The sequence below is a fragment of the Lepus europaeus genome, chromosome 5 (assembly GCF_033115175.1).
Source record: "Lepus europaeus isolate LE1 chromosome 5, mLepTim1.pri, whole genome shotgun sequence".
In the NCBI taxonomy this organism is placed as follows: Eukaryota; Metazoa; Chordata; class Mammalia; order Lagomorpha; family Leporidae; genus Lepus; species Lepus europaeus.
In genome coordinates, this window is record NC_084831.1 from 113,916,680 (window position 1) to 113,974,550 (window position 57,871).

Below are 57,871 nucleotides of genomic sequence, written 5' to 3' on the forward strand. Positions count from 1 at the left end.
TTCAGTTTTTTCACAGGCCATTGATCTGAGTACCCATTAACTCCCACCATCCTTTTCTGTCCTCCCTCAAAATTTAAACTGTCACGAACTAGAAAATTTTTTTTCAATTTGGATGCCACCACCACCACCATCATCACCCCCCCCCACACACACACACACACAAAAATGGTAAGACTTATTCCAAGCTCGAAATCCATAAATGTGGGCAAGACCTCGGAAGTTTCTCTGGGTGGAAAGAAAGGCTCCGGAACTAGTGTTCCAGTAGTCGTAGTTCTCGGTAGGAAGTCATTTCAGGGGACCGGTAGTGGAAATTTCTTGAGCTGTTTCCGGCCACCTCAGCGGGAAGCGGAGACGCAAGCAGCAGGGTTTTAGGCAACTGAGGAGGAGGTGTAACTGTTGAGGCGGCGGAGGCAGGGAAGACGACGCTTACGGCTGCCCGGGCCAATCTTGGGTCCCAGTAGCCTGTGAAGATGGTGTTGCTAACGATGATCGCCCGAGTGGCGGACGGGCTCCCGCTGGCTGCCTCCATGCAGGAGGACGAACAGGTGAGCTGCTGCTGTTAGATCCCGGGACCCCACGCCAGCGCGCTTTGCCCTGAGCACCCGAACCCCTCCTAGGACGCCGCCGAGCCGTGGGAGCCCCCCAGGCACCCCCAACGCCTCCTGAGTGCTCCTTTATCTTTTGGCAGGGGGGAGACTGCCTGTGGGCGGAAGTCTCTGAAGGCGGAGGGCGATTTTTGTGTTATTGTGTTTTCTTTAGAAGAACGCCTGGAGAAGGAATAGGTTTGGCTGGTTTTCAGTCACCCAGGGTTTTGACTCTTGGGACTTTGTTAAAATTTAGGGCTTACAGTTTCCTCCTAAGAAGACTGCTGACCAATAAATTCTGAGGAAAATCCTTTGCTGAGTTCTTCAGCTCTTTTTTTTTTTCTGTAGCACCTGATCCTTGACCTAACTTACTGACATCTTTTGAGAGAGGGTGAAGTAATGCTGCCACTTACAAGCACATGTTAAAGTTCAGTACAGTACGTTTTTTCCCCAAAGTTATGCCCATCTCCTCAGTCAGCTGACCAAATTCGTGTAATGCTTCTACCTTATTTTTTTCCTTTGTCTTTCGATAAAATGAATGTCCTAGCAGGCAAACGACAGATCTTAATCATCTTTGTGTTCTCCAGAGCTTTTACAGCTGCAGCCTTGTGCTAGAAGTTGTTAAAAAATGTATTGGATTGATTAAAAAATAACAACCTCAGCCACCTTGAAAATCAAAGGGAGTTTCTGGAGAAAATTTGAGAGGTCCCTGAGGAAGGGAGGCTGAGAGTGGAATTTATGTAACTTTTAAAAAGTGATCAATTTTGTGTTACTTTCTCAAACAGCCTATGTAGTTCTTTAAAACCTTGAGGCTTAAAAAAGATGAGTTCTACAAAAAAATTTTTTTTACATTCCTACTCTGGACTTTTCATTCATATGTTTATGCAAAACAAACTTACTGAGCACATTGGAAGTGCAGGGATGGTATTCATGTAGAGCAGTAGAGAGCACAGCCTCCGCTTTCATAGAACTTACATTCTAGTGGAAAAGTCAGTTAAGTAACAAAAACAATTGTAATATAAGTGTTGTGGAAGAGAAGGAGGATTTTGTATTTGAGCATGGAAAGGTATCCAAGTTGGCTTTGGTAGACTTGCCAGAAAAAAGTGACATGTAAGCTAACTGACAGCAGGATCAAATAGTAAGAAACTGGAACTCTTCTATTTGGTTATATTCCTTTTTAGGTTTGATTTGGAACTATGCTTAACTTTTAGGGGAGCAGTAATACAGAAGGTAAAGTTACAGGTTATGGTAAGTATAGTAAATTCTGTTCGTACAGAACACAAAGTCTTGATCACTGAAAAACCTGAAAAATATACCCCAATGTTTGTGAAATGTTTCTCTTTTTTCAAATTTGTTAAGAATTTTCTTAGACCAGTCTGCAAAAGGAGTGTAACTGCTTCGTTGAGCCTGGGAACATGATAACAAGGGAGATAGTGTGGGGAGATTTCCTTGAAGGATAGATATGTAGTTTGGTTGCAAAATAATTTTCCCACAAGGGATGACAATGGGTTAAAGAGGGACAGAATCTGCTAGTTTTCCGACTACTTTATTGAATTCCAAAGTGAGCAAAGAATATGAAGTGGATTTTAAAGTTTACTTGTTAGCGAGCCCATTCTGTGTTGGTGCTTTATTGAAAAATTAGTTGTTTTTGTTTTTCTTCATTCTGAGTTTGGTATTGGTTTGGAATCAGCCTACCAAAATGGATTATTTGAATTGATAAGGGAAGCAATTTAACCAAAAATTTTCTGTGATTATAATTTCAAAGTGTTTTCCCTTAGTAATTTGGACTTTGAAAAATAAAATATTTTTAACCTTTGAATATCTGCAAAAGTATGACTCCTAGATTTAATTTTACTGTTATAATAGTGCACAAAACATTTATAGAATGCCTACCACATAGCAAGCACTGTGTTAAGTCTGTTAAATGCAGTATCTCATTCGATCTTCGGGCCAGCCATATTAATATGGGTACCATTATTCCCTTTTATATTAAAGAAGCTCTGAGACTTAGGATAGGCTAGAAAAATATATAGCATAATAAATTTCTCATTGCTTTTAACACTGCAGCACTATTAACATTTAGGACTGATAATCCTTCGTTGTGAGGGACCATATTGTGCAGTGTAGGGTGACTGCAGTATCCCTGGCTTCTACCTGCTGGATGCAGGAAGCACCACCACCTTCTCTGCCTTTGTTGTGTGGCAGCCAAACATATTTTCCAAACATTGCCAAACGTCTCCTGGGGGCAGAATCACTTACATGTTGAGAATCACTGCTCTTTTTTTTTTTCTTTTTTTAATGTTATTTAGTCTACTTGAAAGGCAGAATGACAGTAGGAGGGAGAGACAAAGTGCCTTAATTATTGAGTTATTTTCCTAATAACAGATACCATTTTTCAGCTATTTACTAGTCCCTGTACAGGGTGCCTTGGTACTGGAAATGAATAGTCAGATGCTATAATAATAAAATCCCTGAAATATAGTCTGAATATTGTATACAGTGTTCGCTCTGTGCCACATTTATGCTGATTAGTCAATTTACTGTAATTGCCTTTAGAGGAAAATGGTTCTTGGTCTTATTGGCCTTCAACCAGCTGAGTTCCACAGTGATTTAAAAATGATAAGAGCTTAGCTAAACATTCTTACAAAGCTGAATGATGCTTTTCTTCTTCCTTTTTTTTGATATCAAATGAAGACAGTTTTTACTTAAGATTCCATGTGAGGGATAGGCATTTGGTGCAGCAGTTAACATGTAGCCAGGGACACCCCAGTCCCATACTGGAGTGCCTGGCTTTTAGTCCTGGCTTTACTTTCGATTCTAGCTTCCTGCTAATGTACACTCTGGGAGGAAGCAAGGTGATGGCTCAAGTATTTTGGTCCCTGCCACTCATGTGGGAGATCCAGACTGAGTTCTGATCACCTGGCTTGGGTCTAAGCCAGAGATAGCTATTGGAGAGTAAACCAGTGGATGGAAGATCTCTCCCTCCCCGCCACTCTCTGTTCCTTTCAAGTAAATAAAAGTTTAAAAAATTCCTATGTAAGAAATTGCTAAAACTTGCCATCTTCTGAAGTAGATGTCAGTTGAAACCAGCACATTTTCTGCTTTATAGAGGGATGTCACATCTGTTGGAGGCTCCTGTAGACTGGCTGCCTCCGGTTTGTTATCACCGCTGCCTCTTTCATTTTCCATCATCATCATGGAGTCTACATAGCTGACACAGTGAATCTGAGGCGTACCACTGACTATTTGTCATTGCTATCAAGGTTCCAGTAAGGCTGGCAGATATTAGCTGAAAGCATGGCCATTGGTTAATGTATGGAACTGAAGATATGTTAGCCTTTTTTCATGCATCTATTTCCAGCATCCTTTTCCAAGTATTGTTTTAGATAGAAAAGTACAGAGAAGTCAATGAAAAGTATCTGAAGTGCTTTTTCAATTGAGTGAAATCAGAGATTTTTTTCTTGCAGTTATTTCTGTTGCCATATAAAACCAAAATGGTTGCCTATTTTAATAATCTGGAATAATGGGACATTTGAATGATCAATGAATACCTGCTGAACTGAGGGGAATAAAGACTTCCCTAATCTCAAAATAAGAACAACCTGAGGAATTTGGCTCAAAATGGATTAACTACTTTTTAATGATATACATATAGCTAGTAAGCAATTAAATGTATTAAAATTGAGGCCAGCATCGTGGTGCAGCAGGTTAAGCTGCCAAAAGCTATACTGGCATCGCTTACCAGAGTACCAGTTCAAGTCCTGGCAGCTCTGCTTCTTTTTTTTTTTTTTCTTTAAATTAATAATTTTATTTTTTTTAAGAAATACAGATTTTGTAAGTACAACTTTAGGAATATATTATTTTTCCCACCATACCCACCCTCCCACCCACACTTCCACTCCTCCTCTTTCCTCTCCCTCTCCCCTTCCCAGTCTCATTCTCCATTAAAATTCATTTTCAATTAACTTTGTACATAGAAGATCAACGCTATGTCAACAGTTTGCACACATAAACACACACGCCAAACAAACAAACAAAAAACTGGTTGAAAATTAGTTTTACAGTTAACTTTCAAAATACAACTCATTGAGGACAGAGGTCCCGCATGGGGAATTAGTACAGTGAATCCTGTTGTTAATTTAACAGTTAACACTCTTAAGTATGACGTCAGTGACCACCCGAGGTTCTTAATATGAGCTGCCTAGGCTATGGAAGCCTTTTGAATCCACAAACTCTGTCAGTATTTAGACAAGGCCATAAGCAAAATGGAAGTTCTCTCCTCCCTTCAGAGAAAAGTACATGAAACATGCTTTTTGATACAACTAGTTGTTCAGCAGTCACAGGTGACAGCAATAAAAAATATCATGGTAGTATGGAAAATTACTACTTTGTTCCTTTTGTAATATTTAGAGCCACATCCTAAATATGGTATTGTATATCCTCAAATCTGTTTCACAATTTGTCCATTTATTCTCATCTACTTCATTATTGGTTTACTAACAGATATATCTTACTATACTTATACAAAGTTCATTAGCATGCCCTAGATAGAACACTAAATCAGGACATCGAAATTTTTTTTGGTAGACTGGCTCACAATGGGTCCTTTGTGATTTTGCTTTTAAAAGGTCAGTGATTAGAGCAGTGATTACACTGTTTTATGAGGTCTAGATGAGAGCTACCTCATGGTTTTTTCAACTCTTCCTATGAATCAGATTTAATGTTAAATAGTAAGACATAAGCTGGAATGTGGCTCTACTGTTGAAACCATTTTAATTATACAAGGTGCTTAAAAAAATTAGTGGAAAAATGAAATGAAAAGATAGGTTTATTTTGGTACAAAAAATTTGAAATCCATGCATAGAGGGTTCTGCAAAAAGTTCTTGGAAACTGAATATTATGAAAACAAAATATGGTTTTCAAAATTTTTGCACCAAAATAAGCTTATTTTTATTTATTTATTTATTGAGAGGTAGAGTTACAGACAGCGAGAGGGAGAGACAGAGAGAAAGGTCTTCCGTCCACTGGTTCATTCCCCAGATGGCTGCAACGGCCGGAGCTGCACCAATCCGAAGCCAGGAGCCTCTTCCAGGTCTCCCACATGGGTGCAGGGGCCCAAGGGCCTGGGCCATCCTCTACTGCTTTCCCAGGCCATGGCAGAGAGCTGGACGGGAAGAGGAGCAGCCGGGACTCAAACTGGTGCCCATATGGGATGCCAGTGCCACAGGCAAGGATTAACCTACTGCACCATAGCGCCAGCCCCTAAGCTTATTTTTTAATTCAGTTCTTCCATGAGCTTTTTGAAATACCCTTGTAGAAGTGGTAGGAATGGGCTGCAGAGCCAGACAGCCTAGGTTCAAATCCTGGCCTCTCTCTTTATGAGTCTGGGGTCCTTGGACAAGTTTGGCAACTCAAATATAAAATTGGTATGATTTTAATCACCCGACAGAATAATTGTGAAGATTAAACAAGTTAAATTACATGAAATGTTTAGAATATTACCTGGCAGAAAGTGACTACTTAGTAATTTAATTTGCCCATTTCTGAAGAACTTTTTCTCATTTCATCTTGATTTTCTTAAAGTTCACAGAAATTTTCTTAAAATTCACCAAAATGGCACATAATATTCAGGGTGCAAATATGCAAAAAAAGAGAATGAATGAATGAATAATGTTTACTGTTACAAAGGTAATCCAGGCTTATCATAGAAAGTTCAATAAATACAAGCAAATGGATGAAAATGTTAGTGGTAACCATTATCTGTAATCTCTACTCAAAAAACTTAGTGTTTATGCTTATATAAAATTAAATGAAAATATTGTAAGACTGTATACCTTTTTCACCTAGCAGTATATAATGAGTATTTTTTTCATATCATTAAATATTTTTTTTTTTTTGACAGGCAGAGTAGACAGTGAGAGAGAGAGAGACAGAGAGAAAGGTCTTCCCTTGCCGTTGGTTCACCCTCCAATGGCCGCCGTGGTTTGTGCGCTGCGGCCGGCGCACCGCACTGATCCGATGGCAGGAGCCAGGTGCTTATCCTGGTCTCCCACGGGGTGCAGGGCCCAAGGGCTTGGGCCATCCTCCACTGCACTCCCTGGCCACAGCAGAGAGCTGGCCTGGAAGAGGGGCAACCGGGACAGAATCCGGTGCCCTGACCGGGACTAGAACCCGGTGTGCCAGCGCCGCAAGACGGAGGATTAGCCTAGTGAGCCGCGGCGCCGGCCTTATCATTAAATATTATACATGAAAAAGTTTGAGAGCGAATAGAGCTGCTGATTCATTCCTGAACTTTCCACAACATCCGGGGTGAGTCCAGGGCCAAAACTTGAAATGCGGAGCTCAATCCAGATCTCCCACATGAGTGGCAGGGAACTAACTGTTTAAACCATAACCTTCCCACGTTGCTTCCCATGGTACTCATTAGCAGGAAATTGAAATTAAGAGTAGAGCCAGGACTCTATCCAGGCACTGTGATATGGGATGCAAGTGTCTTAACCAGTATCTTAACCAATAGGCCAAACCCCTACACATTTTTAATTGTTTCATAATATTCCATTATATAATATATGCAAATGATTATTTAACCAAAAAGATTGTGTCAGCGTATGTTCTCAGTAATAATAATGCTACCTGAGCCAGCAGGCTTCAGCCTGGGAAAGCAGTAGAAAATGGCCCAAGTCCTTGAGCCCCTGCACCCACGTGGGAGACCTGGAAGAAGTTCCTGGCTTCAGATCAGTGCAGTTATGGCCATTGCGACCATCTAGGGAGTGAACCAGTGGATGGAAGACCTCTCTCTCTGCCTCTCTGTAGTTCTGCCTTTCAAATAAGTAAATAAATCTTAAAAAATAAAAATAAAAAAGATGCTATTGGGTGGAAGAAATAGCTTCTAATATGTTCTGCGGCAGAGTAGGATATCTCTCGTTGACAGCTCCTAATTGAGTATTTCAGAATAGCTCATAGAGAGGATTTTGAATATTTTGACACAAATAAGTGATAAATGTCTGAGGTGGTAGGCTAGTTGCTTTGGTCTGATCATTAAACATTGTATACCTGTATTGAAGTGTCACGCTATACTCCATAAATACTCATTCGTAAGCTTACTATGAAATTAAAAAAGTAAGAATGATGTTGAAAACCTGGAGAACACTCTGATTACAGTAATAAAGACAATGCGGAGCTCAATCCAGATCTCCCACATGAGTGGCAGGGAACTAACTGTTTAAACCATAACCTTCCCACGTTGCTTCCCATGGTACTCATTAGCAGGAAATTGAAATTAAGAGTAGAGCCAGGACTCTATCCAGGCACTGTGATATGGGATGCAAGTGTCTTAACCAGTATCTTAACCAATAGGCCAAACCCCTACACATTTTTAATTGTTTCATAATATTCCATTATATAATGTAAAAGATTTCAGTATGGGAATGGGGGAGTGGGACAGAAACATTCAGAGTACAGCGGGCAGAAAGTCTCTCCTTCCCAGTAAGTGGGTGAAGAAACAGCGGATGTAAGTGTTTCCTTCCCATCTTTGTGCACCTCTTTTCTCCTTTGTATCTGGTCAGCTAGTGAGATACCACTGTTTCTTCCAGAGACTTTTTTTCCTTTTCTATATTTTTTAATTGTTAAAAGTATTTAGAAATTATTCAGGAAAATATCTATAATGTTATTATTTCACTTTTGTTTGTACATATCCTCCAGTAGTCATAATTTTGCTGTCCAAACTTGGGAACCAAATAAATTTATACAGAAAAGGATATTTGCCTTTCCCATCTTTGTTCTTACTCCTTTTTACCTGGTTGCAGTCATAGTGTTCATGTAACTTGCAATCATAGATATATACATTTAGTTTTGCCTAAATGCTCAGTAATGTAATACTTTGTGGAATATTCTGCTTGATATCCCGGTCTAAAAATGAGATCCATCAATTTATTATTGACAGGGTTTTTTTCCTGAGTACAGCACATACTGTGCAAATCTTTGCCAACAATTGTGCAAGTGAAGTGGGTTAGGAGGAGGATACTGACCTAATAATGCACAGAACACTGGATTGAAAGAGACTTCCTTAAATGTAGCTAAGTATACACTTTTGCTTCCTAGTTAGTAAGTAATGTCATCTTTAAGAACTAGGAGTTAGGGGGCTGGTGCCTGTAGTGCTGGCATCCCATATGGGCGCTGGTTCTAGTCCCAGCTGTTCTGCTTCCAGTCTGGCTCTCTGCTATATCCTAGGAAAGCAGTACAAGATGGCCCAAGTCCTTGGGCCCCTGCACCTGCGTGGGAGACCTGGAGAAGGCTCCTGGCTCCTTGCTTCAGATCAGCATAGCTCCTGCCATTGCAGCCAACTGCAGAGTGAACCAACAGATGGAAGACTTCTCTCCCTCTCTTCCTCTCTCCCTCTCCCTCTGTCCCTCTGCTTCTCCTTCTCTCTCTGTGTTAACTGTGACTTTCAAGTAAATGAATAAATCTTTAAAAAAAAAAAAAAGAAAGAACTAGGAGTTAGGACTTCCTTCTTTTTTTTTTAAAGATGTATTTATTAATTTGAAAGTCAGAGTTACACGGAGAGAGGAAAGGCAGAGAGAGAGAGAGAGAGGTCTTCCATCCGATGAGAGAGAGGAGAGGCAGAGAGAGAGAGAGGCCATCCATCCGATGGTTCACTCCCCAGATGGCTGCGACGGCCAGAGCTGCGCCGATCTGGAGCCAGGAGCCAGGAGCTTCCTCCAAGTCTCCCATGCGGGTGCAGGGGCCCAAGAACTTGGGCCATCTTCCACTGCCTTCCCAGGCCATAGAAAGAGAGCTGGATCAGAAGAGGAGCAGCCAGGACTCGAACCAGCGACCATATGGGATGCCGGCGCTTCAGGCCAGGGCCTTAACCCGTTGCGCCACAGCAGCGGCCCCAGGACTTCCTTCTAAAAATATGCCTTTTTTTTTTTTTTTCCATTAAAACAAAGGACCTGATTTACAAAGTGTCTCATAATGTCATGATGCTCCTTATTAACATGTGTTTTTGTGGGTACAAAATGTTTAAATGGAGGTGTCATCTTCTTGCAGTCTGGCCGGGACCTTCAACAGTACCAGAGTCAGGCTAAGCAGCTCTTCAGAAAGCTGAATGAACAGTCCCCTACGAGGTGTACTTTGGAAGCAGGAGCCATGACTTTTCAGTGAGTATATTCCTGATTTCTTTTTGGTCATGTAAGTATGTAGGGTAACACCTGATGAGAATGGTAACAATTGTTTTAAAAGTTTTAAAAATACAGTCTCTTCATGGAAGCAGTTTTTCTGGCTTTAATTCTGCAAAATGAAATCTTAGCTTGTTTATTCAGAAGGCTGATCATAAGTTATGAGTGTTGTTCCTCTCATGTAATAATAACTTCTTGCTTTATGACTACCTTAGAGTCAGAAACATGTAGGTTAGTATTCCTCCTCTAATGTTTACTAACAGGGGCCAGTGCTATGGCATAGCAGGTAAAGCTGCCGCCTGCAGTGCTGGCATCCCATATGGTTGCAGGTTCGAGTCCCGGCTGCTCTATTTCCGATCCTCTCTCTGCTGTGGCCTGGGAAAGCAGTAGAAGATGGCCGAAATCCTTGGGCCCCTGCCACCACATGGGAGACCTGGAAGAAGCTCCTGGCTCCTGGCTTCAGATCTGCACGGCTCTGGCCGTTGCAGCCGTTTGGCGAGTAAACCAGCGGATGGGAGACCTCTCTGTCTCTCTCTCTCTCTCTCTCTTTCTCTCTGCCTCTCATTCTCTCTCTGTATAACTCTGACTTTCAAGTAAATAAATAAATCTTTAAAAAAAAAAAATGCTGGCCAGTGCCATGGCTCAATAGGCTAATCCTCTGCCTGCGGCGCCGGCAACCTGGGTTCTAGTACAGGTTGGGGCACCGATTCTGTCCCGGTTGCTCCTCTTCCAATCCAGCTCTCTGCTGTGGCCCGGGAAGGCAGTGGAGGATGGACCAAGTGCTTGGGCCCTGCACCCACATGGGAGACCAGGAAGAAGCACCTGGCTCCTGGCTTCATATCGGCGCAACGCGCTGGCCGTAGCAGCCATTTGGGGGGTGAATCAATGGAAAAGGAAGACCTTTCTCTCTCTCTCTCTCTCTCTCTCTCTCTCTCTCTCACACACTGTCTAACTCTGCCTGTCCAAAAAAAAAAAAGTTCACTAACAGTAGAACTTTGAGCAACTCCCATAGCTTCATGTTTCAGTTTTCCTTCATAAAATAGGGGAAAAAATCTTGGGAATTTCATGAGGACTATTGAGGGATCCATGTATAATACCATCTTGCCTGATATGTAGGGAATAGTCAATAAATAACTGATAATTTAAGAGTATCCCAATCAGTGATAATGTAAACAATGTGTACAGCTGAAAGAGGTGTCAAAGGAATTTTACTGAATTTTAAATTAACTACAGATAACTGTATTCAGTGTTTAGTATATGTCAAGTTTGAAACGGACAAAATAAGAAGAACTGAAAAGGAGAAAAGTACAAGAAGATCACGGGAAAATACAAAAGGATCAGCTAAATAATCTTTACTATTTTAGCTAGAGAGGAACCTACTGTGTTTAATTTAAAAAAACAAGAAACTTCCACTTATCAAACACAAATATATGAAAACAAAAACAGAACCCTGGCCTATTGATTAAGAAAATGGTGGGCATTACATTTTTTTTAAAGATTTATTTATTTATTTTAAAGTCAGTGCTACACAGAGAGGGAGAGACAAAGATCTTCCAACCACTAGTTCAATCCCCTAATGGCAACATTGGCCACAATGGCTAGGGCTGGGCCAGCCAGGAGCCAGGAACTTCATCCAGTAACCCCATAAGGGTGGCAGAGACCTAAACACTTGGGCTATCTTCCACTGCTTTTCCCAGGCCATTTGCAGGGAGCTGGATCAGAAGCAGGTCCTACATCCTCAAATCCAGCCAGTTGTGGATTGAAAATATTTGGAAAAAAATACTTGTGTCTGTATTGAGTGTGTACAGGCTTTTTTACTTGTCATTATTCTCTAAACAATGTAGTGTAACAACTGTTTTCATAGCGTTTACATTGTGTGAGTGAATATATTATAGGTAATATTCGGATGATTTTAAAGTCTACTAGAAGATGGGCATTAGGGTTTATGCTAATACTACACTGTTTGCTGTAAGGGACTTAAGCATCTGCAGATTTTGGTACCTACAAGGCTCCTAGAACCAAGACCCCACACATACTAAGGGACAACTATATATCTCTACCCATGAGTTGGGAAACAAAGAATCTAGGAAAGTCCTCATGGAATTGAAAAGAGATTTTCTTCTGCCTACTTCCTTTAGGACTTTGTAGTCTCACATGCTTTATTTCCATTCAAGAATTATTGAAGGTTTATTCTTTGCTAGGCCTTGTATTAAGTCCTGCCTGAAATGCCATACCTTTTAATGAATTTATCTTCTTATTGGCAGAGAGAAGCACATAATTCCAATATATTATAATGCCTTAGGGCAAGGGGTGCTATAATCCAGTATAAATAAAATGTTTCAGGAGGACAGAGAAGGAAGCAATTAATTCCCTTTTGTAGGGGTTAAGATTGAATAAAAGAATAGGAAGAGAGAATACAGAGAAGTTTCACAGAAAAAATTATAGTAGAATTAAGTATATGAAAATGAGCAGAATGGCCGGCGCCGTGGCTTAACAGGCTAATCCTCCGCCTTGCAGCGCCAGCACACCGGGTTCTAGTCCTGGTTGGGGCGCCGGAATCTATCCCGGTTGCCCCTCTTCCAGGCCAGCTCTCTGCTATGGCCCAGGAAGGCAGTGGAGGATGGCCCAAGTCCTTGGGTCCTGCACCCCATGGGAGACCAGGAGAAGCACCTGGCTCCTGGCTTGGGATCAGCGAGATGCGCCGGCTGCAGCGGCCATTGGAGGGTGAACCAACGGCAAAAAGGAAGACCTTTCTCTCTGTCTCTCTCTCTCTCACTATCCACTCTGCCTGTCAAAATAAATAAATAAATAAATAAAAAAGAAAAAAAAAAAAGAAAATGAGCAGAATTTCTCTAGATATATAAAAGAGTATTACAGTTGGGAAAAATAACCTGAGTAAAAGTTCACAAAGATGTAAAGAACCTAGCTTATTAGAGGATGGCATGCCATTTGTTGTATAAGGATATATGAGACAGCATGGCTTGTTTTGAAGAGCTATAAATAGCTATACCAAGAGTATGATTTTATTTTACAGGTAGTGGGGAACCCCTAGCATTTTTAAGCATGGTAGTATGGTCATATTGACTTTTTGGGAGTAAAACTGATGTTATGGAAGATTGAAGGCAAGGAGGCCAGTTAATTCAGGTGGCCACAAGCAATAGGACAGCAGTATTACTAAGATGTCCAACAGATAACATCATAGTCTTTAAATTATCCTCTCTGGAGTTCTAGAATGCCTCAGAGACCACATAGAAAGGGCAAGGGTGGGAGTCTTTGTAATGCTTTGGGCCTTTAAGATTTTATCTGCTGTACACATTGGTCTTCTGAATATAATTTTAACTGAAAGAGTACTATGGCTAGAAGGAAGTTTGAAAACCACTTACTAGCCTAACTGTTTTCTAGAATATCTCAGATATGCAATCCAGTAGCCTCTTGCAGAATGCTAGAGAGCTCACTGTCACAGGAGGAGTCAGTTCTGTTGTTAGTTTCCAGTTGACCGTAGATTTCATCTACCTTGGAAATTAGTATGCGTCTTTGGTCCTGCAGTTGCTGTTTTCTGTACCCAGTAAATATGACATTAACCTCCACAGAAATTCGCAGTTCTTTTTGTCCTTGTAACTGGAAGGAGTTTAAATATGGATGTACTAGCTTGCAATGCAGAATCAAAGGGTAGATAGAGTCAGAACTCTGAGTTTTCAAAAAAAAGTTTTTAGGTGTTGATGTACATGAGTTGAAAATTTGTCTAATAAATAATTAGGATAAAAATGTCTAAATGCTCTTTTGGAATTTACTTCTAATAATGGAAAGATATTTGCTTTCTAATTCTAGGGATTTGTTGTTCGAAACTGACTTTGTGATTTAGCCAGCATCACAGGGTTTGGACCATATAGTTTCAGAAGTTCGCATGGTTCTGAATTGTGTTTCAATCTGTTAGAAGTACTTACTGTTTAGAAATGATTTTTGTGTTTCTTTTTGTCTCTCCAGCTACATTATTGAACAGGGAGTGTGTTATTTGGTTTTGTGTGAGGCTGCCTTTCCTAAGAAGTTGGCTTTTGCCTACCTAGAAGATTTGCACTCAGAATTTGATGAACAGCATGGGAAGAAGGTGCCCACTGTGTCTAGACCTTACTCCTTTATTGAATTTGGTAAGTTTTTGACCCTGACTTGTCAAAAGGAAGCAAACAATATGAAGAAGCCATTTGTTACACTAACACAATATTGATGCATTTTTTAAAATTTATTTATTTGAGAGGTAGAGTTACAGACAGTGAGAGGGAGAGACAGAGAGAAAGGTCTTCCATCCGCTGGTTCACTCCCCAAATGGCCACAACAGCCGGAGCTGCTCTGATCTGAAGCCAGGAACCAGGAGCTTCTTCCGGGTCTCCCACACGGTTGCAGGGACCCAAGGACTTAGGCCATCCTCTACTGCTTTCCCAGGCCATAGCAGAGAGCTGGATGGGAAGAGGAGCAGCTGGAACTAGAACTGGCACCCATATGGGATGCCGGCACCGCAGGCGGAGAATTAACCTACTGTGCCATACTGCCGGCCCCATGTTGATGCATTTTTTTCTCAGTGTTTACTACTAAAATTTTAACAACTGCTTCCTCTCTAATTCCACCTCTTTAGTCTTTATGAATGAATCGGGCCTCCTTATCAATAATTTTCTTTGGTTTTTTGATCTTTCTCCCCTAGAACTTACTACCTTTTATCCTTTTTGATTGTTAGGTTTGGTTCTCATTAGGGTGATGTATGACAGGAACTGTGTATGCCTGAAGATCTACTTAATTGGCATATAGTACTGAGTTATTTCCCCCACCCCATATATATAAATATTTTTTAAGGATCCAGATTTTTTTTTTCTTTTTTAATTTGAAAGAGTTACAGAGAAGAGAGGCAGATAGAGAGAGAGGTCTTCCATCCGATGGTTCACTCCCCAATCGGCTACAATGGCTGGAGCTGCGCTGATCCAGAGCCAGAAGCTTCTTCTGGGTCTCCCACACAGGTGCAGGGGCCCAAGGACTTGGGCCATCTTCTACTGCTTTCCCAGGCCATAGCAGAGAGTGGGATTGGAAGTGGAACAGCCAGGACTAGAACCGGCACCCATATGGGATAACAGCACTGCAGGCGAGGGCATTAACTTGCTGTGCCACAGCACCGGCCCCCCTATATATTAACATTGGGGTTCATTTTGTGGAGATCAGAATGCAGAAATCAGAAAGAATGATATTTTGCTTTTCGCAGTAGAATAAGATCCTCTATTCAAAAAAAACCCAGAAGATATGTGGTGATGTCTGTTGTTCTCTCTAGGTTTCTCTGCCTTTTAAATTAACAAGAAAAAAAAAAGACAAGACTCATCACCAGTGATACCTGGGTCAAGTAACTGATGGCAATAGATCACAGAAAATGTCTTAACTAAGTACAGGGAGTGAGAACAAGTAGGATCAGACTACATTACGGAAAATATTAGTTAAAAAAGAAATTAGTTATACTCCCTGATGCGTTTCAGGTTTGTTAGGTATATGGGTCATTTGCTTTCCAGAAAGAGAAAATTTAGCAAAGTATTCTAGTTTTCTATAACTAAATTTTCCAAGTGCTAATATATATTGTGTTCAGTTTTTCAAATTTTATTTTTTAGGTAATAATATAGTCCAGTAAAACGAAGAAAAAAATTAGACAAATGCCCGAGGGAGAATGTAAGTGGTATATGCCAGTGACCATAAGGGAACTATACACAGAGATAAGAATGGGCTGTAGGGGATGGGGCCAGCACCATGGCTCACTTGGTTAATCCGCACCTGGCTCCTGGCTTTGGATCGGTGTAGCGCCATCCGTGGTGGCCATTTGGGGAGTGAACCAATGGAAGAAAGACCTTTCTTTCTGTCTCTCTCTCTTACTGTCTAGCTCTATCTGTCAAATAAAAAAAAAAAAAAAAAGAGTGGGCTGTAGGGGAATCACAAGGTACCCTGCACCCGTGGTTGTACCATCCGTGGACCTGAAGTTATAAGGGGAAGAACCAAATTCAGAAACTGAGGAGGAGAAAATTTACAGAGAAGGCCAGTTCGAGGGAAGCAGTAACTTTTAGCTTTGCCAGCCCAAAGTCACTTCTTAGGGAGGAGCCGGGAGCTCACTATCTGCTCTCCTCCTTCCGTGCTATTGGGACTCCTGCACTGTCTCTGAACCTAACTGAAGGCTGAGGGTGAGGAACCGATTCATGTCAGTTTCCCAGAAAGCAAAGTGGAAAAGAGTGGAGAGGAGATCTAAAGAGGCAGATAAAAGGTGCCCAACCAGGCCAGCGCTGCCGTGCAGTGGGTTAAGCCATGACCTGCAGTGCCGGATTCCTGTTTGGGCGCTGGTTTGAGTCCTGGCTGTTCTGCTTCTGGTCCTGCTCCCTGCTAATGTGCCTGGGAACAAACCAGGAACGGAACCCAAGCATTCCAGTATGGAATGCAGGTGTCCCAACTGGAATTTTTTTTTTTCCAGGCAGAGTTAGTGAGAGAGAGAGAGAGTTATAGACAGTGAGAGACAGAGAGAAAGGCCTTCCTTTTGTTGGTTCACTCCGCTAATGGCTGCTACGGCCAGTGCTGTGCCGATCTGAAGCCAGGAGCCGGGTGCTTCCTCCCAGTCTCCCATGCAGGTGCAGGGCCCAAGCACTTGGGCCATCCTCCACTGCACTCCCGGGCCACAGCAGAGAGCTGGACTGGAAGAGGAGCAACTGGGACTAATACCCAGAATCCCGACCGGGACTAGAACCCGGTGTGCCGGCGCTGCAGGCGGAGGATTAGCCAAGTGAGCCACAGCGCTGGCCCAACTGGCATCTTAACCAGTAGGCCAAATGATTGTTCTGCTTCTCACCTTTTTGGATGCTTATAAACTCATTTACCATATTAAGTTCAAATGATACTAGAGTGTTAGCAACCTTTCGGGGAAAGTGTAGAATTAAATAATGAAGCCCTAAGTGTTCTCCAAATATAGTTTGAAAATTTCTGCTTTCAAGAAAGGCTTACTGTATTGGGTGTTAATTTTTTCTTTTTTTAGATTTTGTTTTATTTATTTGAAAGACAGAGGTACAGAGAGAGGTAGAGACAGAGAGAGAGAGTTCTTCCATCCACTGGTTCACTCCTCAGATGGCTGCAATGGCCGGAGCTGCGCAGATCCGAAGCCAGGAGCCAGGAGCTTCCTCTGGGTCTCACATGCGGGTACAGGGGCCTAAGGACTTGGGCCATCTACTGCTTTCCTAGGCCACAGCAGAGTGCTCGCTTCGGCAGCACATATACTAGGCGACAGCAGAGATCTGGATCGGAAGAGGAGCAGCCAGACTAGAACTGGCACCCATATGGGATGCCGGCACTTCAGGCCAGGGCTTTTACCTGCTGCTCCACAGCGCCAGGCCCATGGGTCATAATTTTTCTGAGAATTCTGATGGCAGATACTTTGAATTCATAGTGTCCAAAGGACATTTTTTCTGAATGGTCACCTGGTTATATCTTTACATGGTACAAATGAGGAAGTTAAAGTCCAGATTTTGAGGTAGGTGTTGCAGTGCAACAGCTTTAGCCACCATGTGGGATGCCCACATCCCATATTGGAATGCCTGGTTCACGTTCTGGCTGCTTCACTTCTTGGAGCCTTGCCCCTGTGTGCAAGACCCAGATGGAGTTCTGGACTCTTGGCTTTGGTCTGACTCAGCCCTAGTGGTTGAAGGCTTTTGAGGACTGAAATAGCAGATAGAAGATGTCTCTGTCTCTGTCTCTTTTTCCCTCTGTCTGTCAATGTGTTTTACAGATAAACAAATATATAAATACATCCTCTATCTGTCTTCCTATCTTTAATGATGAGGGGGAAAAAAGTCAAGATTTTGATATTTCCCAAAGAGTTTGGTTAGCCATAGACAATGGCAGATCCAGAAATAAACTCAGAACATCCAGTTCTCTACTTCAGCACTTTGCTATACATGAGAGAAGTTGCTAATGGTAACTTTCATCATCAATCTAGATACCTTCATTCAGAAAACCAAGAAGCTGTACATTGACAGTCGTGCTCGGAGAAACCTAGGCTCCATCAACACTGAATTGCAAGATGTGCAGAGGATCATGGTGGCCAATATTGAAGAAGTATTACAACGAGGAGAAGCACTCTCAGGTATCTAAGATTAAGATGACTCTTACAAAGAAGTAGTTATTCCATGAGCAAGGATAGTTCACTTTGCAATACCTTTTATGCTGTCAGATTCTACCTAGGACTATTAAGAATTCATATCTCATAAAATAGATTGTTACAAAGCTTCCAATCTGATTATTTTTCTCATAGCGTGATTAATAGTATAAAGTCCCAGCCATATTAAAAGTAATTATTCTTTCCAAGATATTTTCACAGTTAAGTAAATTATATACAGAATCATTTGCAGAGTTTATAGGAAATGAAAGGAAGAATGAGAGGAAATTAACAAAGATACATTGCACTGGTTTTTCTGGGTAGCCCTCATTGAGAGGCTTATTTCTGCCAGATCAGTCCTTATTAAATGCCATTTTTGTGAAGGCATTCGTCTGCTGAAAAATTTCTAAATATGAGATTACAGGATAATATACAATATGCTTTCAACTTTTCATTCATTTCTTCAGTCATTATATGCTGTGTGTAAAGCATTGTGTTCTGTGAATAAGATGTTCTGGAAAATAAGGAGATGGCAAACATCTGTCATTCTCCATAATTACCAAACATTCTACCTCAGCCGGGTCCTCACATCCGTAATAGTCCATACTTACCTCATGCTGGATCTGTTCTTTAAGGCCTAGACAAGAGCTGCCTTTCAAAGAAGCCTTCCCTGATCCTTATAGCCTATATCACATTAATCTCTTCTGTACTTTAAAATACTAAAGTGATTAGTTATATAATTTTTAATCTCATAACTGTATGCTTATGTGTGTATTTATTTACCTAATTCATCCTAAGTATATATACCGAACGTTTATATTATCTATCACAATATGTATTCCATATATTAATGTATTTTATATTTTTATGAATCTATAAATGTATTATATATATGCATTTTACAATTTTTAAATTTTGATTTTAAAATTTATTTTATTTTACAATTATCTTTTAAAATTTATCTAAAAATTGAAGATAATACATTTAAGGTAAATTAGGTAAAAATTAGGTAGTTTTACCTACACTAATTTTGAAATTATAGGTAATTAGGTTTTATGTATAAATTTACTTGATGTTTAAATGTCACCTAGGTATTTAATGTAGGCATGTAAGCTCATTAAAGGTAGCCTTTATTTATATGTTTTATATCCATTTCATATATTTCTTTTGTATCCTTTACAGTAATGGTTACAGATAGGTTCCTTAATGAGTACTTCTTGAGTATAGTCTTGGTTACATATTTATTAGCTAATGGGTTTTCCTTTATTATGAACTAGAAACTTTTTGTATTATTTTTAATTCATTTGAGAGGCAGAGAGACAGAAAGAGAGATAGAAATCTCCTACCCATTCGATGAACTGCAAACTTTAAGCTTTATGTTAGTAGTCAGCATTTATGCTAACATATCATTTCACTCTCTGAACAACACATTTTGAGTGAGTGAGTCTGTGTAAGTTTTAAACATAATAAACCTCTTACCTAGGGTAAAATAGACTAGCATAGGAATTTTTCTTAAAGCTAAAATATATGTATTTGTCAGTTTATCAACAATGTAAAAGAATCTGTTCTAGTGCTTTGTTTGTCACAAAGCTGATTTGTTGATTGAAAAAAAAGTACATTTCTACTCTTAAATTACTTTGGTTGGAAGATAAAGAAACATTCTCACAGAGTATTTAATAGTATAAGGGCACAAACATCTATCCAGCACTTACTTTGTGCCTTTCATTTACCTTAATTAAATCTTTATAGTAATCCCATGTGAACTGGGTGATATCAGATCAGTTTTACTGTTTATATGATTTACTAAAAGTCACACTGCTGATACCTACAGAACCTGTTGGCCTCTGGAATCCTGTTCTCTTTTTTGCATGATAATTTTAAAAGGATATATAACAGCTGCTGTGTAAAATAAAGGAATTAGATAAATTTGAAGTGAAGGGAAAACATTTCCTAAATTTAGCTAAATCAAGAAGGAGTGGAGAGTGGTATTTTACGTGAAAGAAAAAGCATATCTGAGCAGAGCACATGTGAAGGACAGTGAAGAGATCAGCCTACCAGAATCATGTTTTTTTCCTCTTTAAGCTTCTTCCTAAGCATCCATCTTTCTTCTCTCTCTAATTTCTAGTTTTAGAGCTAGTCTAACTTTGCATTTAAGATCCATGAGTAGTTCCTTGCAGGTTCTTTGAACAAGATCAAATTATACCCATTTTGGCTGCCTAAATAAACCTGTTTCTTTGAAGCAGTGAGTTTTGTTTTCTCATTTAAAGGTGTCACCTCTACAAAACTCAGTTCTCCAAAAGCAAGAATCATGTACATATGATCATCATTATATCTTCTAGCTCTTCACATGGTGTCTATACCATAAATACTTGTTTAATTAACTCTAAGCAATAGCTTTATCTTTTTTTAAAAAAAAAATTTATTTATTTATTTGAAAGACAGAGTTACAGAGAGGCAGAGGTAGAAGTAGAGAGAGAGAGAGAGAGAGGTGTCTTCCATCCACTGGTTCACACTCCCCAAATGGTCACAATGGCCGGAGCTGAGTTGATCCGAAGCCAAGAACCAGGAGCTTCCTCTGGGTCTCCCAGGTGGGTGCAGGGGCCCAAGGACTTGGGCCATCTTCTACTCTCCCAGGCTGTAGCAGAGAGCTGGATCAGAAGTGGAGCAGCTGGAACTCAAACCAGTGCCCATATGGGATGCCAGCACTACAGGCGGCTACTTTACCCAATACGCCAGGCACCGGCCCCAATAGCTTTGTCTTTATGGTATCTTGTACTTCAGAGGGTTCTTATGTAGAAGAAGTCTCTTATTTCAAATAGCCTAATAACTGTTACCCTGCCCAGTTATTCTCAGCAGATTTAGAGTCATTCAGCACTGACCATATACTAGGTCCTGTTCTAGGCAATTATGATATAGCAGTAAACACAGTAATTAAAAATCCCTATTGAGTGCAATACTTCCTGGTATAGCAGCTAGAAATATTGTTAAGCATTATCATGGTTATTTCTCTCACCTGTTTTCTTTCATGACTAGATTTTTTCTTATTCATATAAGTAGTTGTTAATTTAGATGTGGCTGACGTGTCAGTAGTATTAAGTAATACCACATTTCTCAACAAAACCGCTGTTTATTGAGCAACTCCAGATATTCCAAGAGCATTCTGTAAGGAAGAGCAAACAAATTCAGATTACAAAATAGTTCTCTGAAAACTTAAAAAAATGAAGTTTGAGTAAAATGTAAAAATGAGAAGTTCTGGTATTAAAATATGCCGAGTATTTTTATCTGATCTAGTTTGTCTCTGGCACTTTTTCTAAGAGCTCAGCTAACAATTATAAGAAGGTAACATAAATATCCTTGAAGAAAAGAAAATGAGCTGGCCGACGCCGTGGCTCAACAGGCTAATCCTCCGCCTTGCGGCGCCGGCACACCGGGTTCTAGTCCCGGTCAGGGCACCGATCCTGTCCCGGTTACCCCTCTTCCAGGCCAGCTCTCTGCTGTGGCCAGGGAGTGCAGTGGAGGATGGCCCAAGTGCTTGGGCCCTGCACCCCATGGGAGACCAGGAGAAGCACCTGGCTCCTGCCATCGGAACAGCGCGGTGCGCCGGCCGCAGCCATTGGAGGGTGAACCAACGGCAAAAGGAAGACCTTTCTCTCTGTCTCTCTCTCACTGTCCACTCTGCCTGTCAAAAAAAAAAAAAAAAGAAAATGAGCTTTGCAGAAAATGCTAAAAAGCTAAAAAGCTTAATTTACAGGGGCCAATGTGGCTTAGTGAGTAAAGCCACCACCTGTGATGCTGGCATCCCATATGGGCGCTGGTTTGTGTACCAGCTGCTCCACTTCCCATCCTGCTTCCTGCTAATAGCCTGGGAGGGGCAGTGGAGGATGGCCCAAGTATTTGGGCCCCTGCTATCTTTGTGGGAGACCTGAATAAAGCTCCTGGCTCCTGGCATCAGCCTGACCCAGCTCTGGCTATTGAAGCCATTTGTGGGGTGAACCAGTGTATAGAAGATCTCTTTGTCTCTCCTTCTCTCTCTAACTCTGCCTTTCAAATAAATTTAAAAAAAAAAAAAAAAAAAAAGCAGCAGCAACTTCATTTACTAGAAATTGGTGGGTTTTTAGTACTCATTGTAATTTAGTAACGTGACAACTTTCCTGTATCTGTTGAATTGTAATTTCTGATAGTCTTAACTTCACAATGGTCTTTTTTCTGTGGAGTCTTGGAAATTTTAGTGATTACCATTGAAACATAGCTTAATACTCAGACTGGTTAATTGTATTTTCTGATTATCTGAGTCTTATCTTACACAGATTATCACTTTTCAAAATATGAGAAAATGTGGATTAAATTAAAATATGAAGATGATAATAATTAGAAAAACATGACCCAGTATCTATCAAACGTTTCTTATATGCAGGCATGGTGCTAACTTCACAGGCAGCCTCATGTACTTGTGATCTTATGATGTAGTTCCTGTTATTATCCCCATTTTGGAGATGAAGAAACTGGGCCAGAGGTGAAATGGCTTGACCAGTTTCATGTGGTTGGTGCAGATGATTTTGAACGAAAGTCTGAGGCCAGAGCCTGCACTGCTGACTACCTCACTGTATAACCTCAAGAAATTGGATACAATTTGACATGATAATTTTTAAATGTATGTTTTACAGTGCTTTAGGATCATAAATTAATAAGTATATGCAAATTTACCCTTAACTCTTAGAGTAAAAATGATCATTTAAAGCCTTTTATGCTTTTGTTAGAATACTTCCAATTACTAATTACTGTTTTCCTTTTTGCCCTTTGACAGCATTGGATTCAAAGGCTAACAATTTGTCCAGTCTGTCGAAGAAATACCGCCAGGATGCGAAGTACTTGAACATGCGTTCCACTTACGCCAAACTTGCAGCAGTAGCTGTATTTTTCATCATGTTAATAGTGTATGTGCGATTCTGGTGGCTGTGAAGTAGTGAATCCAGTCACTGGTAAGGGAGAACCTAGAATCCAGCAGGTGTGTGTTTTCAGGAAGCTGAGCTCACAGGGATGTATATTAGAATCCAAGTGGAACTTCTGCCTCAAAAGACCTTGCAAGAAAAGACAAGTCCTGAAAATGAAAGGTTACACCTCATTTAATGAAGCTTAACCCTATGTAGAAAGTCTCTTTTGGGGGCAGAGTCTTTCTCTGGGTGCTAAGCCATGTACGTTAGGGAACAGTAGGTTGTTTCATGTTGTTTTTCCCTCCCAGTTCATTCTTAAAACAGCACTGACTGGGGCATTCTCATTCTCTAATGAAGCCATCAGTGAGATTTAGCGTAGCCAGCCTGTGCTAGCAACATTCTGAACTTCCTTCAAAGAAGGCAGCCGTAATTTAGGAAGTTTTCTGACTCTAATCAACATTCCTTTTGTTGGTGACATTTGTGACTTTCAGTAATCAGAGCTGTGGAAGGCCTTTCGAACAAGACTCCACTATGTGAAGGTTAATTGCTGTGCTGCACAGATCTTGTCTATTGGCCCCTGTGGGAAGTTAACCTTTGTTGTTTTCCTTTATGATATTTTGCTTATTGCACAATTGCTCTAGGGTTAAGTGAATTATATTAAGAAGCCTTGATATTATAATATAGTATTCCTTGATTAAGAAGCTAAAATGTTTTCTCTCATTTACTTCTTAAACAAAAATTTAAATTAACTTGTGACATTACTTTATTTTGCAACATCTGGTTTTCTATTAATATAAGAGTGAGGATAGCATAGCCAGAGGCCTATGGCTTAGTGAGAAGAAAGGCATAGCTCATAACTATAGCTTCATTCTGCTCCTTTACTCAACTTCCTCTGCAGCAGTTACCCCTGCTCTTGCTTTCCTCCTGCCACAGTTTGCTAACAATTTTTAAATTCTCTCGTGCCCAGTAATTTCATGTCTTATCAACATCCTCTCAGGATATTTTCAAATTTCAAAATAGAAAATCTTCAGGTATACCTTAGTTAAATCTAAAGTTTTTGAAGATCAAATACTCGAACTGCTAAGTACCTTTATCTGAGAACATCTCTGAGAGCGCATCATTCCTGTTGCAGTTTATGTCCATACTCTGAGAATGCTCTAGGGAAAGATAACTCATTTACAGTAGTTCTTGTTAACTAATAAAAGCACCTATGATTTTTCCCTTTTTTGCTCAGGGATGATGAGAATTTCCTTTTACCTTCTGAGGTAGAATTTTTTAAATGGGGAGAATAGGCCTTTTAAATAATTATCAAAAGGGTCTGCAGTACACCCTAAAACTCTTGGACATACTGCAAATATTTCTTTGAATTATACAGGAAAAAGAGCCAACTTCTTATTTCTTACCATCTTTGGAAAAAAACTTTAACCAACAGGCAATTTTATAACCCTAAGGGATCATCAAAATACTGTCTTAATTGCTGGTAGAGAAAAAAAAAATTTTCTATTTCTTTATCACAAGGCAAGGAGAAATGCTTATTTTATTCCTGATAATTTACAAAACTAGAATAAATTTTTTTCTTTCTATTATGAACCTAAATCTGCCAATTGGAATTTTATGCATGAAATACGAAGTTAACTTTTATAGAGAATAAGTGCTTTTAAATCTGTAAAAGGCTCATTCCTCAGTAATGATATTGATTATAAAAACCTTTTTGAAAGGCTGGAAACTGAGTAGTACCACAGCATTTGGTGCTTCTATAGAAGAGGAGAGCAGCTCATTGTTGAGAGTTGCATGCTGCATCCTAATGATCAGCAATGAAATAAATACTTCTAGAATGTACCATCAAGTGTGAAGTTGTGTTAACTAGTTCCTTATGTATATGTATCTTTTTAGGTACATTTGTTTCTTAGTGGGCTAACTATCAAAGGAGTAGAATAAATGGTGAAAAAAAGTCCAGAAAATGGTTTAAGATCAGAGCAGTAGAAAAATGAGAGGATAAGACTGTGATAATACAGTTCCCACTTCTGTTCTTAATAGGAGATAGTGGGAAATCTGATTAGATGAATATATTAGCAACCAAATAAGCGTCTAAAATAGATGGGGTTTTTTGAGGCACATAAAGGAAAGATAGCTAATTTATTTTGGGAAGGAGTGTAGTAAGGAAACTTTCTAGAGGAGGAAAAAGAGCATTCCAGGCAGAATTCAGTGGCTTACACAAAGGCCTGAGTAAAGAGAATGAGGCATTTTGGGATGTAACATTTTGGTTCAGTTTAACTCATAAGGATAATCAGGCAACTGAGGAGAGAGATGAGGAAGGAGAACCAGACTAGTACACTATCATAAAGGGATTTCAGTACCATGCTAAGGAGTTTAATTGCTATAGCACAGGATGGCATCAGATTTATAGCTTCAACTGATTTTGGCTATAGTATAAAAGATACGTTAGAAAGGGATAATCTTGGAAGTAGGGAGATGAAACTCAGTAGCCATCAAAGGCAGAATGGAACAAATTTCAACTGCTTATTGAGAAAGGAGTGATCAGAGGTACCAGATAATACCTGTTGCATACAACATAACTCCTTTCTTTTTGGGGAGCTTACTTAGTTCTCTGATAGACCAAACTTTTTGAAATAAGTACTGTTGACTCTGTTTCATGGGTAGAGAAGCTTTACAAAGGATAGCACTCTGAGGCACAGAAGAGTAAAGTAATTTGCTCAGTCACAAAGCTAGAAAGTTGATGGAGCTAAGATTTGGTCCCAGACCATTTGGCTCCACAAACTGCTTTTCATCACTGACTATACCACCAAAAAGTCAGAGTAAGTACCAAAAAAGCATTTTGAATTTAGCAGCCAGGAACTTAATCAGACCAGCAGAAATAATTCCAGAGAGCGAGGACAGAAGCCAGGTTTCAGTGGGTTGAGGATGATGTGAACCAGGAAGTGAAGATGGAGAACAACTCACACAAGTCACCTTTCTGCTTATTGTGACACTGCTAAACTTCATGGCTTGTTATAATTAAGACATCTCACAAATATAAAAATGTAAAAACATTTAGCATATTGTACACACATCTGGCTTTTTAAATGCAGTGTGGTTTTTAAGCTTTTTTGTTTTTTGAGAAACCTTTGAAAATCTGTTGAAAACTATATGCCTTTACCCCAGAAAAATGTTCATCTGTGTGTGCACACCAAGTATCACATACTATTTCAGGGTATTCAAGAATCACAGTCTGTTGATGACCTACTAGTTGATGAGCCCTCAGTTAACCCCAGATGTATAGCATGTGGAACTTAAAGGTAGGTACCCAGAAGCCTTGGAAACTGTCCAGCTGTGGTGAATTGGACAAATTCTACAGTTTGAACTAACTTTGTGGATGAGATATGTTCTTGAACAATTGTGTGTACAAAAATAACTCAAGTACATTTTCTTATAGTGCATTCAGGGTCCTGGTTCTACAGAAAGAAAAAAATTGTGATCCCAGTTCCTCAAAAATCATATTTTAAGGAACTTGAACTTTGTATTTTCTATTTATTTATATTTATCAGTAAGAAATCTTCTTACAAAAGTAAGTTAGGAAAGAAAATGGGTAATCATTTTTGTACACAAGGGATTTAATGAAGCATGTACAATTTAAATTTCCACTTTATTAGGAGTTGTCACAGCTTGAACGCTGGTAGCTGTGCAGTTAAGGCTTTTGGTTAGTGTATTTAGCAGAACTAGCTGAGTCTGGTTTAGTGGTTTTATTCCAGGCAGCACAGTGAAAAGACAAATAGCATGGGTATAGAGATGTTACCACTTCTATAATTGTGGATTAACTGGTTGGACCAAATAGTTTGTATTGTAAAGGTCCCCAAAGAAAAGTTTGCAGCATGTATGACATAGTTTGACATAGAAAGAACAAATAGGATCTCATACCCTACTCTAATTCATTACTCTGTGGCAGATTTGACCCAATAATATCTTAAGGACTTTAGTCACTCAGTTCTAATAAAGTTTACTGCAAGTGCTGTAATCATGGTTTTTTAAATTAGGAGATAATTGAAATTTTTGTTTCTATATAGTAGTCTTGACTTTTTTTTTCACTCACAACTTTACTGAGCACCAAATAATAGGAATTTATTATTACAGTCCTTCCTTATAACTTTTCTGTGCTTGCCAAAGATCACTTATCAGATTTGCTCTAGTGATCATAAACTTGCCCTTTTCCACCCTTGCTTTGTAATACTTCTCCGTTATTTTATTTGTCCCTTTTTTGTTTGATCTCAATGTTAATTCAGCCATTTTCACACCTGATTCACTAGCAAAGTAGTGTTTTTAAAAGAAATCTCCCCAATTTTTATGTCCTTTTGCCATTCTCTTTATTCCCCTCATTTTTATCGCTTTCTATTTTTTTTTTTCAGTTTCTCTAGTTGCTGTTTTTTATGTAATGCTGCAGATTTGCTTCTATAAGTGAGCTTCAAAATCAGTTGACTCCCATATTTACTGTTTCTTTTTAAGCCTTTATCTTACCTTTGATTTCTATAATATACTATATTCTTTCATTTTATTCAGCATATAATCAACAAAAGTATGTTTTTGCTCCAAGGAATCCATTCATAAAAAAATTCACAGTTTTGCAAGAATTCTGCAAGAAACAAAGTCCTCTGATTTGTCTTCTGTATTTAAAACTTCAACTATTAACTGAGTTACTGATAATTTCCATATACACCTGTTTGCTTTCTTTTTTGACAGGCAGAGTTAGAGAGAGACAGAGAGAAAGGTCTTCCTTTTCCATTGGTTCACCCCCCAAATGGCCGCAACGGTGGCCGGCACGCTGTGGCTGGTGTGTTGTGCCAATCCAAAGCCAGAAGCCAGGTGCTTCTCCTGGTCTCCCATGCGGGTGCAGGGCCCAAGGACCTGGGCCATCCTCCACTGCCTTCCCGGGCCACAGCAGAGAGCTGGACTGGAAGAGGAGCAACTGGGACAGAATCCAGCACCCCAACCGGGACTAGAACCCAGGGGGCCGGTGCCGCAGGCGGAGGATTAGCCTAGTGACCCGCGGCGCCGGCCCATATACACCTGTTTTCAAATTTGAATTTAAGAGTCTAGTTTTTTTCCTGCTTATGGAATATCTGGTTTATTTTTAAAGTTACTTTTATTTATTTGAAAAGTAGACAGACAAGCAGAAATCTTCCATGTATTGATTCACTCCCAAAATGTCCACAACAAGCAAGGCTAGGTGACGCTGAAGCCAGGAAACTGGAATTCAGTCAGTGTGTCCCTTGTGGGTGGTGGAGACCCAACTACGCAAGGCATCACCTGTTTCATGAGCTGCCAGCTGGAAGGTGGAGCAGTGCCAGGACTCAGATCCAGGCACTCTGAAATGGGATGTGGGCATCTCAGCAGCTGCTTAAATACTCTGCCAGATGCTTGCTCTGGACATCTGTTTTCAGTATCCTATAAATACTTCACCGCAAAATGGTACCCCATTCCTTTGTTCTCAACCTAACTTGTGCTTCGTACTGTATTTCTAAATTTTGGGCATCACTGCCACCCCTTTACCTGAACTGCAAATCATGAATTACATTTGGCTCTTTTGTTTTCTTCCAGCTCTAACTCAGCTGTTAACTGAAACTTGACTGTCATAGCCTGCAAAATATTTCTCATCCATCAGTTTATTTCCTTGAGTTCAAGCACTCATTAAGTTTAACACAGACTCATAGTAGCTTCCTTACTGCTTTCTTTATAAATGTTCCTCTTTGTTCCCAGGATAAGTAGTATCAGACATTTAAGGTAACCATACAACAATCCTCATGGAATAAATGATAGCATACTTAATGGTCACCATTCACAGTCAGGCCTCACTGTACTATTCTAGCCTCATCTGCCATTCCCTATACCACGTGTATTTGTTTTAACCACTGTAGATAGTCTAGGCGTCCTTAACCAGTAAAGCATGTTACATGGTGCTTTGGCTCATTCTGTGCCTTCTCTCCAGATTATGTTTTTGTTTACCTTGTCCCCAGCTCTCCCCTCTGAACCTGCTAGCATTCTGTTCCTCTCTCAAAGACCCAACTCAAGTGACTCCCTAAGCTTTTCTCATGTTTTTACACCCTTCCGACTGACCTGGGATAAGTTGCATTTTCATCATCTCACAGCCACTTGTTGATATTTCCAGCATAGAACCTACCAATTTAAAATAGCTGTCAGTACATACTTGTTTGTCTTCCTGGCTGTATGCTGTTTGAGGCCCCTGAGGGTAGAGGCTAATTGTTTGTTGTTTGTCTTTGAATCCTTGGCACTCAGAACAGTGTCTGACACTTTGGAAATACTCAGCAAATATTTGCAGGATAAGTGCATTGGATTTCAAAAATGTGTACATAAGTTTTTTTGAACTGAGGTCTCTAAGTCATGGATGTATACATGTACACAGGATGAAATGAGAAAATGAAAGGATAAAATTGTGTCAATTAAATAGGAAAAGAAAGAGGCACATTAAAAAGAAGGCAGAGCAAGGGTGAGCATTTGGTGCACCAGTTAAGATGCTGCTTGAAGTGCCCGTGTCCCGTAATAGAGCACCTGGGTTCGAATCTGGCGCCACTGCAATTCTAGCTTCCTGCTAATACACCCCTTGGGAGACAGCAGATGACGGCTGCAGTACATGGGTCTGTGCCAGCCTCCTGGGAGGTCCAGATTGAGTTCTCAGCTTCTGACTTGGTCCTGGCCCAGGCTTGTTTGTTCCAGGCGCTTAGGAAGTGAACCAGTAGATTGGAGATGTCTCTGTCTTGCCGCCTTTAAATTAAATAAAAATGACAAAAAGAAAAAAAAAAATGAGAGGAACAATAAGATTGTATCCGTATACGCAAGGGTACCTCAGAAAGTTCATAGGACAGTAGAATTAAAAGCATGAGTTTATTTTGGTGTGAAGATTTTTTTTTTTCAATAATACACAGGAAATAACATGGAAAGCAAACCCTCAGACTTTGTTTCATGAAAAGAAATTCATACTTTTAATTCCATTTTCCCATGAACTTTTTGCAATGCCCTCAGCACATGAGAAAAGAAGAAAATATAGCAAGTGAAATTGATTCTTTGGGGCAGACACAATTGCAAAGGAGCAAAGGAAATTATTGCAGGGAGACAAATTGGTCTTTGGAAGAAAGCACAAAAAGGCCAGTAGATCTTGGTCTGGGAATGTGTCTGGTTAATCTTCATGGCTATGGTTTTTATGTTGGGTAGATTATATTTAATGAGTGTTTCATAGCAGTTAACTACTTACTGAATTTTCATCTGAAAATGTACTTCTAGTGCTAAATACTTTCATCAATAGGCCACGTAAGGAAAGAAATACTGTACCATTCTAGAGTTAAGAAACTGGTTTCCGGCTTACTTTCAGGCAGTTTGTACCTGTTAAACTACAATCAATGTCTTCAGAGTTGAGTAGGTGTAGGCAGTGAGGTTTGTTGTGCTGGACATGCAGGGATAGGCAGTAGGAACAAGAAAGAGGACTTCAGATTCTATCTGTTTGCCTAACTTTTGTTTAGCTATTTGCGCTAATACAAGAGTGTTTATTTGCATACTTAGAATGAAAATACTTGAACTTTCAAATTGCTTTTTCTTGACTTCTTTTTTGTCTTTGCTTTTTTTTTTTTCATCCTAAACTCACTTTTCCCCAGTAGCAGAGCTAGTCTTTAATGTTACAAAACTGCTTGCTAAAGAGCCCTTTAAAAAGAAAACCTAGATACTGAAGGACTTCCAAGCAAAAGTTCTGAGAAATTCAGCCAAAGCCTATCCATTTGCTTATGGGATTTTTTAATAAATATATTTAACTTGAGGAGCCATCATTGTGACGTAGTGAGTAAATCCACCACCTTGCAATGCTGGCATCCCATATGGGCACTGGTTTGTATCCCAGCTTCACTTCTGATCCAGCACCCTGCTAATGCACCTGGGAAAGCAGTGGAAGATGGCCCAAATGCTTGCCCTGTGACCCACATGAGAGACGTGGATGAAATTCCCGGCTCCTGGAGCAAACCAGCAGGTGGAAGATCTCTATTATTTCTCTCTCTCTCTCTCTCTCTCTCTAATTCTTTCAAATAAATATTTTTATCAATTATTTGAGCACTCTGGGATAAAATGGACATTGCTAAAGAGAAATAGAGATTTATATAAAACTGTGACAAAGCACTGAACTGTGGTTCATGTGTCATTACTTTCAGGCCCAGCCTACCATGTAAGCAATAGTACTTTAGGTAAGTTACTTAGGTACCATGTGCCTCAGTTTTCCCATGTGAGAAATGGGAATGATAACCACTCTGCCTGCTTCCAGTGGACTATTTGAGGATGAAAGGAGATTAAAATGGAACAGCAGTTGTGAGATTTTATCAATTTTGAAATGACCTATAAATATATCCTGCTGTATCACTATTACTAATATAACTGTTGAAGAAAAACATATCTGACTAAGGCAGTCTGCCTGTTCCTCTGGAAAGCAGACCAGGCTTGATAATTATTTAACTTTTTGGTAGGGCCATAGGCCCAGGGTTGGTTATGCTAAAGGATTAGGGATCTTGGAGCAGAGTGGGTTTCTTAGGCTATAACTTAATGTTCCCAGAAGAGGGCAGCAAAACTCCAATCTAGAGGCTCTGCCACTTCCTCATAGTATCTGGTGCAGGTCAACGTAAAGAAAATAACCTTTTCAAAATGATGACAAATCTAATCTTATAATAAATACCACAATAAACATTCACTGATTTCAAATATTTTGCCTTTTTCATGTCTTCTGAAGAAAATGACTTTTTTTTTTTTATTAAGATTTATTTATTTATTTGAAAGAGTTACACAGAGAGAGGAGAGGCAGAGAGAGAGAGAGGTCTTCCATCCAATGGTTCACTCCCCAATTGGCTGCAAAGGCCAGAGCTGCACCAATCGGAAGCCAGGAGCCAGGAACTTCTTCTGGGTCTCCCAGGTGGGTACAGGGGCCCAAGGACCAGGCCATAGCAGAGAGCTGGATCAGAAGTGGAGCAGCCGGGATGCGAACCAGCGCCCATATGGGATGCCAGCACTTCAGGCCGTTAACCTGCCATGCCACAGCGCCGTCCCCCAAAATGACTTTCTTTAATCTCACTTTAATGGCTTGATCTATATAGCCAGAAACTTCTGCCCACGTTTTTCCATTTAACTCCAGATCTCACTTAGCACCAACTTTGAAATAATTTTTTTTGGTAAGAGGAGAGTAAGGTGTTCAGCCCTGATTCTTCCAATTTAAGATGCCCAACGGAATCCAAAGACTGATTGCCAGCAGTGTGTAAGTACATCTGTCCCAGTGTCTATGTGACACAGAGGAGAAATTATCTATATCTGGTCTTTCTCATTCAAATTTATTTTAAAATACCCTTGTGCTTTTCTACCTTTAAGTAGAGAATCATCTTGTAATAACATGATCAGCTAGCGCCTAAGATAATCTTCCTGGCATAGTAAATGCCATCACAGACTTATTTTCATTTGATCCTCACTCTTACCCTGGGAGGTTGGTAGGCACCACTCCCGTTGGATAAACTTTCTCAGCTGCAGTCAGTATAGCTGTTCTGCACTTGAAGAAAAAAGTGCAGGGGGTCGCTGGGCCTGTCAAGAGGGCACCGGGGGCTGGGTGATTTCTCCTTCCTCATAAGTGCTGTAAGAGCCGATTCTGAATCATGCGTTTTCTGCCTGCCTTATTCCAGCCAGATGTGAGACAGGAAGGCTTTCAATTAGTTTTTCAGTCCCTTCCACTTTTGCCAGTTCATTTCTAGCTTTGCTTTTGAAAAAAAAAAAAAAATGTTTCCCACTCCACCCACTCTACCACCCCCACGTCAGAGTTCTCTTTCCATTGCAACTAAGCCTCTTCCTGTTCTTCAGAATTGCACCATATTCTTGGCGTAATACAGACTAACACCCCCACGTTGGCACCAGGGAGCATATGGCCTTCTTTATGGGTTGAAAGTTCTTGTCTGGTGAGCACAGAATAAGTCACACACTTCCTGACTTTTAGCCCTGCCTGACTGAATTTGCCTCTGGGAAAAATATGCATATTCAGATTTCTGTTTATTTATAAATCCCCTTCACTCCAGGCCTGCCCTGGATTGAGCAAGATTAACCGAGTAGGAGCAGTGTGGATGACCATTTAGGGCAGAGGGACTTGTGTACACCTTGTAAAATGAGGGGCAGTCCACCCTTGCTGTTTCTAATTCTTCACTTCTCATTTTTCAGCCCAGTCTGATCTAGCACTGGCTCCCATTGTACGGAAGGGGCTTTCACTAAGGCCACTAATGCTGTCCCTGCCCCTGTATTACCAAACTCAGTGAATACGTCAGTCTTTATCTTACTAGACATCTGAACAGCATCCGATGCTACTGACCACATCCTCCTTGATAGGCTCACTGGCTTCCTCTCGTTTCCATGTACCATTATTTCTTCCTTGCATTTGTCAAGGATCTTAGTAGCCATTGCAAGCCTGTCTTTCTCTATTAGCTCTGAAAATGTTCGTGTGCTATCCACCCAGTTACTCCAGGCAAAAACCTAGGATTTATCTTTTATTACTTTTTTTGTTCTCACTCCACATTCATTCAATAACCAATAATCTCTTTTTAAAATATTTATGTATTTATTTGGAAGAGTTACAGAAAGGGAGAAACAGAGAGCTTTCATCCATTAGTTCATTCCCCAGATGGCTGCAATGACCAGGGCTGAGCCAGGCTGAAGCCAGGAGCTTCATCCAGTTTTCCATGTGAGTGCAGGGGCCCAATGACTTGAGCCATCTTCCACTGCTTTCCAAGGTGCATTAGCAGGGAGCCAGATCAGAAGTGGAGCAGCCAGGACTTAAATCAGCGGATACTGTCATCACAGGCAGCAGCTTTACCTACTGCATCACAATGCTGGCCCCTCAATAACCAATAATGTGTCCACTTCTTGCCGTCCCCACTCTCACTACCTGGCCCAAGTGATTACCATGATTTTTGCACATTCTTTTTTTTTTTTTTTTTTTTTGACAGGCAGAGTGGATAGTGAGAGAGAGACAGAGAGAAAGGTCTTCCTTTTTGCCGCTGGTTCACCCTCCAATGGCCGCTGCGGCCGGCGCATCTCGCTGATCCGAAGCCAGGAGCCAGGTGCTTCTCCTGGTCTCCCATGCGGGTGCAGGGCCCAAGGACTTGGGCCATCCTCCACTGCCTTCCCGGGCCATAGCAGAGAGCTGGCCTGGAAGAGGGGCAACCGGGACAGAATCCGGCACCCCGACCGGGACTAGAACCCAGGGTGCCGGCGCCGCAAGGCGGAGGATTAGCCTGTTGAGCCACGGCGCCGGCCAATTTTTGCACATTCTTTTGCTGGTTTCCTGCTTCCGGTTTTTCTCCCCGTGGATAATTTTCTACCAACCACCAGAAGGTTCATTGTATAAATGTAGCTCTTATAAGTTCACCTTGTCTGTTTAAACTTTAGTGGCTTCTCATTATCCTTGAGATGGAGTCTACAGTTCTTAATGTGGCTCATATGTTCCCCCAGGGTCAGCAGGCTGCCCTCAGTCTGAACTCCACTCCCACTGGACTTCCAGGGTTTCAACTCTGCTTCCTCTTGCTTCTGTGCCTTCACAAATGCTGGTTGCCTGGAACCAGCGACTACAAGGCCTCAAACATCTAGCCTGAGTCTACCTGCAAATTGTCATTTAGCCTGCATCAGAACTGAACTTGATACTGAATGCTTAATTCTTGAAACCAGAATTTACATGATCTCATCCTATATGTTTCTCACGTATTTGAAAAATACATCCAAGGTCATGCTCTAATGAAAATGTATCTGAACTAATTAACTTAGGGTTGACTTTCCATAGCTGAATATAAATTGGAACATACTTTTTAAATTGTACTGGAATGTTTTCTTGATTGTTATTCATCATGACATTCTATCTTTGGAATTTTTCTCCATTTCCAGCTGGCTTCTCCCACTCACTCTCCTTTCTTACCTCTCAACTTTTACCCTCTGGTTGCCCTACACTTGCCCCCCAGATGGATTCAGTTTGCACGCCGTGGTAGCTGCAGTGAGGCTGCGGTTAAATAGAACTGCTCAGACTGCAACAGGAAAGCCTTGAATCGAAAGCAAAGGGGAGGAAGCACAAACCAATACCCACCACAAAGCTGCTGAGTGCCCAGCATGACCCAAGCCGCACCCTCTGATGGGGAGTCTTGTGGAAGAGCAAGAAGCCACAGAGTTTAATAAACCATCCACACAGCCTAATCCTCCACTTCCCCTGATCCAGCCTTCCTGGGTCACTACGAGTATCACCAGGTAGCAGGCTAAGAACCTGGATGATAACCAGAGATACCAGAAACAGGCCCGGGGGAGGTCCCTGAAGTGGATAGCTGTGGACAAACTCCCGACTTAGTCCCGCTGAGTGATTGAGAAGATCCTGGGTAGGGGAGTATGTCTGAGCTGCTCCCTGCCTGGAGGAATTCCCAGATAAAGGCTGCTATGTGCCCTAATATACCTTTTGCTACCCACCTGCAAGGCTGCCTCTAGTAGTTGCCAAAACCTACATTTTGTAACTGAAGATAAACCTTCTTTGAGATAGTCAAGAAAGCTTTAAGATAAAAATGACTATCTTCAGGTTTTTCCTGAGTTCAGTGGAGGAAAGAGAATGGAAATGGAAGCATCAAAGACATAATGTTGTTTTGTGATTTTGCCCGTGGCATTCCCCCTTTATATTTGTTCTCTTTGCTATTAGAGGAGATACTAACTCCTTAGCAGCCTCAATTATAGGGAAGTGGGTGAAACATGGGACAATGTAGAATAGCTCAGTCTGGATTTTAAACACTGGTTAAGGTTGGAAACTCCTCTATAAATTCACCTCCTGGCTTCACTAGCTCAGAATCTGGGGAGGTGAGAGCAGGGTTCTACTTTTGCAACAGGAGAGTAGAGCACAGAGAAGGGAGGTGACCGTGTCATTCTGCAGGACAGGGTGCTTTGCTTGGCTGGAAGTGGGCTCTTGCATCCTCACAGAGTGCCAAGCGCACACTTCAGGTAGCAGAACAGGAAATACCGTGAGTGCAGCTGAGAGAAGAGTGAGAATTTACTGGGTCCCCAGGCCCGTGAGGTTCCTCCCTCGCATCTGCACTGGGGTGAGTGAAGCGTACCTTCAGGTCTGCCCCACTCTCTGGCAGCATTCTCGCCCCCTCTCGTCATACTCAGCTTCTTTAGTGCCTTCAACCCAGAAAATATTGCAAGATCTAGGTCATTATTGAAGTTAATGGAGGAATTTTAGGCTCTGTAAGAGGAGCTGTAGGAAAACAACTCTGGAGCAAAGGGATCTTCTCTCCAAGGCCTCTCTACAGGTGATTAGAAATGTGTCTTCTGTTTTGGCAACCCCGACAGCAGTGAGTCAGAAAGGACCTCATAAAGGACAAAGCATAGAATTTGTAGTCCATTGACTTTGTTTTGAGATTACCCTCCTAACCCCCTCCCCGTTCTCTAACTTTCCCCCCTCTCTTCCCTCCCTCCTTTCTTCCTTCCCACCAGCCTCACTTCTGAGAGGAAGGGGGGGGGGGGGGTCATGGACTGGAAAGGGCCTTGGTGCTCAGAGGAATGCTTCAGTCTTCCCAAGTCTGAGAGCCTGCCCAGAGTTGCCCTACTTTCTTCAGCGGTCAAGGACATTCTTCAAGTTGTATGTAACAATTGTCCACGATCCAAACTGAAGAGGGAGGCCACTCACTCCCCAGGTGTGATCTTTTAGCTTGTGGCCTCCCTACTTTGCAGTTCCTTAGACAAGGAAAATTAACAATGCGAAGGCAAAGAGGAGGGAGGCAGGGAGTTGTAAATTACTCTCTGAAAAAGCTTAGCTGTGAAATAAGAGACGGTTTTCCAGAGAGTATGTGCAGTAAAGAATGGTTTTTATTTTTCAAAACAGATTTTTTTTTTTTTTTGTATACTTGATGGTAGAGTGTACAGTGAAAGACCTTAACAAAGCACTTAATTCCTAAGCTTTGCTACTTTCATATGGGGGAAAGAAAGGAGTTTTTATGCAGATTAAAATTAAATTAAAACCATAGGCATATTAGTTGCTTATATTCTGCAAAGCCCTTTATACATGTTACTTTTTATACTGTTATCATCTAGAGACTACAGATGAGTAAGCCCTGGTCACAGCCGTGCTGCCTCCGTCTCTTGTCTGATAGGGCTGTCAGAGACAGGCCCTTGAGTGGGCAGGGCTAAGACACATAAGAAAGATGTTAATTATGGTGTGATTTGTATCTTGTTGTGCTTTGAACTTTTGGGAAATGATGGTGTGTGGGGGTGTGGGTCTATCTAGATGCAGTAAGTTACCATTGCATTATTTAATTTGCCCTGTATTCTTATTTTAGAGTTATTTTAAAAACAGACATGTAGATCCAACCTATCTCCAAAAAACTCTAATTTAGAGAAAGCATTTTGAGAAATTACAAAGTTACCATGGGGAAGTGGGTATTTGGCTTCGTGGTTAAGACACCTGCATCCTACATTGGAGTACCTGGGTTCCATTCCTGTCTTTGGCTCCTGACTTCAGCTTCCTGCTAATGCAAACCCTGAGTGGCAGTGGTGATGGTTCCGGTAATTTCAGTTCCTGTCACCCACATAAGAGACCTATATTGCTTTCTCGATCCTGCCTTAAGTCCCAGCCCAGCTCCAGCCATTGCTAACATTTGAAGAGTGAACCAGCATATGGGATCGTGCTGTCTCTGTCTCTCCACATCTCAAACAAATTAATTAAAGTTTTTAAAAAGGGATGAAAATGCCCACGTTGAAATGCAAAAGGGTATACAAATAAGCTTATATATGTGAACTTGTACATAGACAAAAGAGCAAGTTCATAGAAAGTTAACTGATGTTAATCTACAATTTTGGTTATAGGAAGGGTTCATCTTTTGTCTCATATTTGCAAAATCACATTCCAATTTTGGTTTTATATAAATTTGGCAAAGCAATCAAAATTCCTGTTTCTTGTTGCCTACAGTGTTTGCACATTTTTATGAAATAATTCATATAAATCATAAACTCAGCAAATTAATGAAAATGTTCTCCTCTTGATTATTTGGTTTGTAGCATTGCTTTGAAATCTACCTCCACTGCAGTAAAGATATCTGTAAATTACACTCCCCCATTTTCTCTCCCCTTTACACTTAGTTTTCCAAACTTGAGTTGACTTGTGCCTTCTTTTCTGAGCGTCTCTTCCTCTATTTCCCTTCTCCATCTCTTATTCCTTCCCCCTCTTCCCAGGGCCTTTCCAACCTCTAGCTTTTATTACTAGCCATCCCTTAAAGACAATCCCTTAGCATGCTCATTCAAGCATTTCATGAACAAATTTTTTGAGGGCACTGAACCAATCTGGTGTCTTTTTTTCAAGCAGGATCAAGAAGCCACTTTAAAAAAAGTTTTGTTGAGATAATTTATGTACTATAAATTTCATTTGTTTAAAGTGTACAATTTAGTGGTTTTCAGCATATTTACAGGTTTGTGTATCCATCACCGTAATTAATTTTGAAATATTTTTATCAGCCACGAAAGAAACTTTGCATCTGTTAGCAGTCATTCAACATTTCTCCCTCCTCTCCCCCTATACCTTTTCTTCCTCTGACCCTAGCAACCACTAATCTATTTCCTGTTTCTGTGGGTTTGCCTATTTTGGACAGTTCATGTAAGTTGAATCATGCAGTATGTGGTCTTTTGTGACTGGCTTCTTTCACTGAGCATAATTGAGGTCCATCTGTATTGTGGCATCTATCTGTATTTCATTCCCTTTTATTGCCAAATAATATTCCATTATACAAATATGTCACATTTTGTTTGTTCATTATTTGACAGGTATCTGGATTGTTTCCACCTTTTTACTTTTACAAATAAAGCTGCTACAGGCATTTGTATACAAGTTTCCATTGCTCTTGGGTAGATACCTTGGATTGTAATTGCTGAGACACATGGTAATTCTGTTCTTAACATTTAGAGGAGTGGTGTAACTTTTCCAAAGTGGCTGCACCATTTTACTCTCCCATAAGCAGTGTATGAGGTTTTCAACTTTCCCGTATCTTCACCAACAATTGTTATTATCTGCCATCTTATTATAGCCATTCTTTTTTTTATTTTATTTTTTATTTTAATTTTTTGACAGGCAGAGTGGACAGTGAGAGAGAGAGACAGAGAGAAAGGTCTTCCTTTGCCGTTGGTTCACCCTCCAATGGCCGCCGTGACCGGCACACCGCGCTGATCCGAAGGCAGGAGCCAGGTGCTTCTCCTGGTCTCCCATGCGGGTGCAGGGCCCAAGGACTTGGGCCATCCTCCACTGCACTCCCGGGCCACAGCAGAGAGCTGGCCTGGAAGAGGGGCAACCAGGACAGAATCTGACGCCCCGACCGGGACTAGAACCCGGTGTGCCGGCACCACAAGGCGGAGGATTAGCCTATTGAGCCACGGCGCCGGCCTATTATAGCCATTCTAGCAGATGAGAAAGGATATCTCATTGTGCTTTTGGTTTACATTTCCCTAGTAACTTTTCATGTGCTTTTTAGCCATTTGAACAGTTTCTTTGGAAAAATGTCTGTTATAATTCTTCACCTATTTTTATACTGGATTATTGTGTTTTCATTATTGAGTTGTGAGCAAGTCCTTTATCAGATATATGATTTGCATATATTGTCTTCTATTCTGTACACTGTCCTGTCATTTTTTCCATGATGTCCTTTGAAAAACATAAGTTTTTAATTTTGATGAAGTTCAACTTGTCAACTGCTGGTTTTCTCTTTTATCACTGTGCATCATTACCTAACCCAAGGTAAAAAAGATTTACTGCCTTACCCAAAATCACAGAGATGTAATTTTTCTCTGAAAGTTTTATAGTTTTAGCTCCTACATCCATGTCTATGATATACTTTGAATTAATTATTGTGCATGATATTAGAGACTCAAATTAATTCCTTTTGCATGTGAATTTCCAATTGGCCCAGCAACTTTTGTTGAAAAGACTGTTTTCCCCTTGAATTGTCTTAGCTCCTTTGTCAAACTAATATTAGAGTTTATTTGTGATTCTCAATCCTGTTCCATTGATCTATGCGACTTTCCTTATGCCAGCATCACACTGTCTTGATTGTTTTAGTTTTGCAGTAAGTTTTGAAACTGAGAAGCATGAGCCTACCAATTTTGTTCTTTTCAAGATTGTTTTGGATTATTCTGAGTCCCTTGCATTTTCATATAAATTTTAGGATCAGCAGAAATTGACACGCTGAACCAAAAAAAAATTTTTTTTTCATCAGAAAGTCCCACTTTCAATAAACAACATTTTCTTTCATACCTCGGGTGAAACTGGATACAGAAAACTGAGCAGGTACACTTGGGAGTTGTGGGAAGTGGGGGATGTATGCTTCGAAAGGGGGACCAAACTGATGGAGTTGAGAAGTAAAGGAGCCAAACAGTTTGGTAAACTTACCACCCTGGTGAGAGGAATGTTTGTTCAGAGGAGGCAGTGTGATCTCGCACCGGGGGATACTGTGGAAGATAATTGAAATTGTAAAGTCCATTGATCTCTCCAGAAGGAAAAAGGGTTTCTAAGTAAGCAGCATTGTTAGTTTGTTGATTCTTACAGAAGAAGATTCTCATCCAACTAAGGAAAGCAGCGAGTCAGTTCTCAGGGCTTTAAGACAAGAAAGAAAAAAAGGAGGAGAAATCCCTCCCTATCTTTTCTTCTCTCTCTCTCTTGCCAGCCTTCACCTTTGTCCATCTTGCTGCCCTTCCTCTTTATAATTCCCTCCAAACAGAAGAGAGCCAAAAAAGAAGAAAATCCTAGTGAGAGAGAAAGGGATAACGGGGGACAGGAGGCGAAATTCTGGAGCATTTAAAATGAAGTCCCCTGAAGTACTGCTGGTGGCGCCTGCTCTGTAATATGACAGTATTAGCACAAGTCATAGGGTGATCACATTCTTGGACTCAGTAATCCAACTCCTGGAAATTTATCCTAAGGAATTTAGACACGCAAGAAGTCTGAGTGAGAATGTTGATGAGAATATTGTTTATAAAAGTCCGAGTTGAAGCAACCTAAATCTTCAAAGTAAGAGCATGTTTTGTGACATCCTGGCATGTAAAGACAGGAGATTATCGTGGTGGCTTCACTCTAATATACCTTGAGCTGCATCACTCTTCACTGCCTTCTCTGCTACCTGCGGTCCAAGGGAACCATCACTCCTCACTTGGATTATGCTTCTCAGCTGGTGCTTCTGTAGTCACCCTGGTTCCGCACCCGCTAGTCTACTGTCAACATAGCACACACAGAAAACTGAAATGTATCAAAAGCTTCCACCCCCTCCCCTCTTTTTGGTATAAAAGCCAACGTCTTTTATTAGTCCCAGGCACTACCTCATCTGGCCTCCATTATCTCTCTGAGCTCATCTGATACCACTTTTCCTGTTGCATACTCAGCTGCAGACACAGGGGCCGCTTAACTGTTTCTTGCACACACCAGGCCTCCTCTTGCCCCAGTGACTTTGAACTCAGTCTTCCCTCTGCCTCTCACTCTTCTCCCAGACATATATTAGCTCTTTTCCTCCCCACCTTCGGATCTTTGTTCAAATGGGACCGTTCTATTTAAAACTGCTCCTGCTCAGCCTCAGCATTTCCTACACTCTTCCTGGTTTGATGTCTCCATTGCACTTATCACCTTATCTGATCTATTCATTTGGGTTTCACCTGCTTCTCCCCCTGTAATCCGTGCTCTTATGACAACAGAGATTTATGCATGTTTCTCACTACTGTATCCTCTGAGCCTGGACTGTGCCCTTACCCAGAGGAGCTGTTTTATGACTGTTGAATAAAAGAATATATCCACAGAGGTAATAATTCTGAAAACCATGTCATAATTTTGAAAATGGGCAAGTATATAAATACATATTCACACTGTGGTGTGCGCAGTGGCTGTGGCAGGGTGGTAAACAGAGCTGCAGAATGGGAGAGATCTGGATGGGAATCCAGACTCCACCACTTTCTAGTTGTGTGAACTTTCACACATGCACTTAACCTCTTAGTTTCGTCACCTGTGAACCAGGTGGAGTAATGCCTTCCTCACTGTGTTGCTGTGAAAATTAAATGAGAACATCTGGCACAAGGTAGGCATGCTAGGAAAATTAAATCCCTCTCCTGTATATCAAGTACATGAGGACTCCCAAAGTAGAAATGATTCAATACTTCAAATAGAGGAACTAAGCATTTGTATGGCTTAAAAAAAAATATACAAGTCCTCCTTAAGCGTGGAGATACATAAAGAATGGTAGATTGGGCGGGAGGGGAGCTGGGTTCAGGATCACCTCTGACACAGAGATGATGTAACGCTAAACAAGTCCTAACTTCTCTGGTCTAGTTTCCTTGTCTGTAGAATGAGGAGGTTGAATTTAGTAACTTGTAATCCAATCAGTGCTTCACATCCCGACAGTCAAAAAGCAGACCATTACGCCTGGTTTCGCCTCACTTTCGGCCCTTCCTCCAGGGTGCCAGCCAGATGTTTCTAGACTTGGGCGTAAAAGACTCTATTCTTTGGTATTCAGAGGCCAAAGAAACTGAACAATTTAGGGAAAGTACAAGGCCCTTGATTCTGTGATTCTACTCTAATTCTTGAACAGCCGCATGGATATTGCTCAAACTTAAGAAAACAAGAAAAGCAAAGCAAATATGCACCTTTAGGTTTGAACCAACCATGTGAATATTTAGCCATAAAGGAAAGTGTGTTTTTTGGTTTGGTTTGATTTTTTTTAAGAAACAACCAAACAGTGGATGTCAGCAGTTCTGCGCTGTAACTGTAACCTTGCGCCCACGTGGCTGAGCGCCTAAGCGCAGGAGAGAAGGCTGGGAGGGAATATGGCCAGAGCCTTCCCCTGCTCTGCAAAGTGCATTGGCTCTGTTTTCTTCCTGTTGCTACACCAAGGCAGAGGAGAGGAGGATGTTTGGGTTTACAGGCCGCTGGCCACTGTCAGCAAGTTTGCAACTCTGGCTTCACTTCCCTGAAGGGGGTGGTGGGAGGGCAGGACGGGTGAGCTGCCCTGGCCTCCCTCCAGCCACCGAGCCACAGAGGATTCAAATACCCCCATCAGCTGCAAGGCCCCCACTTTACCCAGCTGAAAACTGACGATCTCATCTAGGAAGGGTCAGTTTGAAAATGACAGAACTGCCCAAAGTAAACAGAGAGAACAACCACAACAGAAACTCGCTCCACAATGTTTCCTTATAATTACTGGCCCGCCCCACCAGGGCTCCGCCTTGAGTCCCTGTCCACCCTCTCGGTTGCACTGACATGGCCTTGTTTAAGCCCTAGCTGACCTGAAGATTGTCTCCCTGTTCACATGCCTTGCCCTGCCCTCTCAGAGAGCAGGGAGACTCCAGATGGGAGATTTGGAATTTGAGGATTGTTCAGGCTAGAAGATCCTTTATAGCTATTTGCTAGGTTCTAGGGAACCTAGCAAACTCATGGTGGCCCGAAGTTGCCAGCCAGGGTGGGGCAGAACTAGTCTCCTTCCTAAACTGGGCTTCCTTCCAGATTACCAGTTACCTTTCAAAATTATTTCTCCACCTTTTCACTCTAATCACATCCTACCTGTTGACTTTGAAGCCTGTGGAGAAAAACATTGTGAGTTTAGACTCAAGGGTTTAAGGACTAAATCTCACACTGTGTTTACCTTGTTTGTACTTCAGAATTCATGAAGTAGTTCATGTCACCTGTTTGCTCCAGACAGCTCTGTGAGGTCAGCAGACAAGGGCTGTGGAGTGCAGCAAGTCTCAGCATCATGTCTGTGCACATTCTGGCTGTGTGAACTTGTACAAGCAAATTATCTACTCTAAGACTAAGTTTCCACACCTGCAAAATGGGAACATAGCATCCATCTCATTATATTGTCATGAGGATTCCATGAGATGATTCATGTAATGCGCTAGAGCACAGTGAAAAATGTTAGAAATTACTACCAGTCCTGGAAGGCATTTATTGTTCATTTTTCACAGATGAGAAAATGCAGGCTCAGAGAGGTTAAGGGCTATAGTCATACAGTTGGTTAGAGAGGGAACCAGGATTCAACTCCGCCTCCTCACTTCACAACCTAGGCCCTTGCTGTTGAGCACACATAGTCAAGGGAGCTGTAGGCTCCCAGTCATGTCTATCCCGGTCATCATGGGATGGCATGTTATTTATTAATCCCTCACAGTGTCAGGGATCAGGACATGGCTGTTTCAGGGGTGGTCAGCCCTTCAAGCACAGCCTTTGAGCAGTTACCAACCAAGGAACTGGAGACAGGTACCAATCCCTGGCCCCTGCCCAGTGATGCTGGGCCCAGGGGCTAGATCACAAGTGCTCAAATATTCTTAGCCTTCCTTTCCTCTAATGCTTCCTTGATGCTCTAGGAATACTTTGCTCACTCTGTTGTTGAAACCCTCTTGACACTCGTGATTTTATGATTTTTTGGAGTAAAAACTATCTCCTTTCTTTACCCTATTGTTCCCCAGACCCTCACTAGAGGTAGTCCTAAGTATCAGTTTCTTATGTATTTCTCCAGAGATTTTGTGTGTGTACACAAGCATATCTATGTATTTAAGAAAAAAACACTTTAAATATTACCATTCAGGCAAATGGTGTCATTCCATCCACATTGTTCCATATCTTCTTTTTAAATGTAACAATATGTGTTGGAAGTCGTTCCATAAATAGAAATCTGGCTTATCTTTTATAATAGCTGCCCTGTACCCCTTTGGATGAGTGTACTATAATCTGCGTAGTGAGCCCCACTGTGGGCTGCTTACCGTTTTTATGACTGCATAAGGCTACAGTGAGTATCCTTGTAAATATGCCTTAACACCCAGTGCAACCAGATCCATACAACTTCCTGGAGGTGAAGTTGTTGGTCAGAATATTGTGTTTTCTTTTTAACAGATGTACCAAACTGCAATACAAAGAGGCTACACCAATTTTTAACCCTACTAAAAATATTTTCAATTCCCTGTCTCCCCAAATCCTTACCTCACCAGTGTTTATTATCATATTTTTGTAAATTTGTCATTCTAACAAGTAAAAAATAGTGTTCTTTTGTTTTCATTCTTTAAATTGCCAGAGATTGAGCATTTTGCATATACTTAAAGTCCATTTGTATTTATTTATCTGTATATTCTACTCATGTCTTTCCTGTTTTAATTCTTTATAACAATTCCTTTTTATAAGGAAACTACCCCTTTGTCATGTTTGTTACAAATATTCTTATCCAAATAATTTTTGGTATTGTGGCCTTGGTTTTATTTGATTTTTGGTTTTTGCCTTGCATAAAACTTTAATTTTCAAGGAGCCACACTTGTCTATATTTTTGCTGATGGCTCTGGATTTGCTTGAAATGGCGGGAAGTTTTGGTAGGGAAGTTTCTCTTGGTCTCAACACTGAAGCTGCTAATTTAGAAAAGCAACACTTGAGACTTCTGGGTAGACAGCAGATTAAATACATGCATTGTGCTCCACTCTCTCCTAGTGCGCAACCCAAACCTAATGTTTTGATTAAGTACTATGTTCACATGGTTTTCAAGCCAAAAAAATATACAGTCACAGACCAAAGTTTCCATCAGCCATGTCTTCCATTGGCCCAGGTCCCACTTTCTTCCTGTCCATAGTAAGCAGTATTACTACTTTCTTATGTGTGATTCTGTATGCATACTAGGCAAATAAGAACTTAGGCAAATAGATTTTTTTTTAAAGGACAAACTTGCAGGGGCAAAGAGAATATGCAAAAGATAACAGGAAGATAATTTTAAAACTGGATGGATGAGTGTAGCTGAATCAATAGACCTGAGGGGCTGGTGCAGAGAGTTAAGCCACCATCTGCAACACCAACATCCCATGTGAGCACAGTTTGGGTCCCTGCTGCTCCACTTCTGATCCAGCTCCCTGTTAGTGAGGCTGGGAAAGCAGCGGAACATGACCTAAGTGATTGGGGCCCGGCCACCCACATGGGAGAGCCAGGTGGAATTTCAAGCTCCTGCCTTCAGCCTGGCCCAGTCCTGGCTATTGCAAGGCCATTTGGGGAATGAACCAACACATGAAATAGCTCTGTGTGTAAGTCTCCCTTTCTTTCTGAAACTCTGCCTTTCAAATTAATAAATAAATCTTTACATGTGTATCTATATATGCACATAAACACACACACATTAGGAGAGACCCGATCAAGCTGACTCCTCAGCCAACAGAAGAGAAAGCTCAAGTGATCCTCTTGTTATATTTCAGAATCCCCCAACTGCTCAGCAAGTGGTGGCAACAGGTGCTTTTGGAAATGCAGATACAGCTGTGGCTGAAAGCAATAGGATGAGCCGAAAGCTTGGGAAGCAGTGAGACCCCTACCTGTACCTCTTACTGTTGCCAGGTACACTGCCCCTTCCCTGCAGTGGCCAAAGAGTGAAGGTTTTTATTTTTTCTAGCAAGGCAGTAAGAGAGGTGGGGGCCAGGGACTGAACAACGTACTAGGTGTGGGGCCGGGGGCTCACATAAAATTACCTGGAGATGGGAACCCTGCCTTTTCTGCTGCCTGCTCTTACTCATGGGACCCTAACAGCCAGCAGAAATGTTACGGAAACCTTCTCTTGATTCCGGCCCACTGGCAAAAATATTCTAAAGAGAATTTGAAAGCGAGCAACTCTGAAAGAAAAACAAAAGAAAAAAATTACTAATATTCTTCAAGAGAGAAAGTGCACAGGTGAAATTCAAACAGAATGCTGTTTTTAAAGTATCATTTAGAGAACAACAAAAAGATTCTAGGCATTTAATATGACAAAATAAATTAAAAACCTAATAGGAGATTTGGAAAGTAGAAAGTAAAGCAAGGCCGGCGCGGTGGCTCAATAGTCTAGTCCCGGTTGGGGCGCCGGATTCTGTCCCCGTTGCTTCTCTTCCAGTTCAGCTCTCTGCTGTGGCCCGGGAGTGCAGTGGAGGATGGCCCAAGTGCTTGGGCCCTGCACCCCATGGGAGACCAGGAGGAAGCACCTGACTCCTGGCTTCGTAGCGACCATTTGGGGGGTGAACCAACGGAAGGAAGACCTTCCTCCCTCTCTCTCTCTCTCTCTCTCTCTCTCTCTAATTCTGCCTGTCAAAAAAAAAAAGAAAAAAAAAGAAAAAAGATAAGAGAAAGAACAGAAAATATAAGAGGAAAGTGGGGTCCAGAGCTGTGGTGCAGTAGGCTAAGCCTTTGCCTCTATAAGGGTGACAGTTCGAGTCTTGGCTGCTCCACTTCTGATCCAGCTCCCTGCTAATGGCCTAGAAAAAGCAGTGGGGGATGGTCCAAGTGCTTGGGCTCCTGCACCTACATGGGAGACCCAGCTGAAGTTCCTGGCTCCTAGCTTCAGCCTGACCCAGCTCCAGCTGATACAGACATTTAGGGAGTGAAGCAGTGGATGAAAGATTTCTCTCTCCTCTTTCTCTGTACCTATGCCTTTCAAATAAATAAGTAAAACCTTAAAAACAAAAAAATGAGTAAGAGTAGTTTATCTGGGAAATGATCCCAGGAAACATCTGTAGGGAAGTGTAGAATTCAGTCGAAGAAAGCAAGAAAGTTAATATATCCAGTAAGCTACTGGGAACAACTGGAACTGGACTCTGTTGGGGCACTCTGGGAGACCCGTGGAAACAGTCCTTGCCAGGGTTGAGGCAGCAGGGGTGGTTATCTACTCACTCTCATCACTCATTGATTTAGGGTTGCTTCCAGGAGGATGTGGTTAATTCCCTAAACTTCCAGAACAAATCTTCAGTGGCCTGGAGAAGCCTACAGAGACAAATGTGTCAGAAATTTAGAAGGCATGGATGTTCTGAGGAGGGCATGCTAGCTCCCTATATTTTTTCCTGCTCTCTCTCTCTCTTTTTTAAAAGATTTATTTATTTATTTGAAAGAGTTACACACAGAGAGAAGGAGAGGCAGAGAGAAATCTTCCGTCCACTGGTTCACTTTCCAATTGGCCACAACAGCCAGAGCTGCACCAATCTGAAGCCAGGAGCCAAGAGTTTCTTCCCGGATTCCCATGTGGGTGCAGGGGCCCAAGGATTTAGGCCATCTTCTACTGCTTTCTCAGGCCATAGCAGAGAGCTGGATCAGAAGTGGAGCAGCTGGGACTTGAACTGGCACCCATATGGGATGCCGGCACTGGAGGTGATGGCTTTACCCGTTATGCCACAGCGCTGGCCCCATCGTGCACTCTCTGTTAGGAAACTTCTGGAGAATGTGCTCCACCAAGCACATGAGTGAATCAATAAGGAGGAAGAGGTGGAACATGGGCGCCATGGTACTCACCACAGAGGTGAAAGGAATCCCCAGGATGGGCTGAAGGGAGGGGAGACAGGTGCAGTCAGAGGGCTCTGGAAGAACTGTCAGGATGAAGTTGATGGAACGCCCATTGGACCGTATCCAACAACTGAAGATGTACATGTGGATGTGCACACGACACCCAGGCAAACACAATAAGACTACTACTTAGCAAAATGTTTTCAAGGAAAGGACAGTGAGCACAATTTATTATGCAACACAGGTGTGAATAGTATTCATTTTGTCATAGAAATGTAAATAATGATATCAGTCTAATAATGACATAGGTGATGAGCCCAGGAAAAATACATGTGTGGTATTGCGAAGTGTAAAAGCTAAATCCTTATGGTCCACCGTGGAAAATCAATAGATAAATTCAGAAGGAGCTATTTAGCAATCGAGTGACTACTTAAAAATAGTTGAAGCATTGAAAATTGTTTCCTCTGAGAAATGGGGTGTGGGAGACTCCTTTTCTATATAATTAGTAATAAAGAGCTTTCTGACTCTTTGAACTGTGTGCCTACATAACTTTGGTATAGATAACTCAGTAAAAATCACTAATGTATCTTTTTTTTCTGCTGCTTCATGAGAAAGGGAGGAGGCGAGATGGAAAATGTGCATTGTTCCTAGTGATAAAGAAGCGGGGCAGGTAAAACGAAACTTTCTTGTTCCACGAGTCCATCAGCCCAGCACATCATTGTCTCTCCCTGTCCTGTTGAGGCAGAAGAAAAATTATCAGTACCTGGGAATTTAAGATTTAAAACTCTTTAAAAGAGCTGTTGATGCCAGACTGGCCTGAAATTGGAGCCTGCCATAAGGGGGTTTTGATCTAAGGAATGATGCAAGGTAAACACAAAGAGAGGGATTCTGTCAAATCCAAAAATGAAACCAGGATTATGGCAAAGGGGCCATTATAGGCACTTAAGCGTCAGTACAATAAATTGTTAATGATGTATGGATAATTAATTTCTTAAACTTTTTTTTAGAAAAGATTATTTATTTGAGTTACAGAGAGAAGAAGAGGCAGAGAGAGAAAGAGAAAGAGAGAGGAGAGGCAGAGAGAGAGAGACAGTCTTCCATCTGCTGGTTCAATCCCCAATTGGCTGCAACAACTGGAGCTGCGCCAGTCCGAAGCCGGGAGCCAAGAGCCAGGAGCGTCTTCTTGAGTGTAGGGACCCAAGGACCTGAGCTATCTTCTACCGCTTTCCCAAGCCATAGCAGAGAGCGGGATCGAAAGTGGAGTAGCCAGGACTCGAACTGCCCAAATGGGGTGCCGGCACTGCAGGCAGCGGCTTTACCTCCTATGCCACAGTGCCGGCCCCTTAAACTTTACTTTAAATGCCTATTATTTTAAAATTCATAATTTAAAAATATAATTATTTTATAGTTTATTTTTAGAAACTGTGGGAACTGCTTTGTACAGTGTGTTTTGATTAACCATATCTATGTTTGAAATTGCATTTTTAGTTCTGTGTTCCTATCAAAATAATATTCCACTACTTCCTAATCGCCTGCAGAGTGTCTGGAAATGCAGCCTCCTGCAGGCACAGTCCAGTCTTGTTTTCTCTTCCTGTCTTCACTCCCTGTCCACTGGATCTTTCTCCCGAGCCCAGAAAAATGCTCAAAAATTTTCCGTCTAAATACAAAGGGAACAGAAATTCTCCCTTAGTTGTCACCCCAACTTTCTCTTTCCTGACTTCCAAAAAGAATACATACTCACTTCCTTCTCTTCCTTTACTTCCTCAGCACATACTGCTTGGACCCCTTGCTATCTAGCTTTCGCTTTGACTGCTGCACTGAACCTTTGGCCCACAGGTCTCAAAGGACTACTCCTGCCCCTTCTTAGTGTTGTGCTCCTCAGCCTCTTTTTTTTTTTTTTTTTTTTTTTTGACAGGCAGAGTGGATAGTGAGAGAGAGAGACAGAGAGGAAGGTCTTCCTTTTTGCCGTTGGTTCACCCTCCAATGGCCACTGCGGCCGGCGCATCGCGCTGATCCGAAGCCAGGAGCTTCTCCTGGTCTCCCATGCGGGTGCAGGGCCCAAGGACTTGGGCCATCCTCCACTGCCTTCCTGGGCCATAGCAGAGAGCTGGCCTGGAGGAGGGGCAACCAGGATAGAATCCGGCGCCCCAACTGGGACTAGAACCCGGTGTGCCGGCGCCGCAAGGCGGAGGATTAGCCTGTTAAGCCATGGCGCCGGCCTCCTCAGCCTTTCCAACTGGGGCTTTTTAAAACTTCTCGCTGTCTCCCTCCCTATCTCAGGGTCTCCCTGCCTTTCTCTCTCTTGATCTCTTTCAAACCCCTCCTCTCACCCCTTCCTCCCAACCCTCACCTCCACCCCCAAATCCGACTTCAACCCTGTTTTTCTGAGTTACTCTTCTCTCCTGGTTTCCCTTCCTTGTCACTGTGTTTCTTGGCTGCACTCCCCATCTGAAGAACAGGCATCCAAGGAGATTCCATGTTCCCCTGCCACAGCTGGCATCTGCCTGTGTCTCCGGCCTTATGCATATCCTGTTCTCCCCAGTTCCTCCAGTGAGCCAAGCTCCTAGCTTTCCTACGGCCCACCTCATCCTCTGCCTGGGATGCTCAGCCCGTACCACCCCCACCCCAAAGCCCTTCGGCTGGCTATTCCCAGCTCAGCTGTCAGGCTTCAGTTTCCAATCACTTCCTCTGAGTGGCCCAAGCACCTCCCTTCCCCACCTCCACCAAAAGAAATTAGTTTTCCCATTCTGCTATTTGAGAAATAGATTTTATTCTCCAAATTATTTATATAGTTTAAAACCGTAGACTTAAATTGTCTACTTATTCGCTTAAATACCTACCCTGCTCTCCAGAGGGTGAGACCTCCGAGGACAGGAACTGTCGGTTTTGGTTAACACACGGTATTCTTAGCATTCAGCACAGCCCTGGAAACAGCAGATAGTAAACATTTGTTGAATGCATGAATGAACCAGTGGCTTCTTCACACCAGGCACTGCAGTAGGTGCGTTACACAAGTCACCTGATTTGCCTTCTCACAACAACTCTACGCACAGCGACTCGTTTGCAGGTCAGAAAGCAGAAGCCCGTGGAGACTGAGGAGCATGCCCCAGACGCACAGAAACAGAAGCGTGAGCAGTTATCAAGGCAGGCAAGGATGTGGAGGAAGCTTCAATACAGATTACTAAGTGAGAGAAGCCGGTCTGAAACGGCCACGCACTGCATGATTCCAACCATAGGACCTTCTGGAGACAGTGAAAGCGATCTGTGATTGCCAGGGTGGGGGAGGGAAGGACGAAGAGGCAGCGCACAGAGAAGTGTCAGGGCAGTGAGATTACTCTGTGTGACGACGCTGGGTGGTGGTGGTGTGTCCGTGCCCCTTGCTGGAGGACATTGGTGGGGGGGGGGGGGGGGAGGCTGTGCATGCTGGGGAGGGAGCACGTGGGACATCTCTGTGCCTCCTGCTCAAGTTCGCTGTGATCCTAAAAATTGCTCTAAAAGTAAGATATCTGTTTAAAAATGAATGCCAGGGTTAGGCTTTGGAAACACATTTGTCTGCCTCTGTGCAGGACTTCTTAGTTATATTAAATCGTTTCCAAGTTAACAAATACGATATAGTCACGTTCCCAAACTTCCCTCGCACTTTGCTTGTCTCCAGGGTTTGTCATTCCAAGCTGGATGATGGTATGTGGGTGGGGGCTGAGCAGGCCTGGCCGCTTTCCTTTCTAACACATGTGTCTGAGGAGCTCTCAGGGGACCTGGGAGGCAGGAAGCCTTGAGGACGGTCCCTGCCCGGGCAGCTCTCCTGCCGCTTTGTGTGCACCCCTCTCACCCTGGCCTCCCCCAAGGCCTTGGGTTTTGTTCCCACTGTGCTGCTCCCACTCAGGCTTCCCCTCCCTCCCCTCCCACAAAAGTATCTTCTAGTCCCTTTCCCTGATAAAAGTGGCCTGTCTTGGAAAATGTTCACAATAGAACGGTAAGTTAAAAAAAAAGATGCTATATTGAATAAATAATTGTTATAGGGGCCAGTGTTGTGACATAGCAGGTAAAGCCACTGCCTGCAGTACCCTCATCCCAAATGGACACTGGTTCAAAGCCCAGCTGCTCCACTTCTGATCCGGCTCCCTGCTAATGTGCCTGGGAAAGCAACAGAGGATGGCCCAAGTACTTGGATCCCTGCACCCACAAAGGAGACCTGGAAGAAGTTTCAGGCTCCTGGCTTCAGCATGGCTCAGCCCCAGCTGTTGAGGCCATTTGGGGAGTGAACTAGCGTATAGAAGATATTTCTCTCTCTCTCTCTCAGTAACTCTGCCATTCAAATAAATACATAACTGTTTTGTAAAAGAATTGTTATGGTTTTAATTGTGTCCCCCCTTCACATGTAGAAGTGCAAAACTCCAGTCCTTTAGAACGTGACCTTATTCGGCATTGGGGTCCTTGTGGATACAGTGAGCCAAGCCAAGTTAAGATGAGGTCATAAGGGAGTAGGGTGGGCCCCTAATCCAATATGACTACTGTCCTTATGAAAAGAATGCAACGTGGAGGGATGGACGAGCACACAGGGAGAGCGCCACATGAAGGATGACACAGCAGAAAACAAGGAACAGCGGGACTTCCAGCAGACTCGGGAGAGGGGCTGGCGCAGTGGCTCTCCCAGCTCCCCAGGAACCCACCCAGCCGTGCGTGGGCTGCACGCCCCGCCTCCAGAACTGTGAGACGGCACATCTCGATTGTTTAAGCCTCCAATTGTGCTTCCTTGTGAAAGAAGCCATAGCCAACCCACAGAAACACACGAAATATGATCTCAGTTTTGCACAGCAAAACAAACTCCTGTATTACGGGTTCTCCTGTCTCACTCACTCACACACACACACACACACACTTGAAAGGAAATACACTTTAAAAGATCATAGTGATTATTCCGGGAGAGTGGATGACAGGTAATTTTGCTTCCTACTTTTCTCCGCACCTCTTGAGCATTGTCTCAGTTCTCTTACAGCTCCCTCAAGTTACCTTTGTTACAGACAAATCCCTGCACCTCAGTGTCCTCACCTGGGGTTTAAGAATAGCCCCGCCAATCTTGCAGCCTAACTGAGGGTTAAAGTGTCTGACGCGCACGTAGTAGTTCGTCATCTCCCTGCAGTAGGGGAGCAGCTCCAAAGAAGCAGGACGTGGAAGCCGGGGTCCTTCTGTTCCCGGGGGGGCTTTACCACTGCTGCGGAGAGGGTTGGTGGCTGCTGTCCAGCCCTGGCATGTGTATGCGGTTAGGTGGATACGGAGAGAGACGCCACCATGCAGCTGGCCAGACATCTTGCGTTTGGGAGGGGCAGCAAAGAAAAGCCAGAGAGGTTGAGCATTTGATTGGAGGAAGGTTGGCTACATGAGGACAAGCTGTTGGGGGCAACCTTTCTTAGCTTGTGGTGGGGCAGTGGGGCAACTGCAAAGCAAAGAGGGATCCAGGCAAAGCAGAAAACAGCCAGGAAGCCCAACAAGTGCCTCCAGCAGCTCCTTCGTTTCTTCTTTGAAACCCCCTTGGGAATGGGAGGGGCAATTTCACTTGCTTTAATTTTCCACCATGGGAAGAGGTTCTTTCCCAAGGGAGGAGTGTGTCCCAAACAGCCCTCCTTCTGACCGTATCTGTGATAGACTGTTCTTTTCTGCAGACTGTTTAGGTAGATGTTACCAAAACACGGAGCCTGGAGTCTGACACATATCTCAACAGGGAAGGCTCTTCAGTCTTGAATTTAAGCATTGGTGATTTAATGCTAATCTTTGGCCTCTAAAAATATTGGGCTGTCCTGTCTCTTTGTATTCTGCTGTGTCTTTGCCATCTTCAATCTGAATTCCAACAACTCACAGAAGAATTTGGTCCCCACAAGTCATATTCACAACCCGTTATATTATAGAAGGCCATAGATGCCCTTTCTCTATTCACTTTGTCAAAATCTATGTGTCTCCTTTAATTCCTAATTTTGCATCTGCAAGATTAGGCAGAAACAGAGGAAGCATTATAATATTAAGTAGTGAAAAAAAGGGGGAAGCAGAAATCACATGTGAATTATAACTGTGACTAAGTAAAAAAAAATAGCAAGCAAAAATATACTCACATAACAAGGAAAATAAGAATGGACACAAATAAACCAAAAATTAATAATGACTACTAGGATTGTGGATTTTATTTCTTATCCTCTATTTTTTTTTAATTGTCATGAAATGAAAAAAAATTTTTTTTAAGATTTTTTTTTTAAACTTGAAAGGCAGCATTACAGAGAGAGAGGGAAAGACAGAGAGGGAGACCTTCCATCCACTGGTTCACTCCCCAAAGGGCCATGATAGCCAGAGCTGGTCCAGGCCGAAGCCAGGAGTCCCAGACTCCATCTGGGTTTACCACATGGGTGGCAGAGGCCTAGGCACTTGGGCCATCTTGCACTGCTTTCCCAGGCACATTAGCAGGGAGCTGAATCAGAAGTGGAACTGCCAGGACATGAATGGGTACCCGTATGCGATGCTGGTGTTGCAGCTGGCAACTTAACCTGCTACACCACAAAACCGGCCCTGAAAAAAAAAATACTTTTAGAATTAAAAGATGTACCTAGTATGATAAAAATAAGGGGCAGAGTGAGTCACAAAGCTTGATGGAATCAATAAAACAGGAGAATTCATTGTAGATAAAGATTTTATGGCTGTAAACATATGCAGCTTTCAACTCGGCACGTGTGAGCCGATGAGGAAATATAGAAGGCAGCTCACCGTGTGTCACCCTCGCAGTCTACGCAGAGAATGACCAGAGAACAGCAGGAAGAGCACTTCAGCCCTGTTGGGAATTGGAGAGGAGCAGAGGGGCTGGCAGTCCAGGCCTGTGTGCAGGCTGTGGGCTGAGAGGCTGTACAAGTTACCGAATTGGGGGGTTTCCGGGAAGTGCTTCAAGCATGACACAGTGAAACTGTGATACTGTTTATTTTTAGAAGTCCTGTTGAGAGGAGTCTCTTTTACCTCTCACTAACTTAGCTGTGCTCCTTGGAACCATGGACATCTTCCTGCTGTAGCTGCACTAGGATCAAAGCACGTGTTTAGAAAGAGAAGTGAAAAACACCAGATGTGAGCAAAACCACAAGGGGAATTTCAGACAGGCAGCGTGCACCAAATGACCCAGTTTGGAATGTGGCCCAGGCCCCAGGACAGAGAGACCCTCTAAGGACCAGGCTAGACGGACAGAGGTTATTGATCCCGATTTAAGCCAAATGTTGCTAACTTAGTCTGTGACCTTGTTCAAGCCATTGACCTCCCCTAAAGCACTTTCACCATCTGTGAAATGCGAGGGCTGCTCATTTCCTCTCAGGAATAGCTAATGGAAACCATGCTAAGAACGAGAGGGAAGAATACGGCATGACTGTGTGTGAGTGTATGGATGTCACAGCGTAGACACAGCGAACAGATACCTGTTGCTGGATGGCAAGACTGTGTCCAAAGAGATGGAATCAAAGGTTGTGTCACATCAGTCCACAAAGTCATCTACATGTTTGCGATGGAGAGGCCTGGAAGAAGGTCTTTATTCTCGTGCATGTATCTTTCAGACTGCTGGGGTCAGACTAAAGCAGGCTGCCCCACATGTAGTTAACATCAAGTAAATGTCGGTGTAAATAGTGCTTACTTCAGATTCCCACCGGCTTTACCACTGGGTGACTATGTGGTCTTGACTAAGTTATTCCAATCTAATTTTCTAGTCTATAAAGTGGAGATAACACTAACAACTACCTCCTAGACGTGTGAAGATTAAATAAATTAATAAATCTAAAGAGCTTAAAAGGCTGCTGGGTGAATAGTATCTTCCAAGCTTTCAATGTGGGCTTTAAAGCTCTCTTCATTTCTTTATTTTGTTTCTGCTTCCCAGATCCTTGCTCCATCCAAGAATATTTCCTTTCTTATTCATCTGTGTAGGACACTGCTTCCTCCAGTTTCTAACCAGTCTTACTCACTGCCCCTAGAAGTCATTAATTTATTCCTATGCACACCAACTTTGAGTCAATCTCTAAGCTGAATCCACAACCAGAAGTTTATGAAGCATCACAAAGTCCTCTGTTCTCCCACTCCTGGGCTTCTTACGTAACAGGATGTCCTCTTAACCACAGGGGCCATCCCATTAGAGATGTAAAAGTATGGCTTTTCTGCTCCTTAAGGGCCATTACCAGTCATGGTGGTGTGGTGTAGGCCAAGGAATCACATTGGGAGTCATTGAGCACGGCTGTCTTTAGGAGAATGCGACCAGAGAGGAGTCCTGGGTGCAGTGAGATATGCCTTCATGCCCCTTGCAGAGAAGTTGTCACTGAGGAGGAAGAGGGATGGGACAATGGCTCCAGGAAGGGACGGTGCTGGAACTCATCCTTGGACTCACATTCTCAGGAAGTGGCTGTATTTGAGAACATATCAGTGGGAGTTGTGATACTTTGGATTCAGGCTGTTAGGGGTCGATGGCATCAAAACTGAGTAGAATATCAAATATGGATTGAGTTTACTTTTGGTCTTCTAAAAAATTTTAAAGATTTATTTTATTATTTACTTGAAAGTTAGAGTGCCTGAGAGGGAGACACAGAAAGAGAAGGAGATTCTTCACTGGTTTGCTCCCCAGTTGGCTGAAACGGCAGTGCTGGGCTAGGCGAAGACAGGAGCCAGGAGCTCCATCCAGGTTTCTCCCATGGGGGTGGCAGGTCCAATCCTTTGCTTCCTTGCATGGCACATCAGCAGGGAGCTGGATTGGAAATGGAGCTGGGACTTGAACTGGAGCTCTGATATGGGATGCTGGTGCTGTAGAGGCTTAACCTGTTTGCCATAATGCTGGCCCCTACAACCTTTACCTAGACTTTTTTTTTTTTCAAGACAAAGAGGGACACAGAGAGTTCCCATCTGCTGGTTCACTCCTGAAATGCCGAAGTAGGGAAACAGGAAGTCAACCCTCGTCTCCCACATAGGTGGCAGGAAGCCAATTACATTAGTCATCACTCCTGCCTCGAAGAGTCTGCACTAGCAGGAAGCTGGAGTCAGTAGCAGGAAACTGGGAATCAGATGCAGACACTGATTTGGCACATGGGTGCCCAAGCAAGCATCTCAACCACTAGGCCAAGTGCCTTCCCCATCTGGGCAGGTTCTCCCCAACAATAGCACCATGTCTCTCCAGGAACACCCTTGGCTCCCACAAGTACCAAATTTGATTATGTGACTATGTTATCATCTTTATCATCGTTATCTTCAAATCACTTACTTTTCCTTCATCTTCCCCCAGAAAATTTTCTAGGATGATTTTACTGTAAGATGGTTTAATTCCATAGCACTTTTTGGGTACCTAGTATACAAGGCCAAGTCCTAGGGAACACAAAGATGGTCACTTCTTACCACATGATCCAGCCATCCCACTCCTGGGAACTTATCCAAACCAAAAGAAATCAGCATATGAAAGAGCTATCTGTACCCCCATGTTCATTGCAGCACCATTCATAGCCCAGATGTCCATCAACTGATGACTGGATAAAGAAATTATGGTATGTACACACTATAGAGAGCTACTCTGCTGTTAAGAAAAAATGAAATCTTGTCTTTTGCAACAAGATGGACACAACTGGGAATATTATAAGCCAGTCCCAAAAAGACAAATATCGTATGTTTTCCCTGATCCGAGGTAACTAATACAGTTCCTGAAATGTAATATATTGCGGTGAAATGGACATTTTGAGATTCAA

The 57,871-nt window shown here is 42.1% G+C and overlaps 1 protein-coding gene across 1 annotated transcript; it reads left to right on the top strand.

Moving 5' to 3' along the window:
- The first annotated feature begins 317 nt into the window (after positions 1-317).
- On the top strand, positions 318-38,747 carry SEC22B (SEC22 homolog B, vesicle trafficking protein). Its single transcript, XM_062192094.1, has 5 exons — positions 318-545; positions 9,633-9,742; positions 13,745-13,905; positions 17,754-17,900; positions 22,717-38,747. The coding sequence occupies exons 1-5, from the start codon at positions 471-473 to the stop codon at positions 22,869-22,871; spliced, it is 648 nt and encodes a 215-aa protein (XP_062048078.1). The 5' UTR covers positions 318-470; the 3' UTR covers positions 22,872-38,747.
- Positions 38,748-57,871: the final 19,124 nt, after the last annotated feature.

Bases quoted from the DNA above. Each gene is read 5' to 3' on its own strand.
- SEC22B (XM_062192094.1), top strand. From the start codon at position 471: ATGGTGTTGCTAACGATGATCGCCCGAGTGGCGGACGGGCTCCCGCTG. The intron at 13,906-17,753 runs GTAAGTTTTTGA...TCATCAATCTAG, and splicing joins TTACTCCTTTATTGAATTTG to ATACCTTCATTCAGAAAACC. The intron at 17,901-22,716 runs GTATCTAAGATT...GCCCTTTGACAG, and splicing joins ACGAGGAGAAGCACTCTCAG to CATTGGATTCAAAGGCTAAC.